Source organism: Haliotis cracherodii, unplaced genomic scaffold, assembly GCF_022045235.1.
Source record: "Haliotis cracherodii isolate W230 unplaced genomic scaffold, xgHalCrac1.p SCAF_5, whole genome shotgun sequence".
In the NCBI taxonomy this organism is placed as follows: Eukaryota; Metazoa; Mollusca; class Gastropoda; order Lepetellida; family Haliotidae; genus Haliotis; species Haliotis cracherodii.
The window spans coordinates 23,465,472-23,537,560 of NW_027266308.1; the positions used below are offsets into that span (position 1 = coordinate 23,465,472).

Sequence of the window (72,089 nt, forward strand, 5' to 3'; positions counted from 1 at the left end):
AATTGACATGTCAAGCTTTATCATTTCCTAAAAATCCTTTAAAATTTTTGATCGAAGTGTTTGGAATTTTTTGCGGAGTAAATGTTTAAGAAGACAGGCGTACTGCGTTAAAGTGTCAAGTCTGATAGACTAAAATCGGCTTACCTCCGTGTAGCGAGTGTCCGTATATTCAATTACCCGTAGAATGATAACATCTTTCTTACAGCCTGCCTTCTTGGAGGGCTTAAGTTGTCTTTAACAACATTTAATAATCAATCTTGATAATTACGTGATTTTCGGAGAACGGAGAGATGTTGATGATGTTTCAGTCGTTTCAGAACAACATGCGGCCTGCTATTTCGTTCATATATTACAATTAATTAATATTTACATAACAAAATAGTACTACCTTTGCTGTGTGAATTTACAATATCATACATATGTAAAAAAAGCAAAAATACACTTTGAATTTTTTCTTCTAATTTTCATTTTCTTGATTTAACAAAGAAACGAAGAGAATAAATTTAATATATATTCTAATAGAATATTCAGGGCACATGATAACATTTGGATGTTAAACACGCATTTTTAATTTTATTTATTTTATTTATTTACGCGCGGTAGCAGCCACAGTGCCAGAATTCCGTCTCCCGCTCAACGTTCAGGGCAAAGATTTGGGTGATGTCATCGATACGCCGGAGAAAAGTGATCAATGTGCCCCCAATTTAATCCCCCGGCGTTATGCGTCCCCTCAGTCTCCCTGCGTTATCAGCCTCTACACCTTGTCCCCCCTCCTCCTCCCCCTCCCGGCGGAGATTACCCCACACTCGCCTAGCTCAGCTTCCAAGTTAATCTTCATGGTACTAATCAATAAGATTACGGAGTTTTTCCTTCGGTTATAGCCTTCAAATTTTATTCCCCTGTTTGAATGATACTTTATTGCAGATGTTTTTCGTTTTTTTCAGTTTCTGACGATTTTTTAAAGTTCGAGAATTAGCCCGAGAATGTTTATGTGTCAATGTGTTGTTTATTCCAATATTAAATTGTAAGCGCATTGTTATTTACTTTTCGGGTTATATTCCAGAAAGTACATAAAACAAGCCTTTGATTCCCACACAAACAATATAAAAGATGGAAACAGTTTCTGCCGAATCATGAAACTTAATCTTTTTTCGTTTCAGAACATGTGTGTCCTTTTGGTAAAATGACTATGAATGATCTATAGTTACATTTCGAAATGAGTATCGTTTTACAGGGTGGGAGAGAGGAGATTATGTGAGCGCGATACGGGTGTCAATATCCCGGTTAATATGCGTGGAAACATATCGCGTTTCTCAACTTCACAGGAAATATAATTCATTTAGAAAGACCACAAACGAAAATGTTGAACATATTTGGATTTAATAAAACAGTTGACACTCAAAACTCGTTTAGCATATGTTTACTATGTGTTTACTGTAAAGAAAATGAAATAAATATAATAATAAACAATTTTGAAATAATTTCTTTCTTGAATTCAAGCAATGGAGTTGTTTCGTATCTTCAAACTGTGAAACAACACAATTTGATTTTTCTATTTAATAAAATTCAAATAAAGTAGTGTCACGGTTTTGAACCTTATAAAGAAAAAAAATCATGTAAAATCAGAGTAAAACAACTTATAACGAGCGGAATTACTGCAAGGATATTCGACTAAAGCTTATCCCTACGGTCAATTGGCCGGGCTCAGTTTTAGCCGAACTAGCCCAGGTGTGAACTAGGGCCAAACACATGGAGCCACCAATCCCAGCGAATATATATTCCACGAGAACAATCACATACAATTCCATCACAGTAAACCATGGCTTTTCCATAAACACACAGGAGTGGTTGGATATCACATGTATCAGCGTTATAACGATGCCAGTCTAATGTCCTTGTCCAAAATACCAACATTGTTCTGTATATTAGCATGGTAAAAATAATTATTTAAAGATAGGATACTTCTATAGATCAACGGTACATGTATTTGTTTTGTTCTAACATATACGGATTGGGGTTTGTGATGGGTTCAAGCGGTGGGCAGGATACGCTCACCTTTTCGAGAACACCTCCTGCCTTGACTATTTGAGAGTGTTTCATAAACGCATGTTTATGATGTAGTCGGAATCGTATAAACGACTGCTTTTGGCAGAGATTTCTTATAGATATTAATGATTTTTGTCGCTTTATTTATATAAATATTAATTAACTGTAATTGTGTGCAGTAATGTGGTGCGTTAAAATCAAGGCGTCACTGCAATCTTTCGCTAATGCAACTGGCGCCGGAAGCGTTAAGAACCGATTCCCTATAATTTTCTATTCAGGAAGATTTCATTTTCACAGATATATGTGTACATCTTTTGCATTGAGTAGACTGCTTTGCACATGACGAAATGTGATATATGTCGGGATATATAGCGTCATATCTCTTTCACTGATATAGTCATACCCATGCAGTGAACACTACATAATGTGATCATCAAATATTAACATTGCCGAAACTGACATTGAAAGGATGCTTATACCCATATAGAATAAGAATTAATGTCTATTTCAAATGACTGAGCTTTCCTTTCCTTCCAGTCAGGGATAGTTAATGGGTACCTTTGTTATTTTCTGCGGCGGTATGATAAAACATATGAGAGGCATCGACATTCGACAGAGGGACAAGGAAATTCAGACATAAATATATCGGATCTTCAGAATTCATTCGGATAAATGAAACTTGATTAAGCATACAATATTGGGTGTTTAAGACCACGGGAAAGAATTTAATTTATTGAAACACAATTAGATCTCAGTGTCAACATCGCCGCGCTCATTACAACAGTGCCAGGAAAACTACCAACAACACCTCGGCAATATTTCGTTAAAAATTTAAACTGTTGTTTTCATAATACTTAAGAACGTATTATGAGACGGAGACAAGGATGTTCACTGCATACGTAATTGTAAACAAATATTCATTGCATACATAATTATTGATAATAGGGTATTAAAGAGCTTACATTATGCGAAATGGTAACGGTTGTGGCCAGACTTAGTTGAATTACCAGGATCTGCGAGCACATGAAACGAAGTAATCCATTTATGAAAACAACTTCAGAAAATGTCAGAAAGCGTATAAATACTTTGCCTTGAATCATATAGGCACCTATACACAGGTGCCCTGTACAATTCTTTTTTAAACAGGGAAATTGTATATTTTCCAAATACCATCTCCATTATGTGGTTAGCTAAGGACTCCGAGCAAACGTTAAATAACAAAATAATGTTTACTTAAGTTGCGCTTCTGAAAATCCGGTTATAGAATTCCATATTTCTAAAACATTCAAATGGCCGTGAGTTTATATTTCCGATAAACAATTTATTTTTTTTGCATAAAAAACAGGATTTCAAACTGAAAACACGATCCGTTCTTAACCATTGTAGATTCTGCCTCTGTTGAAGAAACCTGGAGTATTCCACAGAAATGCATTGAACTGGAGACTCAAGCTATTTAAATTTTTAAAAATATTTAAAAGCACAATACAAGTAAAATCATCCCCATTGTTGACTAGTGGTTGTATTGGTTGTTGGTGTAGTTGTAATATTGGTCGTGGATGTGTGTGTTGTCCGAGATGTCTGGAGAGCGGTGACGGACAGTTCAATACGTACACGAGATGTCCAGAGTCCGGGGTTCGGAGTCTGCAGGTGTCGGATGTCAGACCTACCTTCCTCATCACAGACACACAGACACTGACACCGTGTGTACAGACATACAATACAGACACCCGTCAGGGTGGGGCTCCGAGGGTCGCGGTGACTCCTGGGGAAGAGGGCAAGGAAACTACACGTCTTGCATGGGAATAGATGTAGATCAATATTGTACATGCACTAGCAATAATCATTGCCACTTCAAACAAGTCTACAAATTGTGGTTAAAAGGGTCATATTGATATTTACCCGGACGTTAAATAAATAAGTACACAAGTGTATAAGAAATGCGAGCTTCATGTTTTATCGGTAAAATGTGACCCTGCACAGTTGCCATCATTGATCTGTATAGTCTAACCTATATATCACAGTCCAACTTTTATTAGATTGTTGCCGTTGTTGACAGCTGGAGCATTGTCATGGGCAGACCGATGGCACAGCTTATGCATTGTTCAAAATACATGCATAGTTATTTTTCTTCTATTTCTTCCGTTTCCACGGTTACCGATGTACAGTACTCGGCGTCGTGCATCCGGCAGACTGGCACGGCCAGGTGCTTGGCCAGCTTCCGGCATCACGATGCCATGCCTATTGTCATCCGGACAATATCGAAACAATGTTTCGTTGCATATCTACCCCATTTGAAGATACCCGTGCCGTTAGTTACCCTGATGTACATCTCGAACCCTCAAGCCCCATGTCGTCAGGTTACCGCCTCCCCCTAAGCCCACCCCTTCCCTTCCCCACCCCCTCAGTTACCACGTGTCTGCACATCCCACCCACATACCGCCAGTTAACCTGATGTGCACATCAAAATACCCTGCCGTCAGGTAACGCGTGATTGTAATGAATATGGTAATTATCCGTTCCATAAGTCCACCCTCTTACACATGGTATAATCGTGGGAAACGTATATACACCTACATAAGTATATATTAAATATAGAGTCTATTAAAAAATGACAAGTAACCAGCTTATAGAATCTACAATTTCTACTGGTTCTCAGTATTCGTTTCAAGCTTGAGTCGGTGACTACATCGTTGACGTTTCCGTAGTATAGCGTCTTGCCCCTCAGATATGCGGGTCCCCCCTCTTGTATTGTGTGGGGGTACAAAACCCGAGCACAGGGTTATTGTCACGAGGAGGGTTGAGAGTGGCGGCGCATATCTTCCCCAGACACTCTACACATGGTGTACAACGGACACACGCACGCTAGCGAATTGGGATAAAATATGAAAATTAAGTCATATCGATAACAGATTCATGGCTTGTTATTGTGCCAGTACTTGATAGAATATCATTTGTACTTTGTCCGTAAGGAACACTCTTGAAACTAGTCCTCGTTAACAACACGGAGAAGAACTAAGGACAAATAGTTGCACGAGCAGGGAATCACCATGGCAACCAGAGGTGTGAGATCAAAGCAGGATATACGACGAGGTCATACAGTGACCGTATTTAAAGTCGTAGAATAATCCTCAATTGACAGATTGGATTCAGATTTGGTCCCTCTTCAATACATGGTTTTTAGCCATCAGGATACACCACTCTGTCCACGAAAACATCCCTGTGGTTCGCCGATTAAAGCATAAGTTATGTTGCGCTGTCGATGTACATGAAGCAATAGGGATCAGCATCTAGGCCAGATGTTGTATTCGTGAACACAGATGGGTGTTTCGGCTATTGATATATGATCCTATACAAATATTAACTTGAATAAAGCTCAGTTTACAACCTCAATCACTGGAAACAGTGAAAATGAAAACAAAATATATTTCTTTCATAAAACAACGATTTATTCACTAACTCAAAATTTCTTGAGTCACACTAAATATATTAAAAGTGCTTAATGGTCATCGCTTTGTTGCACCTTCTGGTGCCATAAATAGAGAGAAATGACAAAGAAAACAATTCAAGAGTACAGGTGTAAAGTAATACTACATTGCAGCTCAGGTCACGTGGCGATTATAATTTACAATTGATGGACAGGGCATTTCGTTGTCGCTACATAGTAGAATCGGGCGACGACGTCGCAAGCTCACGTGGTCGTCGAGATAGTGTCGTGATGGCGGGCGGGGTGACGTTGTGACCGTTTAATACTGGTGGAGTGTGCCCGGGCTCGTAGCTTGCCCCTGGGTGGAGCACAACTTTTTTCTCTGAGTATATACAGGCTTCTTACACAACAGCCCTCTCTGGCCGTCTTTGGGGGAGGAGGGCACATCGATGGACGACACCGGCAATAATGTAGTGCGCATATAAATAATGGTGTTCCCACCGGAGCGGGAACTTGCACGTTTCGCTGGGCATAGAGGTTGTAACGAAACACACAGACGGGTAGGATTCCTGACGTCACACGGATGACGTCACTGGTCACAAGACTGTGATTCACAACATCTGTGGTCGATTGTCTGATAGTGGCCATGTAACTGTGGACTTCACGGGAAGCACGATTGTACAACCGCGCTAGGATGCAACTCAACCTAGGTTGTTGCCATGCCAACGTGGCCACCAGACTAGCTTAGTTTCCAGTGACGGTAGTCCCGAAACCTCACTTGGTAAATGTTCACGAAGTGTCTCATTGCACGGCTCATAGGACCTGGAACTTGGGCCACGAGGATGTTGTGTCTTTGTAGTCCAAGCAGTCACCGTGGTTACCTCTTGAGAGCGTTTGTGCGGAGGGTAGTGTACCGTATGAGGCCATTTGGTTCCCGTGTGTGTTGGACATGCTGCCCATACCATTGGTCATCTGATTGGACATGACTGGGAGCTGCATCTGACTCAGGTAGTCCATATTGCCATAGTAGGACGAGTGACCGTAGCCCTGGGGGTTATAGGAATGTGCTTGACCGTTGCTCATGGGATAAGAACGTTGCATGCAACTGTTGTTTGACATCAATTCGTTCATAGGTGGCATGGATGCGGCTGGGTTCCAGATGGAGGTTGCGGCGTTGAGGGAGCTGCCGTTGGGGGGTGTGGTGCTGACGACTGGGGGTTTGTACGTGACTGGGGAGGGAGCCTGGGGTGGGGGTGTCTTCGGCTCCTTCTTGGGGGACTGTGACGTCTGGGGTGGGCTAGGCTGACCCCCCTGCTGTTGTTTGGTCTTCTGTTCCTGGGCCTTCTGTTGCTGCCTGCATTTGGCACGGCGGTTCTTGAACCAAACCTGCAAGATAAGGGAGAAGGTGAGAATTGGGGCAGGTCAAGCAGTCAAACATAACCAGGTTGATACAGGTGCAGTCAAACATCAGATTGATACAGGTGTTGAGAAAAACAATACTTCTCACGATGATTGCATAATTACAAACAAGATGCTCACGCGGCTGATGTTAATCTCTCATCGATAACAAAATACAAAGGTCGACCAAGTCATGGATTAGCGTGTTATCAAAGATAGAAGTAAGCATTTAGAACAAAACAATCATGTTTAACACGATACGTTTTTATCGCCTAAAGATATGCAAGAGTACCCAAGTGTGAGAGAAGTTTGGGGGAGGGGTGGGATGGTGACTGGAGAGGCCACTAGAGCCATGCAGGGGGAACAGGGGTGGTATAGCTGGAGGCAGAGGAATAAAAGGGTCGGGATTTCTAGTATCACTAAAGGAATATATAGTCTTTACAATAAAGTGTATTCGCCGTCCGCTGCCTTCATGGGTGTAAAGGATTAATGGTGTTGTGTACAGGGCAGCAATTAACACACGAGTAAGATGGCCAACTAGCAAGGTCCAGTTGGGGGCTGGTTGGCGTTGAAAGGAAGTCTTACAAAGGGTAGTTTTCAAGAGGGTGGACGGGACGGGTGAGGGGCCCCTCGGGGTCGGACCATTAGGAGGTGTTTACAGGGCCTAATTGACTTGTCCAAAGTAAGTGTACATACCACCCCCCGGGGCACACATACCGGGGCTGGCCCACTGGTCTTGCATCATACCCGTCAGGAGAGACAATGTCCACACCCAACACACTACACGGTCAAACAAAGGCTAACTCCAACAAACTGGTTCTTATACAATTAATTTTTACCCTTCAGCGGAGGGCATCATTGAATTTGTGCCTATCACAACAACCCCCCATTAATACGTCATTGATAATTGTGTTGTTCCTATGTAATCGAAAATATACAAAATATGCCGCCAGGTTTCTGGGTGCACAGTCTATGAAGAGAAAGAGGGGGTTTTCTGTACATCACCGTGGTTTTACAGCCACCAGTATAAGAGATAATAATGTGCGACAGATTAGCGCTAAATGATGTGTAATTGCCGCGTGAGAGAGACTGTGATCCCTGCCTATTACAGTAATGAAGTGTTGATGAGTGATTAGCGATATGGGACCCATAGCGGCAGAGTCCGGGGTGGGGCGGAGGGCGGTGAGAGGGTTCGGTTACCCTGGCTTCTGTACCAGATGGTCTTTACTGCACTACACAGATCCGACACAGACGGTTAAACCAGGAATTAACTTGTAACAGCCCTGTCAGATCCTATCGTTGCCTTGTTTGACTTCATTATGAAGACGTCAATAATATGAAAGAAATATTAAGCACTGGATTGTTTAATGCCTTGTGTATTGGTTATCACACTAACAGATACGGACAGTTAGTAGATTCGGTGTTTACGCGATTAGCGAGTTAAATGCCGGCTTACAGGTTTAATTATCATCAGATATTAGCAGTGTCCATGGTTGATGAAGTTGAGGGACAGTGTTGTGTATGCAGGAGTCGAGTGGGAAGGGTAAGGCATCGGATATATATATCTACCTGGACTCTAGATTCGGGTAGGTTGATCTTAAGGGCGACTTCCTCTCGCATGAAGATATCAGGGTAGCGTGTCTTCTGAAACAAGCCTTCTAGAACGTCCAACTGGGCGCGGGTGAAGGTGGTTCGCTCACGTCTCTGCTTCCTTGGATTACCGCCTTAAGAAAAAGAAAAAAAAACAGTGAACATACTGCAAAGATAAATCTCATACCAGGTCTGAACGTTTCATGAAGAATACCCCTTTAATCTTTCATTTCCCCTGATTGGAAATGTCAAACCCACGTAACGCCCTTTCTGTGATGCTCGTTACTTTCTGACACCTTACACAATGTATTGTGGGGCCTCCGTGAAGATGGCCCGGGTCCATAGAATCTATGCACGTCTACCTGCTCAATGATCTACATATTCCCCTGATGGTGATTAAATCATTCAACACCACCTTTTATTGTGTCATAAATCCTTGAAATTGCCATTTCGATTTCTATAGAAATCTGTTGGTTTTTAGGTTGTCCGCAACACATCTTAAAAAGCCGGAATCTTTGATGGAAATAAATGAGGCATGGAGTGAATGAGTGTAAAATTGCTTCCATTAAATCGAAATTTATCTGTTTGCTTTGCCAGTTGAATGCCGAGAGAGAAGCGGACAAGGGACAGTCGCGCTCGTGACTCGCAACTCAGATACATCCGGGCTTTTACGGTCGCATGCAATAATAGTTTTAATTACAGATACACAACAGGGCTAAATTGACAATTTCAGTATTTTGTTAATACTGGTCCGGAGACAGTGATATGGGGTGGGGGGGGGGGGGGGCGCGCTCCCCGTCCCCATCAAAGGCCCCCTTCAATCTGCCCAGTACACAATAGCACCCATCAACGCTGCCACTAGCTTCGCTTGCCCCCAGAGTACCGTCCACCCACCCTCAGCGAGTCTATCTCATAAAAATGCAATTTTCTTTTCAGTTAGGCTAGGCAGTTTTAAATGGAAGTCGTGACTGTCTGAATACCCGTGCTGGGGGCTGTGGGATCCCATGCAGGGCCCATGGACAACAACGTACTATTGACGCGAGTTTATTTTTCCTGCAAAACGTGTGAATTGGGAGAGCCCTACCCGTCTTTGAACGCCAGATGGGAACAGAGTAGTTAGTGGGTCTGTAATCCCCGGTACAGAAATAGAAATTTGGGAACAAGTAGTGTTTAGACCGGGAGAATTGAGGGAGAGAATAGGTTTACATGGGATTATGAAAACTGTCAACAGACCTGTGAAGAGGCCCTCGGAGTATGGACGCCATTACCCCGGATTACAACTCTCGTCAACAAAGTCCCGCAAATAAAATATGTCGTACTGTATTAATACTGGGTCAGTAAATCCAACGAGGAGTCGATATCAGGATTAACTCAATGCATGTCAATCAAACCTTAAGCCGATCTTTGACATTTATTTGTACATATTTCAACGAATTGTTGGAATAAACAGGTGTATGTAATCACATTAGACTAAAACCATGTTCTGTGATATAAAGTTTTAGGATATAAATACCGCGGCTCTCTTATAATAATGAGAAGGTTGAAGTCGATGTGAGGTCACAGATAGCATTGAGACAGTTTCCAACACGACTGTCCTTCATTCTCTGCCCTTTCAGGCGAAAGTCGACAATACGGCTTTACCTGCCGCCCAAACACAGGTATAAAAGGTATGAATGTCCCCCAGTAATAGACACCCTACACCCTACCGGGCCTTCTTTCAACCTATGTCTCAAACACTCTAACCCGCCACCGCTAGAATTGCTATATAATTACTTCTTTGACACCCAACCATACAACTAGCCTCGCCTCGCTTTAGAGTCCTAACGCCGCTTTTCTCACAGATCGTCTAATACATAGACGCGAACACTACATTTTTCAACTAGTAAATAGAGTTAACATTTGGATCATTTCTTCGAAATCATTCGTATAATTTGCAGAAAAATATATTTATTTATTATGAAAGGATATGGGATATAATCGGTAATAAATTTATATACTTTTGAATAATTTGAATTAGGATTGAAAAGCGAGGTGGGCTTTATGGGTGGTGGAAGTGAAAGAGATGGAGAAAAATTGTTTTCTTACCTTGGTAGCCCATTGCTGGATGGAGGAGGTCCACGTTAGGGGAAGTCAAGCTGATGCCGTTGACGGAGTAGGGGTTGCCGGCCTTGGACATGTGAGAGGATGACACGGGTGGGTAGGCCATGGAGGCCATCCTCAGGTCGTCCGTGGGCAGAGAATCCAGTGTGGGGATGAGACCACGGGACTCGGTGGTGGGGGTGAGGTAGCGATCGGACCACACTGCAAGAGAGACCGGACAGTCAGCGGCGATGGTCGGGGTGCAGGTTGAGGGGTATAAGTCTGTGGGAGGGAGAGGAGGCACCGTGAGAAAAATCACCAGGGTGAGGACAGAGTCCAAGAGAGAAAAAAATAAATGAATTGTTTGAAGTACGGGTAAACGCAGGCAGTTCGGGTATGGCTGTAAATGGATGTTAGCTCCGTGTTAAATGAGGGATTACATGCGTCGCCAGGTAGGGAGCCGATCTAATGAAGCCTAACTCGACAGTAATGAAGTGTAGCGGATTATCAACTGCCGTCTTAGCCGTGCCACCCAATGAAAACCCGCCTGCCAAACAGCTACATTTGGATACATTGTCTTACACATATCCCCCCCTACCCCGAGGCCGGGGAAAACACCCACCCAATGCCACCTGCACGGGGGAGGTCTATTGCAACATGCCCTAGTTACCAGCATACCTCCATTGCAACGTATTCAGGCTAATTTGCAACAATTCTATTTTTGACATGTAATTAAAAGTTAAAGAAATAAAATAAAGGAATGTTACTGATTGTGATAATGTCATAAGAATTAGCAGTATTAAAATTATGGGATTTTTATCAAGACAACAATTGAGCAACGCGACACTGCCATAACAACAATTTACACATTGCTGCACTGTGTCAATACGGTTCCATAACTCACACGATAACATGAGATAAGCAAGACGATGCAGAAACATCAGAGATAGATCCGATGTTTGTTTACATCGTTATCAGATACGCGGAAGAAGCACAAATAGTCCCACGAACGTGAACAGTATTGAGATTGTGAGACTTGTCTTGTTCCGCTACTCTGTCAGATGGGCCGGTAATTTACATCTCGCCTCGAGCTCTGAACACAACGTGCCACGTGCGGGCGTCCAATCACTGCCTCAACACTCTACAATTATCACATCTTCCATTATTTCCCCTAAATTATCATCAACGTTATCATCGTCTTGACTTTACACATCATGTGAAGCTCGTGCAGCACGTGCAGTCGGTCTGACACCGCGTCCGACCCGACCCACATATGCCCTGCCTTGTTAAGCGTTACATCGCGAAAGTCAATGTTGACAACACATATCAAGACTTATGAAAGAAAGTAAATTGTTGGATACTCATATGGATTTGGGAGAGCGGGTAGAAACTTTAGATCCCACCTGTGAACGTAACGGTGGTACCGGTGAAGGGAGGAGAGGGGGTGGATAGTAACATGGGTATGTCGGGTAAAATCAATTCAGTATCTACGCTATTCGTGCAGGTATTCGCTTGGTATTGACCAAGGCGACGTATTGGAGGGAAAAGACGTACCTGAGGGCAAGACAAAAACCTCGGTCCCCACCGTAACGCTGCCCTCGACATATGTGGACAAGAAGATCGAAGTTTCCAGCCAACTTAATCTATGTGCCTATACAACGTCTCCCGAGCCCCACCGACTCACAATAAATACTATGCAAATACGTAACGATTTATACGGAATATCAAACTGAGATCACATGTTGTTTCAAAATGCGCTGACATTCTCGACCGGGGCAAACCAGTATTGTCCTTCACAAGTCACTTCTTTTCAAAATTTGTACAAGTCAATTTAATTGTGGTTTGAACCCAGACCCAATTTCACAGATTGGAATTAAGCAGCATATGGCAATGTGGAGGGCGGGATGGGGTCGTGGTGTGCACGTGCATTTCCCGACCCCTACCAGCCTCTCTCTCTCCCTCTTCCCTCCAAAACAACGCCGGGTAATATTAGGGTATTTGAGTCGAGAGGGTCTAGGGGTGGGGAGTGTGGTCCCCTGGGGTGAGGAAAGTCTTATCATTAAAACAACTGACTGAAGACGACCCTGTCGAGTGCTTGTCCCCATGGCCTACACGTGTTGACAAAGCTGTCACCAGATGAGACATATAGCAACTTTTACACATAATTGGATTTTATCGAATATCTGACAGGCTACCGTAAACTCCATATCAAACTTGATCACAACTGAAAGAAAAATTCTTATCCACAACCAGGGGCTGCCTAAACATAAGGTGGTTAGCACAATCAGTTATAGTAAATATAGTTAATAAGCACCTCTTTGTGTAATAAACTGCCTGACTCGAACGAATTTTTCTGGCCTAATTTGTAGACTTGAAGTCTCAGCTGTGTATACTCGATTACCCGTGATCCAATAAGCTATTCATAGGGCTGTGTAATAATGTGTATACACACCATCGCAAGCCTGACAATAACAGGCCGGCTTCCCCCACAAGCCACGCGATGAGAGGGTCAGCGGTCACCCGTGGGACACTGGCTATTTCTTATATCACGGGTAGAACTCCCCTCATTCGTCCATCACTCTGATGACCCTACTCTCGGGCGAGCATGCGGAAAATTAGCACTAAATAGCGAGCAGCGGGGACAGCGGTTTTTCAATTATTAATACGGTTTAACGTAGCCTTGACGATGGATAGCAGCGGGGCGTAACATGACGTTCTTGGTGTCGACGATGTCGCTAGGAAGCTGTTAGACAATGCATGCTCACGGGGCTGTCTTTTGTTCGCCGTTAACGATGCAGCGAGTGCAATCTAGCTGATGAAATATATATAGTCCGATGTTACCGAGCTAAAAGAACTTCCGTCTAATTTGCTATTTCAAAGCTTGCTGTTTGCTTTAAGACGAAAAATACATCGGCAGAGAGCTATCTGTGTCCAGAAATGGTTACTTTCTGTTGAGATATTAATCTAACAAATGTATTTATAAAAAGCCCAGCTACACGTGAGACCCGCGCGTGCTATACCGATGTTCGGATCCGCTTCAATTTCATTTAGTGTAGCTTTGTTGTGAGGCTGGTGATTACTCCGGAGATGCCCTAGCTTCAATCACTGCATCCCAGTTCAATGTTGATGTATTAATCTGGTAAATGCTAGGACGAGCGGGGAGCTCCTTTGTTGCCCTACCCGAAGTTACCTGACGAGCATTGATTGCTACCAGACAAACTGCCACGGTAATTAGTCCCAGATCCAACAACCCCCAACACTACAGCGAGTCATTTCTCGTCGCTATTACAACTTAATCTAACCTCGCTTTACAAATTACTCCGTCTCTCAGTGCACATATGTGCGCCATAATTATCGGCAAATCACTCGAAACGGCTTCTAAAGAGCAGCGGGTGATTTGAGCGTAAATTGATGAATTATTGAGGTAAACAATGACATATTTAATCAGAAAGTCACGGCGATATGCATGGACGAGACGTCCCTATCGGCGTTAAACATTACATGCATTGAAGGTTTAGCTCTTCTAATACTCGTGTGTTTGTCTTTAATTGTTCATCCTAAATACACCATAATAAAACTACAGTTTCAGGTATGGGTGTGTGGAGAGGGTAGGATAGTAGATGGGTAAGTGTTACAATATACATACTCTTCATTTGGGCAGTACTTGAGGCCGGGTCGGCTGCAGGATAAGATTGGAAAGGAGCTGAAAAAGGGGGAGATAATTCCGTCAAAACATACATATACAAAACTTGGGAGTAAGTTTTGAAAACATGACATGGTAAAAAATGATATTTTCACGATTAAAACATTTTTAACACTTCTTTCGGTTATTTTATAAATAAACGAGAATAAATCCAGACGGTTCGTTAATTCATAATAATTTCAACCCTGTTTCAGTCCCGTGATTTAGATTGTAAGGTAATTATTTCAGAATATAATTGGATAATTTAGTTTACACATTATTGTAAAATTATTTTCTAAACTAAACGTTTTCACCATAATGTGTAAATGGATATGCCTGGCTATCTGACAATTCCTCTAACATTAAAAGGAGATTGTGCTATTTTTTAAGGTGAACGTGATGTGGATGTCTCGTCGACTATTTGGACTTCCCCGTGGAAGCCGGACCCACAAGGAAGAGGCACAGCCCGAATATTTGCTTTCATCTTAATTCGTCACCAATGTAATTAGGTCGACATTATGGCATCGTTATAATTCTCAGTGGTATTTACAACGAGTCAGTTCAGAAATAAACTACAAACAGTTGTTGATTCACTAAGAAAATTGGGTTACAAACATTAAAGATCTTTTCTAAATTATTGAAAATATTATTGAAATTAGAATCATTATTAAGTGACGTTTACATAAGAAAATATATTTTTAATTTTAACTATTAGTTCGACGCACAATAAAAATAGTATAAAACTGCAGTGTACACATCGAATCTTTGTTGTCCGTGTCAAGTATTCCTAGTCTCATAGAACGGCCATTTATGTACACTGTTTGTGGACAAACTGCAATAGCTTGGGTAAACATTTGACCATTTGGACAAACTTGTTACAACAAAACATTATTCTTAGACAAAATGAAATAGCAAATAAACAAAAACAGGTTTGAACTTACATATTCATGTATGTTTTTTTTTTTTAATATTTTGATATTGACGCATTTTACGGGAAGACGCACATTCCTTTGAGGTGGAAAAATTCAAAAATAGTATATGCCAACAAAAACATGCTCAGTATCGCGTGTTGCAAATTAACAACTTTATATTTTAACTTGTTTTTAACGAAACTGTGAATGACGATTTGTCTTTCACAGTTTGCTGTGCTGAGATTTCTGAAAAACAATTTCACTTAACAGGACATCACAGTAAATACAAATAATTAATACTTGTAAAAACATATACACCATTATTTTTCAAAAACCGATGAAGACATATCGAGCCCATTTTGATGCTATTTTTGAGAGGAAATATTTTGAATACAGATAGCGTGATAATATTTATTATTACGTTTGTACCATGTGCTGAAATTTCTGCCAGTTCTCACGCCCCTAAATTAAATAAACGTGGGTACAAGTAAAACTTGCCTGTATGTTGGTGTATATATCGGGTACCGAGAAGTGTGCAAAGGTATTCCTTGTGAACCACGTTCAGATAGGCACAGCAAACTACCCGTTACTTGGCGTTAGCGAGTCGGGGGGAATATGCGGGGGTACTGGGCGGTGTGGGATGGGACATTCCTATATAGGGGGACTTCTCCCGGCGATGAGTTGTTATCATTATTGGCCCACCGAAGAAACAATACCTGTGTTCCCAAACTCGCTTACCTGACTCAGTACAATAGCCTTAATTACGGCCCCTTTGTCTCAATAGAGCAATGTTTATACTCTGATTTGGAGCAATTTTCAAAACACAGTTGTCACTAATTAAACATTATTTCAGTTGTGAGCAAGGGTAAAATGCCAGTTTAAGTTAAAATTATTACAGATGAAATTGAAGGACAAATCATATTAATTTTACTGTGGGAAAACATTTTAAATCATTCAGAAAAGCACACGAACTGATATTTTACATTGCTAATATCCGTAACCATAATTTGTTATTATATTGACTGTTTATATCGATAATGTATGGGAGCTGTGTCATGGCGACCCAGGGTGGCGATAGGAACCGTTCGGGTGGGGCAGCGTTTCTAGTCCTATCCCTATGGGTAGGGGTTGTGGGGGTCGGGTAGGACAGCCCGGGGGTCGAATCTGGGACATGAGATCCGGGACAGGTACCCGAGAAACAGAACATACGGAATGTCACAACACACTCAACTTACCTTTATAGGTAGAAATATCAGTAGCCAGTTTGGATGTTTTCCTCACGATAGTATCCAAGTTTTGTCGACCTGTGAAAGGAAATCCAAGATACTATGTTAGTTTCAATCACATGGGCAGAGCCGCGAGGCGAGTGACTCGCTTGGAGACAACCTCACAAGTGCAGTTTAACAGGGATTTCGGGGCTTAAACTTATTAAAGTAATATGTTGGATCGCAACGTGTAAAGCATTAAGTGAAGAAATGCCATTCCTAAAAGACTCGTACTTACTTTGTGAATGTGGCTTAGCACCGTAAAACCCGCTTACGTCTGATAAATGCGAATACTCCTGATTGATCACACAGCATCTTATCGCCCAAATAAATAATAATAGCCACGCCTTCAATTCCCAACGAGCCGAATCAGCGCCCACCATCAATTACAGCTGGTCCGCCATTGGCTGACGGTGACGAGCGATCATGTGACTGACAGCGTGGTCACGCCCCCCGCGCTGACAGGGAGGACAACTCGTTGCAATGTGTTGAGGCCGAGAGACTTTGAAAGTTGCATCTATACATTGAATCTGTTCGTAATCTCCCTCGATTCGATTTAGCGCCATTGTAGAGAAGCCAGTCACACGTGTGTCTCAACCTCGTCGTTCTTCCGTTGTGCAAACACACAGACTTTTCTACCGGTATTAAATGAAATAAGATCAACTAAGATTTAAGTTGGTTAGAGGTTTATAATAAGAACTCAGTTTACGAACGAAATACAGTGTACGAGAAGGCCTCAGCTAGGATAGACGTGTATGTGGGAATATTCTATATTACTGTTACGAAAAGAAAATATCAGAATCCTTGGCGGTGTCATTAGAAAATTGAGGATGCTATGTGTTGTGAATGTGCTGTATAAAATTCCGACCTGCGTCACGGTTCCACAACGGTCGGGGCAAGGAGAGACCTCCACTATTCTATAGGGGCTATTTCACGTGCTACATGCCGATCACAAGCTATAGAAACACCCAACTTTGAGGATTGAATACATCATGAACAGCCGCCATTGATAACACAACAATGCCGAGTGAAGGCATTTGGATGACATTCGTATTGGAACATAGGACTTGAATAGCACCGACAATTTCTACCAGGGACTGAACCAGCGACTGGTCTCCCCTCATTCTGTTAGAGAAACTGCATTATAATATTTCAATCTAACGGTTACCACAGCATTCGGTCTTGCCAGAACCACCCATTCTCCACGGATGTAAACAAATCAACGTTCTCATACAGTTTCTCGTGGACAATCCTTTGCATACATGTCGCACATTTGGACGGGAATTACCGTTCCTTTATTAAATTATTTCGGTGTGCGGTACTCCAGTTATTTGACAATTACATCATTAGTTTTATCGGTTTTTAATCAGTTTTATTACGAATATTAATTAATAAATGTCCCCAGGCTGGATGACGCCATGGGGTGGATGAAGAGGATGGGTATATTTGATTGTCTTGCGCAACGAGCAAACAGATAACTAATTCATAGATCTACTTTGTGCAAAACAAATTCTTACGCACAAATATTATAAATTAGAGATTTCAATGGCCTAATGATGACAAAGCCGTTTATTTTGTGGGTTTACATAGTCAAGACAGTTCAGCAGAACCAGCATAATGAGATAATAGTTGTATAATTATTCCTTCTATGTAATTCATGATATAGGTGAAAAGAATAAACAGACTTTTAGCATAAATATTATTTTGCTGCCCGAAAGTAATAGCGAAAACAGTTAATATTAATATAAAACTAGAATAGTTCTCTCAATTATTATTTATTGTCATAATCCGTATCGTCACATTGTGGTATATTATATAACCATGAAGAATTCAAATGTATCTTAATTATTCGTGCCAAATCTGGTTGATCATGAATGTAATGCCTCATTTCGGCAATAAGGTTCATCACTGTATGAAAGGGTGTGTGTGAAATACTATAATATTTATTCAGATTTCATATTTGGAAATATATTTATGTAAAACAATAGAATTGATACAACGGGGATGTTTATTCCGAATGACATAACCTAACACACACTGAACAAAGTTAATTTTCTGTTTTTCATTTCGTAGAAAAACGTTTCACTAACATTTTTAAGTGTCAACAGTCACGCTCATTTGTGCCAAAGCATCCTTGTTTCGCTTGCCATATTTTCTGTTACATGTATTTTTATCAATCAATCTAACGGACAAACACTTGTGCTGGGGAAGTGTCGGCAGGTATTGTGTTGCGGTCACCTGTGTATACACATACAAGTAAAATACAGGTAAACTCACTCGCATCACCATCTACACGTGTAGCGCTGTTATTGTTTTAGTGTGTTGATGTTGCGGTCATCAGTGCCACATGTTGACATTAACAGGTAAGACACCTCTCCATCAGGTAAGTGTTGACGAAACAATGGCGAAACACCATCTCAATCAGCACCGTACAGGTGAGCATTGTCCCAGGTGAGAATTGCATGTCACACCTGATTGTTCTGTTTCAAGGCGCTGATTGAGACAGGGTTAGCGTAATGTGATTATGCTCAGATACGCTTTGACACCAAAATAATGACATTTAAGTCTATCAATACATGTATAACTTGATTTAAAACCTACAAGATAAATATTTTCTAAGACTCTAATACACTAATATATTTCAATAAAACATAGACATCAGCAAATATATACATAACATTGACATAGCTTAAATAATCGGTTAAGATAACTTATCCGAAAATAATAATATTAAAATTAATATTATGAACCAAACATAAATTAATATATTTCCTGTCTTGTTTGTATTATTTTATTTTCAAAGATGCCTTTAATTAGAAAAAAATCTAAAGGTTTATAAACAAAGGGTGAAATAAGGCTTCACCTCATTTGAATAATTTTTACATTTACTTTCTAACTGTATTTCTAAATAAACAGCATAAGATATAACAATTGAAGCAACTTAACTCACTTCATTAGTGCATTGAGTAAATACAGCTCACTTCATTAGCAACCCTAACGGTGAGAGCGGGGGGAGGGGGGGGGGGGAGCACTCTACTGTCACAACACTGATACTCAAACACAACAACCTCCGTAATTACATCCTTGTGTTGTTATGGGATTTATCGGCGTAAAAACACATTAGTGGTGCTTTTAGGAAATCACCACGTTTTGTACCGTGCGGCTTTGGTTTTCGCTGCCTTTGGAAATTTAATAGTTTCAATATGTGTAATTTATGAAACACTGCCCTTAACATTTTACAGTTTAGTCTCCTATTGTGACTCAGCTGTGATAATTATATGCCCATATACAATAACAGCGCTACGGCATAACGATCACACGCAATTATTACACTTATAGTAATGCTGTGTTTTCATACAGTAACAAAATTGTGGATATCCACGCTAAAAAAGACAGCCTTTGGGTGCTCTTTGTCCGTTGATGAAATCGGGATGCATCTTTATATGCTGAGTATTTTATTAGAACATGTCAAATTCAGATCAATAACATTTCTTTAAAATACATATTTCCTGGAGTAATCTTGAAACATCCAAGTGTTTTCGTTTTAGATATCAGAAATAAGTACCGTTCATATTACCAAGCAAGTCAACAATAATGTTACGAAATGATGTGTGATTAGCAGCGGATTATGGATGTTACGGGTCTGTGATCGGGCTAAATCTGTAGTACCCTACAATATACGCTGTAAACGAGACGATACAAATATTCTGATCCTCTAATTTATTCCCTGGCTATATAAATGTATGTCATGTATATATCCGATTTGTCATGCTGTTGCGTGACTACCAGTGTATAAATATGTATATTTCTATCACTCTGTGTAGGTAGAAATTCATCAGTGTAAAACAACTACACAAACATGTGCTGTATATATCCGTGAAATATACATGACATCGCGCGGTGTATATGTACAATATCAATATAGCGTACAGACAAGCACGTGCTCGGAAGTCTTTTGAAGATATCGATCGTATTTCTTGAGAGAAAATCTCGACCTCTACCGATCTGTTACACGATTAATCAATACCTCAGTTTTCCATTCATAACGTTATGTTTAGGTCAGCTTAAAATGGTCTTAAAGACAGAGCCGGAGCGCCTTGTAACTGTCTGGGTAGACGCATTAGAGTCTAAAAGTGGACTTGATTTGTAATGTTAAAAGTATTTCATAATTTTTTCCCCATGTACATTACCGTTACAGTGATTTTGTTAAATATGTAGGTATAAAATCCCACTGCTAATAAAAGTGGATGGTTATATTAATCATAAGTGATATATGTGTAGAGGTATAAATGTTTATACCTGTCGTATGTCTGTATCCTTTATTTAACTCAGCGTCAGAATTACAAGCATATGCGATCAATTGGTTCTATCGAACGTTTGGACGTTTCTCTGTCTCATCAGGTAATGCAAAATGGACTTAAATATGAAAGCATTTGAATGTTACCTTTTGATAGTGTTCTGAAAAAAAACACTCTTTTAAATTATTTTTTGAAATAATAAATACTGTATATAGTACGTATAAACAACATGTCGAAAATTGAGAGTTAATAAACTCGTCTATAGTTTTGTCACCAAATGGTCTCGAGACGGGCTAATTGTCCGTTATTCGATCCTAGGTTTCATTTCGTGAACCAAATTATGGTATAAAATACTGTAAAAAATAAAGTCGATCAAAGTATGTATGCCCTCTGCGTCAGTTGCATTTGGGGGCAGATATCAATGCAAGATAGAACCTGCATGTCAATTAAATCCCGTTCACTGCATTTTTAAACAGATTTTGTTTGATCATGCGTAAAAAAATCTGATTGGCATTAACTTCACAAACATATGTGACACACGACACATGATTTTATTATTTCATAGATGTATTAAATCATAATTTCGTTTAAAGAAAAATAAGCGGCGTCAATTCTTTCCCGCCCAGGCATTAAGGGACGGGAAGGCTCCCAAAACGTGTCAGGGGAGAGTTCAAGGAAAGCCTCACATACAACTAACTGTGTGATGTAACGGTCTGCTATAGCGTGTGATGTAGGTTAATCCTTCGGGGCCAGATGAACATAGAAGCGTGTATACCAGGAACGATATATACGTATGATATACGTATAATGCAGGAATGATAATAACAATCGTAATAGTAATAGTAGGTTATTAAAGTGAGGAAGAGAATGTGTATCACTTCTAAATGCCTTTCTAAGACTTTATTAAAGTGCCTTGGATCAATATACTACTCAAAAGAAGTTAGAGAACACCAGATATTTTCATATGACTAGAGTTAATCTATCATGTCTGTTGGTATTGCAACGCCATCTTCAAATGGTGGGTGTTGTTTAATTTGTTTAATATACATATCAATTCAGCCCAACTTTGTGCACACCGGGCCTAGCTGGATCTAAAATAGACTGTTAAAAGACCCACATATTTATAATATTAAAAAATTAACAATATTTGGAATAAATAAATTAAAGACCCTTGACATCGTATAACATCCGAGGATGTGTCCTTAGGATAAGATAAGGGATGAGGAAATCGACATGTTTTTCAAATTATTATATTTTTTAAGAGAGAATTTTTCCTATCTGGGCATATAACGTACACTGCATGACATCTGGGTATATACTGGTACAGAGTATCCCATCTGGGTATATACCACTACAGAGTATCCCATCTGGGTATATACTGGTACAGAGTATCCCCTCTGGGTATATACTGGTACAGAGTATCCCATCTGGGTATATACTGGTACAGAGTATCCCATCTGGGTATATACTGGTACAGAGTATCCCATCTGGGTATATACCGGTACAGAGTATCCCATCTGGGTATATACGGGTACAGTGTATCCCATCTGGGTATATACTAATACACTGTATCCCATCTGGGTATATACTGGTACAGAGTATCCCATCTGGGTATATATTAATGCACTGCATCCAATCTGGGTATATATCGGTACAGCGTATCCCACCTGGGTATATACCGGTACAGAGTATCCCATTTGGGTATATACTGGTACAGAGTATCCCATCTGGGTATATACTGGTACAGAGTATCCCATCTGGGTATATACTGGTACAGAGTATCCCATCTGGGTATATACCACTACAGAGTATCCCATCTGGGTATATACTGGTACAGAGTATCCCATCTGGGTATATACTGGTACAGAGTATCCCATCTGGGTATATACTGGTACAGAGTATCCCATCTGGGTATATACTGGTACAGTGTATACCATCTGTGTACATACTAATACATTGTATCCCATCTGAGTATATACAATACACTGCCTCCCATCTGAGTCGATACCGGTACAGCATATCCCATCTGCGTATATACTAATTTCTTGAATCCCATCTGGGTATATATACAAGTACTGCATCCCATCCCTGACATCGTATAGCATCCGAGGGATGTGTCCTTAGGATAAGATAATGGACGGGGAAATCGACATGTTTCTCAAATTATTTTATTTTTTTAAGAGAGTAGGTTTCCCCCTTTTTAAATGATGTTAGAGGACTACTGAGTGTCTGGTGGATGCTGACACACCCGGTAACTAGGGCTCCTGATACCCGAGCACCCTGTAGCAACACCCATGTTTATCTGTCGTTTTATGTACCCGAGCTTATATTTCCTGTTGCTCGCTGTAACGTCAGCTGGTAGTGTTTCCTTATCTGACACAATGAGTGTTTAATCCTGGTAAGAAACCTCTGTTAAATATGACAAGCGGTTTTGTTTGACCAATATGCAATACATGTAGTACTGATGGATGGTACAGCGACTGCATGCGCCCACCACACCATCCTGTCGCCGCATCCTACCCTAGTATCACCGCATCCACCCGGATATATTCAGTGTATCACACCCTGTTTGAAAAACACTATATGCCACCCGATATATACATTGCATACCAACCCGCATATATTGAATCCACCCTGCTATATACCGGTACATTGCATCCCATCTGGATATATACCGGTACATTGCATCCCATCTGGGTATATACCGGTACACTGCATCCCATTTGGGTATATAACGGTACAACGCCTGGTAGATAAACCTCCGGGCAAAAGAAAGTATACACCCATGTTTGGTGGTGCCAAAAATTGAAACGAACAAGAAATGTGTAAGGTTTTTTTTGACCGGCAGTTTACACCGCATAGAGGAGTAGCTCAAGTATCCTTTTTAGCGTACGCACTGTTTACTGCCCACATCCATGTTATTATACAAACACCAGGCACCGTGATTTATGCAATTGACTTTCCTCTTCATCGTCAAAGAAAATCCCACTAGATCGCACAGATTCAAATTTCAGATTTTATTACTATGCCACAGTGGGTGACTTATTCTGTTGTTTAAAGAGTTAGCCCAACAATAACTCCCTCAGAAGGCTGAAGCATAGTCTGTCATATATATCCAATACAGAACAAATATATCCAATACAGCCCATGCAAGTCTATTATATCTAGAATACTGCAGTATCTGAAAATAAAGAAAATCTCTGGGCCCCGCCTTTTTAATACATTTTATAACTATAATTTAACACCTATTTTCTTCTGTAAAATATGTTCGTTTCAGACCAGATGTTAGTCTCGCTTATGCACAGATTAAGCGATGCTCATGATGTCGATCACTGGATTGTCTGGTCCTGACTCGATTATTCTACATACCGCCGTCATATAGCTGGAATGTTGCTAGAGTAAAGTGTTAAACAACAAACAAACAAGCAAACTTAGCGTCCCATTACAAATGACAGTGCGCGCCAGACAGGGTCGCACTAACCTGACGATGTCTTGCATAAGTACCAAATACCAATGAGCACGGAAGCACCATATTACTGCAATGTCTTCCACATCGGAACCTGAAATACCGTTTATACTGCCTCTGGTATCCGCAGAAAGCCCTTCACAAAACACCACGTCGCCGCGAATAGCTGCAAAATTGCTGATGCGGCGTTAAGCAATATTCACTCACTCACTCACTCACAAAACACCATACTTTGTTAACAACCTCGTTGTGATGGAAAATATCACTCATTTTGTATGGCAATACGGATGTTTTGTAACATCTGTTTTTCCTCTCTTACGGATTAGAAAGCATGGGTAACACACACCTTAAACTCTAGACCCATGGAGCAGATATAGGGATGTTTGCCTTGCCAAATCATCATCATCATCGTCGTCGTCGTCGTCGTCATCATCACCAGCAGCAGCATCGTCGTCGTCGTCATTATCATAATCATCATCGTCGCCGTATTATCGTCTTCGTCGTCGTCGTCTCCATCATCGCCGTCATCGACATATCATCATTATTTTATTTTTTTGCTTATTCTTTTTATATTTATTTATTTATATTATTTGTTTATTGAATAAAATGGGATACGTGATAAACTCATGAGTTACTTTCAAAACTACAATATTTCTAACGGCGTACTAGTTTCTGATTTCGATGTCCTGTTATATTTTCATCACGGCCTTGGGACTGAATCATTAGGACTGTCAACCGATGATCTAATGGATTGAATTTCTAATATGTTTAATTACGTGCTGGGACTGTTGGTGTAGTGACTGTGGATTGATCTGTGTTGGAGTGTATTGGCAGTGTCGCTGAGCAGATCGATGGCATTACTTAATTGCCATACCTGGACCTACATTGCTGGGATACATTTTTAAACGTTTTTACCCCAATCTATATCTTTGACGAGCTTTTGACCCATCGTAAATTACGAACATGTGTAACTAGCGCCGTGTTGTTAATGAAACAGTACCGAGGACGTTTCCATTGACTTGCTACAGAGCAGATTCTTGTACCGGTGATGCTTCAAACCAGAGCTATGTAACACAAAAAGCTCTCGATCAAACTGACCGTTTTTGTTTCACCTGTTTGGCGTGCTGCAGGGGATTTTATCCGCCCGTGCGGGGCTGGAAATTACAGAGCGGCATGGGCGAGATCATACGGCAACGCCATACAAGGTGCGCGAACATACTCCATTAAATTAATTTAGACATCTGAGCAGTGAGCTGCGCCATTAGCAAGAAATTAAAAGGGCATTCTGTCTATTCTAATAAACTAGCATAAACTGACAGAAGTCATCAGGTAGGCCGCGAGCGTGCACATCTGGTCCGTGCAGGTAGGTGTCACAGAACGCCATGTTGCAGGTCGCTAAAGTTGGGGAGGGAGGGGGGAGGGAGGGGGAGGGGGATATACTGGTGGAAGCTGGTACTTTATGTTTATTGGATCATGAATAACCACAGGTTTATTCATACATGCCAAGTGGGTGTGCATGGCGGTTGTTTCTGTCAGTGTCACGTGGTTCCAGCTCGCAGGTTCATCCTTAGATGTTGCAGTATTTTACATACCGTCTATGTTCTCCTGACCTGCCAATACTGTTGTTTTGATACTGTAACAGTTATCAGCTACAACGACACGCGCTACAGGCTGTCATTTGCAGCTGTTCTTTGTAGCTTTTCTTTGTAATACCATACCCTGGCTACAACAGTTGAAAATGTATGCGTACAAATGCCCTTCAAGCTGCAGAACATCAGTAATCTACACGGGAATCTACACTTCAATTAATTATCTCATATTCCAGGGTCAACAAAAACGAAAAAAGTCGTTTTAAGACATTATATGCTAGAATGCAAATGGATTCAAAACGTACTGGGTCGATATTGTTGTTAGGTTAGCCTTCCGCTGGTTGCTATTGACAGAGTGATCGTTAACTAATTGTTGTTAATAATCTAATGAGCAGCTAAATACCGACCTTCTTTTGTGTCTTCATCGTGTAAATCTGACAAGATTGTTTAACTAGTCCGTTAATTAATTAGGTTGAAAGTATTAATTAACTCGCGGTTTTCACGTCGATGAGCAACGCAAGTCCTTAAACCGCGGTGTCTTCAGAGTGGAAAATGATACGTATTTACAGATGGGTCCTTAATTACGGCAGTTGTGTAGATCATTTTGGTGATGTATATGGTTAATTAATGCAGTTGATGTGAATAGAGTTAATCATTCATGCTTTGAAGAAATAATGTGTTTACCTAACCACACTGTTGTCATTCATGATCAATTAATGGAGTTCCATACGTCACACATATGATATTACTACCAAATGTATATACACACACAGAAACAAAGATAAAATACCCAAATGATTTCTATACGTAATTACAGATAATATACACTGTATTTCAACTGCACGGGATTATTTCAGCAGAGTGCGACTTCAATCAGGGTCATCAACTTCTTTGATAGGCATTTAGAAGTTGGAGTGCTAAGTAAGGATAAGAATTTATGGATGAACAACTTTTTTATTACAATTAAGAGCCACACTCTGTACATCACTTGCTTGATAACGGTGTTAGAACCTTCACCGAAACATCGCTCATAATTGTAATAAAGAAACTGTTCATCCATAAATTCTAATCCTTACTCAGAGTCATCAAGTCTACCATGCTCTATTTTCAAGTATAATAAAGGCTATAATATATGATTTCGCTATCGGTTACCTATCCAGTTTGGCGTTTATCGCTATATACTGGAAAATACACAAAATCTTAAAATATTAATCTGGATGTTTATATCACTCTGGACAATCATTGCTGAAACTGAGGATCGCTACAACGGCATTAGACACAGGAATAGCATTCGCTACAATATTAATGCTTATGTATAGCGTGCTATGTCGAGTACCCGTGCTCTTAATGAATACAAACAACTCTGTGATTGTATACGTCCTTCTGTCACTCGCCTACGTATTTGTCCTGCATCGCTAGCTGCATGGAATAGCATTTTCTTCAGCAGCACAACACAGATATGTCTGTATGTAGGATATACGTCATCTATATATATGGAGCAAAGTCCTGTGAATGTGTATAGAGTGAAACACTGTGAAACCCCGTGAATGTACATGGCGTAAAACCCCAGTGAATGTATATGGAGTAAACCCCAGTGAATGTATATTGAGTAAAACCCCGTGAATGTATATGGAGTAAACCCCAGTGAATGTATATTGAGTAAAACCCCGTGAATGTATATGGAGAGTAAAACCCTGTGCATGCATATAGAGTAAAATCCCGTGAATGTATATGGAGTAAAACCCTGTGAATGTATATTGAGTAAAACCCTGTGAATGTAGAGTAAAACCCTGTGAATGTATATGGAGTAAAACCCTGTGAATGTATATGGAATAAAACCATGTGAATGCATATAGAGTGAAACCCTGTGAATGTAGAGTGAAACCCCGTGAATGTATAGAGAGTGAAACTAAGGCTCCCATTCATTGCTAAACAACGAAGGAAAGTATTATTCATCTCCGCTTAAATGCTACAATCGTATTTTTTATTAAAAGAAACACGATTTTGTAATAAAAAGAAAGCAAAGTGATGGTGATGTATGGATGTTGCTGCCAACAGCGATGACGAGTGGTGAGACGCAGCGATCAAGCTCCCTGCTGGGGATGGAGGTATGGGCCATCGCGGCGGGTCCAGGGAATCGTATTGTTTGATTGTAGGTATAGTAGTCGGCAATATTTACACCATACCACTCCTTAAACCCACTTCTTTAACAACCAGTAATTACCCACAGCGACAATCAACAGAGGACAACGAGTATCGGCAAAACACAAACAGCTGCCGGAGCACCGTAAGCGGGGTTAACAACGGCCCCTAGGGTGCGAGGTGGGACCCTTGCTGGGACATGCTGGGGCCGATATGAAACTCCAACAATTTACTTACAAGAAGCTAATTACGCGTGCGCAGGAGATTCACGGGGAGACTATACGCGAGCACATTAGGACTTACAATAGGACAGTTAACTCCCCATCGGCTCTGGGCCCGCCGACTAAATCCCTTGGGTAGAGACCTAGCTGGGATCATTATGTAGATTAATGTAAGTACGTATATAGATATCGGCAACTCCAGAGGGATTAATTCACTAGTCCGGCACTGATCAACCCCGTAATCATATACAGCCAAAACACCAGTATACAAAATTAGAGAAATTGACTCCCGATTGTGTAAATAAATCCTCTGTTACACAATCCAAACACATTTATTTTCCGACAAGCACAAGCCTGTAGTTCTCATTGGAATACCGACATACTATACCTTCACTAATTTTCACAGGTGTTTTACTATATTTTTCATTATTTTCACGTGTAAAACATTTTTCCACTCATTTTTTACCCGCGCACCGAAAACCTACAGTGGAAGAATCTACATCGACACGTCACTAATACAATAAACAGAAGTTGAAAATGTTACATTTTGTTATTCATCTCCCAGCTTCTGGTATAGCAGTCAAACAGTTACAACTCATGGTTTCTTAGCCCTTTTCTGTCCCCCGATTGGCAATGTATATTCCTGTTTTCACTTCGATCAGCGTTTAGAAGTTGGTAGAACAACAGCTTTACGATAGCATAGCCGTTTACAAAATAACCTTGGCGCTACGACTTTCGTAAACCAACGTTATATAGGAGTTACGATCATCCTAGCGCTAAGATCGCTTTGTACAACGGCACCTTTGATTTAGAGTGTTATAGCCTAAAGACAAGTATTTCCTCATCGTAGAGAAATAATTAAGTTTCATACTTTCAAGATTCTTACTTTGGTTGACATGGGTATAATACCATGTCTACCTGGCACCGTCTTCATGGTGTACCTTCTCCGGGTGTAAATGTCCCTATCAATACAACTGAACGCGGAATTCTCCGTGTATTAACCAGGGTGCCTCTCAATATACGTTGACGCAACTCAGATTATTGGCCCAAACCAATTATGCAATGATATCAATATAATCATAATGTAATCATATGTCAATATGTTGTACCTTGATCTTCACCAGTGGACGACAGCTCTAACGGAATCTACAGCCCGGGCTCGTGAGACCGACTTAGCAAAAATGGTCGTCTTTTAATTCTATTTGTCACGTGTAAAAAACAGAATGTTACAATTTTAGGCAATAGCTGCTGAGACAATTCCTGGAATTGTATAATAGAGAACCCTATACGTGCAACACACGCATTTCTGGGGGTCAATGATGTAATACAACATTGGCACTACGACTGTCATAAGTCTCTGTGAAGAAATGGGAATTACGATCACCTTAGTTCTAAGACCGCTTTGTACAACGGCACCCAGGACTGTCCCACGCGAGTTTATGTCTTCAAACAATACTGTCTACTCCGCCACCCTCACCCCCACCCACCCTTGCATGCTGTGCCACGCCCAGTCAGTTCCTTCCATGCAACTAAGAAATATTATCTGCCTTAATGCAATCATAACGCAGTCAAATTCACAGATCTCAGTTGTTTGTCCATGGGTATTATTCGAATTGGAAAAAAACAAGTTCAGAAACAAATAAAGTCATGAAAAGCAAAGTTTATTGGTGATGACACAGCCTTGATCTTTTGCTCGCATTGCGTCTAAAGTTACAAATAACATGTGCTGCCTGTAGCTCTAACGTCATTCCCCCACACACCCCGTTGGTGGGAAAAGTCGTGCCACACCTTGGTGGAAAAACAACTCGCGATGTGTTACTATGTATGTTTACTGTATTTGTCTTTGTTGGGAGTTCTAAACGTTCGGACGACAGCACCCAGATGCTATGACGTTGTATTTGTGTGTTTGTCGTATCATTCCAGCTATATCATGCTAGCCTGTACATAACCGCGCCTGGACAAAGCGAACCAGTGATTGATATTATGAACAGCACTGTCGGGGTGCGATGACACGCATTCATCTATGTCACTGACCACCCGTTGTATAGTGCCTCTTACGACAAGCATAGTTTACTGGGTAAAAGTCAAGTATACGTTACTCGGCATACAAGCATAGGTGACTGGGCATATCAGCATAGTTTACTGGGTATACAAGCATAGGTGACTGGGCATATCAGCATAGTTTACTGGGTATACGTCAAGTATATGTTACTGTGCATACGTCAAGTATATGTTACTGGGCATACAACAAGCATAGGTGACTGGGCATATCAGAAAAGGTGACTCGGCATACCAGCATACGTTACTGGGGATACAAGCATAGGTGACTGGGCATACGACAAGCATCGGTTACTGTGCATACAAGCATAGGTGACTGGGCATATCAGCATAGTTTACTGGGTAAACGTCAAGTATATGTTACTGTGCATACAAGCATAGGTGACTGGGCATACGACAAGCATCGGTTACTGGGCATACAAGCATAGGTGACTGGGCATACGACAAGCATCGGTTACTGGGCATACACGCATCGGTTACTGGGCATACGACAATCATCGGTTACTGGGCATACAAGCATAGGTGACTGGGCATACAACAGGCATAGGTGACTGGTCATATCAGAAAAAGGTGACTCGGCATACCAGCATAGGTTACTGGGCATACAAGCATAGATGACTGCATCTTCTCGAGGCAAGATGTTAACTGACTTAAAAACCCTTAAAATGGCAAAGTTCTGCTAGTCAGTATGATACCTTAACTACTGGGCTATTTGGCAAGGACTATAGGACTAGTGCTAGTTTCTATAGTATGGGTATTTTGTACCATGGCCAACAAACAGAATACTGACTGTCACATCGACTTCAACACAGGTGCAGCATCCCTGGATATAAATCTCTTTATGACCCCAGGTGCTACGAATTAAATTGCACAAAGCTGTGCATTAATATGACTTTTAACCGTGAACATTAATTGATTGTGACATCAAACTTAAACTAGGGTTGTAGCTGCCTGCCCCAGACACCACTACCCGCCGTCCGTCACGTGACCGGTGTCCTATTCGACTTGAAGCGCCCTCGCCAGAAGCCTCTAACATATTAGCATTTAACATGAAACTTGAATTTATTAAATTGAAGTGCTGTGGTTATCGAGTGGCGAGCACGTGGACGCTCTGCTGTAGGAGGATATATCCATATGCATAGGGGGTGGCAGTTATTGCCTTCGAATGTGTCATGAATGACGACGAGGCACGAAACCCCTGTCACTTTAAGTACAAGACATTTCAATAAACGGATGAAGAAATTAACTTATAATTGACAAGATTTTTTCAAGTGCGGTGTATTCCTGACTAAACTCGTGTTACTTGCTTGGCATAATGTCAGGAGGTAATTGAGAAAATTCAAAAGGTTTTTAGCATTTGCATCACTTAACGTCACACTGTGCGTTGGTCTTATAAAAATGAATGAAAATCCCGAGATATCATTAAATACTTATATGTACATTAATATACATTAAACAAAATGGATCGCAGAATATCAATAAAATTTATATTAATTCAAACACGCCATTTGACGGACAGAGTGGCACTAAATTATTAATCTAAATTAAATATAATGCATTTATGCGATTTTTTTAACAGGAAAATGAACTTAATTATAGTGCCTTATAGTTTTCGTATGTTAAATAATTGGTGATGTTTAAACAGCCGTTCTACAATATGTATGTATATATACCATGTTTTAACTTTGTGAAGTAAAACCAATGTTCAAGAAGCTAGTTTGGAGAGAGTGTGTTTGAGTTTGTTTGTTTGTTGTTTAACGGCACACTCAGCAATATTCAAACTATTTGACTTCGGTCTGTAAATAATCAAATCTGGACCAGACAATCCAGTGATTGACAGCATGAGCATCGACCTACGGAATTGGGATACCATGCCAAGTCAGCGAACATGACTACCCGATCCCGTTAGGTGCCTCTTACGACAGGAATGGGTTGCTGAAGACCAATAATAACCCGGGTCTTCACGGGTAAGATAGTGAGTGAGACGAGTTGGATTGGGTGTGACGCCAGTGTCAGCATGCTTTCCCTTATAGGGGGGCACGGGTGGCCCAATCGACTTAGGCGCCGGAATTCGCTGTGCAGAGTTGCGTCCCTTGGGCACGCCAGAAACCTATGATTGTAGGTTCGAATCCCTTTTCGCCCCGATTATGTTTCTAGGTTTGTCATCACCATATCCGTGCTCGTGGGTTTTACCGAAGTGGTAAACGTCTGAGACCTGTATCACTTCCGGCTTGCCTCCTACATTAAGCTGACACGCCGTGATATAACTGGAATACTGTAAAAAGCGGCGTAAAACCAAACTCACTCACTCACTCATTATTTCCCTTATGTCACAGTGGTCCAGCGTACTGTTAGAGAAATACTCGGAGTGGCGTCCGTCGCTGACTCAACATGTCGGTGAAGTCACGGTATTGGTGTTGACACATAGTCGGGATAAATCTAGGAATCGAACCCGTGAGTGCAGATTCTGGCACGGTGGTGCATATCTGCAATTCGGTTCCTTAGACCAGAGTAGGTGTTGGTATATGGTTGGTCACTTTGAATATATAAGAATACCACTTATTTTTCCTTGATGTGCTTTTATATATGCCCTTACTTATAGACAGTACATGTGGTCGACAGCGGGACTCGTTAATCCATTCATGTAGATCACTATTTAGATGGTGAGACATCTGTCTTCCTTAACGAGCCATAGATAAAAGTCACGAATTGAAAGATTCTTTAATGATACGTAAACCAGTTTCACCACTTGAAACACATTTCCCCGATACCAGTACCTAGAAGTGTTGGCCTATGATAACGCCATACAGGTCTATGTGTTTCTGATAATACCATATGGGCCTGTGTTAGTCTCATGACGCCATATGCTTTGTTTGTTTATTGTTTAATGCCGCACACAGAAATATTCCAGCTAAATAACGGCGGTCTGTAAATAATCGTGTCTGGACCAGACAATCCAGTGATTGACATCATGAGCATCGATCCCGTTAGTCGCCTCTTACGACAAGTATAGTCGCCTTTTACGACAAGCATGGGTTGCTAAAGACCTATTCTACCTCGGATCTTTACGGGTGGGCCTGTGTTAGTCTGATAATGCCATATGTGCCAGTGTTAGTTTGATATCGCCATGCAGGTCTATGTTTGTCTGATGACGCCATGCAGTTCTATGTTATTCTGATAACGCCATGCAGGTCTATACTAGTTTGATAACGTCATATAGGTCTATGTTTATCACTTAAAAATGTTTCGGGATTTATATTTTTATTTCGTTCGCCGACTGTGAGTTTGCTTGAAGAACACATCTTCAACTACGTCTCTGACGCTGCATATATTATTTATTTAACATTTCCAACGTCTTTAACCCTCTATATATTATTTATTCAACACCCCCAATGTCTCTGAAGCTGCATATGTTATTCATTTAACTTCCTCAATTACGTCTCTAACGTTGCATATATTATTTATTAACATCAGCTACGTCTCTCACGCTGTATATATTATTTATTTAACACTCCTTATTTAACATCTCTGAAGCTCCATATATTATTTATTTGACATCCACAATTACGTCTATAACGTTGTATATATTATTTATTAAACATCAACTGCGTCTCTCACGTTGTATATATCATTTAATATTCCAAACGTCTCTGACATTGTATATATTATTTATTTAACACCCCCAACGTCTCTTAAGCTGCATATAGTATTTATTTGACATCCACAATTACGTCTCCCACGCTGTATATATTATTTAATATTCCAAACGTCTCTAACGTTGTTTATATTATTTATTTAACATTCCCACGTCTCTGACGTTGTATATATCATTTATTTAACATCAACTGCGTCTCTCACGTTGTGTATATTATTTAACATTCCAAACGTCTCTGACGTCGTATATATTATTTATTTAACATTCCAAACGTCTCTAACGTTGTTTATATTATTTATTTAACATTTCCACGTCTCTGACGTTGTATATATCATTTATTTAACATCAACTGCGTCTCTCACGTTGTGTATATTATTTAACATTCCAAACGTCTCTGACGACGTATATATTATTTTATTAACATTCCAAACGTCCCTAACGTTGTTTACATTATTTATTTAACATCAACTACGTCTCGGACGTCGTATATAATATAATATAATAATATAATACTACGTTTCTGAAGCTGTATATTTTATTCATTTAACATCCCCACAACTCTGAAGCTATATATATATATATATATATATATATATATATATATATATATATATATATTATACAACTACGTCTCTGACGCTGTCCTTCTTAATTAATATAACATCCTAGCGTCTCTGACGTTGTATACATGGATTTTATTTATTTGACATCAACATATCTCTAACGTTGTATACATGGATTATATTTATTTGACATCAACATATCTCTGACGTTGTATACATGGATTTTATTTATTTGACATCAACATCTCTGACGTTGTATACATGGATTTTATTTTTTTGACATCAACATATCTCTGACGTTGTATACATGGATTTTATTTATTTGACATCAACATCTCTGACGTTGTATACATGGATTTTATTTATTTGACATCAACATATCTCTGACGTTGTATACATGGATTTTATTTATTTGACATCAACATCTCTGACGTTGTATACATGGATTTTATTTATTTGACATCAACATATCTCTGACGTTGTATACATGGATTTTATTTATTTGACATCAACATCTCTGACGTTGTATACAAAATTTACTGAAAACCAACTACGTCTCTGACACTGTAGTGTAGTTGTTTAAGCAGATAAACGTCACAGGCTCACGACAAAGACTACTATCACACAAATTGTCCATAGGCTGCGGTGAAAAATATTTATGTCTGCGGCAGAAAGAAACATTCATTCTGTCATTTACTAATGGAGATATCTATCCGAACTTGATACAAGAATATTTGCAAGGACCTGCGCAACATTCACCTCGCCATCATCTCGGCGACTACTATGACATATCTCGTTACCCGGTGTCCCCAACAATGTCGAACGAAACAGACCGATTGGTTTGGCCTTGATACACTTGTATATGCCTTGTATATAAAATGTAAATTTAGAAAATGCGTAGTTTAATGTTTTCGACTCTTCCATTAAAAACCGCTATTTTAAAACGCAGTATATTTTATAATAGTTCACCCGAATATACATTCACACCAACCATTTGTGGATATTGGAAGAATGTTTGCCATTAGTAATTAAATACATTGGGAGAGGTGTAAGTGAACGCATATTATCTGTAACATTTTTAAGATATGGAAATGTAATAATAAATGTAATTAACAAATTATGTTAATATTTTCAATAAAGGTAACTATCGTGACAGATAGCATAGACAGAAAATTCCTTCCATTGGGTCCAATATCCCAAAGACGTCAGCGTGCACGCTAGTTAAACATGGAGCAGCATCAACTACACTGTGCCGTCGGTTGCCGTCATTTAGCTTGTAGAACGTACCCGCATCGGTGGAGATGAGCAAGATCAGAGCGCGCTCAAACATCAAACCCTGACGTTACATGTGATGGATGCTGTCCCGTGTACCTGGATAGTCGCCAGACAATGACGTACAGGGTTACACCACCAGCCACAACATGACCTAATCTAGAGCACCCGATGGCCATGAGCATGACCAACCATCGACACAGCCACACCTTTTGCGGGTGTACAATGTAACAATATCACGTCATTAAACAATCCTAATTTAACGAATATGCCCCCAAACTCCCTGCCCTCTACCCCTTCGTACCTGAAGTTCGGTGTACAGCCAGGTGCTTCGTCTCACTCCCATGTCGGCATGTTTGATGTCTACCTGCACAGGTAGAGAGTAACGTAGAACTGCGAAGGGGACACTATTGGATATATGATGAGATTGATGGACTTTATTCTTCCAACACAAGTTAGGATATTGTCTGCTCACGTGCGAGCACGATTTCTCGTCGGTAACGCGCTTAGCTCTATCAACGGTCAACAATTTGCCTAGAGTCGCTTCATATATGATCAGCATTCTTGTCGGTGCTGCCTGGGTAATGTCAACACATGGAACAAACAGCTTCATTGTCCGACTCCGCTCTTTGCATACGTGTGAAATATAGCTAAATAGCATTAAATATCATTGTCAATATTGGGAGAGCGAGCGCCATACCATTGACAGTGAGGTTTGGCGGGGGGAGCGTGTGGACCAGACCTAAACTCAGAGCAACGAGCAGAGCGAGGCTATCTAGTTTCACATCGCCAAATTGACGCCCTTCACCAAACGTGTCACATCGTCACCAAATGACAGACAATGCTATAAATTTCATAATTCATTTTTCTCAAGCACGCGTTTTTAATAAGACAGACAATGGCGGACTAATGGGTCAAATTTGCTATGCTCCTTCACAGCGCAGGCCGTTGTGATGAAATGAACGTGTTTGTAAGCCGAGGTGATATGAGGTCTGCTTGCTTTACTCTCACTGGCTTTGTGCTGGCAATTACCAGCTATTTCTACCGTCATAATAGGGACTTTAGTGCAATTATTACCATATTATGACTTATACGCAGTCTCCGCTCTCTCCCCTCTTCATATCTCACATTATGTCATTGAGATCCCAGATCAGTTTCCGGGGGCTCATCCGGCATGAACCTCGATCCCCACTGTCCCGGTTTCGTATTACCGTCGACTTAATCACCCATCCCCGAACAAGGGGCGTGGATTGACCCCCCCGCGCATCTACACTTTGATACCTGCAATATACGGCATTAAATACACTCGCAGGAAACGCCACTTCACCTGCAAAACTGTTTTATCACACTTATCGCAAGGAAACACTCTCTAACCCCCTGTGTTGATCGCTGTCGGGTACATACGGGTAGGAAAGGCCGATCGCAGCGTGATCGCCAGCGGTCCGTGGGATTTAATAGGAAATTATCATCACCGGAAATTATGGTAAAATAAACATGGGGAATATTATTGGGGCTTCGAAGATTTGTTTTTACTAAAGGGGATGAGGTCATGTATTGACTGCGATACAGTTAGCCATTATTATAGTTTAAGAAATAAGATTAATTATTGATTAATCACGCCGGTGATAATGTATACACTTAGTGAATTAGATTTGTGTTTGATATAACATAATCTCTGTAAACACTAGTTTGACAGATATTTACAAGATGGGCGTTAGATTGGTCGCACTTCCATGTTTAAACACGTTGGTAGGGCTTCGTAGTGTACCACGCTATCTGTATATCAGAGAAGCCAATGATCGAGGGTTGTGATTGGACAAGAACACCACGACTTTATAGTCAGGGGGTTTAGGCCTGCTTACAAAACTACGACCGCGGTAAGTTTGTCTTAAAATATTGGCGATAAGACTTTTGTAGCTTTACGATCTCTTGGAGAAGCCGAAATGTATAGTGCCCAGCGCTACGATTGTCGTAATGCCTATAGTTTAACATAGAATTACGACAGCCGTAGCGTAAATTTCTTCAAGAAACGTACAGGGGGCTATGCTAGAGCTAGGATTGTCATATGTCTGTGTTAAAGTACGATCACCTTAGCGCTAAGAACGCTTTGTGGAACGGGGCCCAGGACCATAAAACAAGTTCAACTTTACCATAAATGATTGTTTTAAAGTCTATGTTAAAGCATGGGGATTATGTTTGTTTTAGCCCTAACATAGCTTTGTGTCCCCTGACGTATCGTAGCTATGAGACCGACACACGTACTACTCGTATGTTTTAAGGTTCAGCTTCAAAACCCCATTATTGCATTGTTATTTTAAACAAAAAGATTTTTTTTAAATAAACATGACATGACCCGCCGAGGTTCAACACTAGTTAACGCGCTGCGAAGTGACGTCATCGGTCTCAGACTTGATACACGGCCGAGATCTGGGCCAACTTGCACAAAGCGATCTTAGCGCTAAGACTATGGTAAGCCTATGTTGAAGTATGGGAGTTTCGATCATCTTAGCGCTTAGATCGCTTTGTGCAAGTTGGCCCAGGTCACTGTGACGTCAGCACTTAGTTCAAATAGTTCTTGAACACTGCTCTGCACTGCCTACTCTAACCACTGACCAGAAATGTCGAGTTGGTCAACGGCGGCCATTTGGGCCTCAATACATCTTAACAACCAAGACAATGAGAACAAATACTTGTTGTCTTGCAATAAGACCGGTAGAATTGTAGAGTGAGTGAGTGAGTGAGTGATAAGGGTTCCATAGCTTTGTACACCAGTAGTGTACTAGCATTGTACAAAATTGTACCACCATTTTAGTATTATGCCAATACTTTAGCAATATTGCATTCGAGAACTTCACAAATAATAATTCATGGGAATCGAACTGGGTTGTCAGATCGTTTTATCTATGAATGGAAATGTGCTACACAGAGAGAATATATTTTTCCCATACATGCACATATATTTCAAGGATTATTTTCAGTTATTCCCACTGAGAAATGTATTTTGCGTATTGTCTAATGCAAACCTATTGTTCTACAGTTTTACTGTTGTCGAAGCGGCTCTAAGCAAGGCGACGTCATCCCAGTTTATTGTCCGGTGTAATAGAACATGGCGTCATTCATTGTTCACGGTGTAACAAATAATTAAGTGACGTCAAAATAATACCTTAATACAAACAACATTCTGGACGGTATTTTAAAACAACGATCGATGAGATAGGAAACAGCGTACTCGTAAATTAGAATTGCATATTATCCGTCCCTAGTTAGTTAATGCTGAAAAACCCTCGCCACATTCGGAACTTAAGCAATTAATTCCCCGGGGGCAGATAATCTGTAATTTGCCACATCTGACTATTAGACAGTGATACCGGGTAGATCCGACGGCAGGTAGAGCGATGACAGACGCGCAGTCTCGGTGTAGACACGGGTATTTATCGCACACAGGAAGGTGAGGGCAAGACGTATTCGGTGAAAGTGTCCCCCAATAGCTTCTATGATGGCAAACGTGATAGCTATAGGCTCTGATGAATAGGACTACGCGAGATCTTTAAGATTGTAAAGAACTCAAGATGACTATGACAGAGCAAACATGGGGAACAAGCCCCAAAGTCGGCCGAGGAATAATTGCCACTGAACTCCGAAAGGCTGCCATGGCGTGCGCATGCATCTCAAATATCAGAGATGTGTGATAAATTTTCCTAGAGGAGGGTACATCATTGCATCGCCAATAAAAGAGTTGACTGAGATATTTGTTGGATACTGAGGGAGCGCGATATCGCTGAAAGACTATAAAAGGAAGAACGGGAGAGGTGGCAATGGCCGAGCAGACGACACGGCCGCGCTTCCCGCCACTCGCACAGCTTATCGGCCTCAGCCACGCTCGCACACTACACAAAACTGCACGTAAATTTCAGAAGTAATCATGATTCTATCAGCCTGGAGATGGACGTTCAGGGACAATTTATAGGAAACCGGCGTATCTTGCTCCAACAGCTATTGGGGTACACTTGGCCGTCAGCGCGGGGCTGGAACAGGGCGGATAAAGGCGCCATTACCAGGGTAAATATTCCGACAGTAAATCTCAGTCAACCGATCTGGGGCTTTGTTAACGCGTCTGTTGACGTCGCCGGGTCGTCGTTGTGGAGGTTGTAACTGTTGACGTGTGTGACACGACTCTGATACTGAGGTACAGGTGGTGATGGTGGTCAGCCGACGCGGGACGAGATGTATACCAGCGTCACGCCAGCCTCATCAACAGCTCATCTGCCTGCTCTGTGCAAATGATGATGTAAGAGGTTGTTGAAGTTACCAAACTCAACATTTCCTCATCGGATGGGATTAGCCAGTGTACATGCAAGCTCTGCGATGTTGTGCAGATTTACAAAGAGAAGGCAGAAATTGCTACACTATATGCTGTATTGAAAATCCCGGCTCTGACAACAGGATTAACCAGTTAATGCAAACATTTAAAGCAGCCATTTATTCGTTCCTACTCGAATATCCTTGAACTGTTTAATCCACAACCGAATATTTCAATTAGTATTCTGCATCATGGTGTCACAGATACACGATGGGCGAGGTTGGGTGGCATATGGACGGGCCGATAGGCTGTATTGGGGGACCAGATGGACGGACCGATAGGCTGTATTGGGAGACCAGATGGACGGACCGATAGGCTGTATTGGGGGACCAGATGGACGGACTTATGGGCTGAAGGGTGTGTGTATCGGGGGATCAGATGTACGGACTGATGGGCTGAAGGGTGTGTGTATCGGGGGACCAGATGGACGGACTGAAGTGTGTGTGTATCGGGGGAGCAGATGGACGGACTGATGGGCTGAAGTGTGTGTGTATCGGGAGACCAGATGGACGGACTTATGGGCTGAAGGGTGTGTGTAACGGGGGACCAGATGGACGGACTGAAGGGTGTGTGTATCGGGGGAGCAGATGGACAGACTGATGGGCTGAAGGGCGTGTGTATCGGGAGACCAGATGGACGGACTGCTAGGCTGAAGGGTGTGTGTATCGGGAGACCAGATGGACGGACTGATGGGCTGAAGGGTGTGTGTATCGGGGGATCAGATGGGCGGACTGATGGGCTGAAGGGCGTGTGTATCGGGGGACTTGATGGAAGGACTGATGGGCTGAAGGGTGTGTGTATCGGGAGACCAGATGGACGGACTGATGGGCTGAAGGGCGTGTGTATCGGGAGAGACCAGATGGACGGACTGATGGGCTGAAGGGCGTGTGTATCGGGGGAGCAGATGGACGGACTGATGGGCTGAAGGGCGTGTGTATCGGGGGAGCAGATGTACGGACCCGGATGGGCTGAAGGGTATGTGTATCGGGGGACCAGATGGACAGACCGATGGGCTAGACGGTGTGTGTATCGGGGGACCAGATTTACGGATGAGTAAATGTATCGTTAGGCTGAATGGGGGACATGACGGGAGACGGATGAACCTAATGGTTGGGAAGACTACCCCCGGGTAAGATATGACCCATCCCCTGTTGAGCTACACGCGGTATCCCACCTCCGGGGAAATTTGTTTGTTTTGTTTTTTGTTTTACATCTCACTCAGCACTATTCAAACTATATGAGGGCGATCTGTAAATAATCGAGCCTGGACCAGATAATCCTGCGATTGACATCATGAGCATCGATCTACACAAATGGGATACGATGACATGCATCAACCAAGTCAGCGAGCCTGACCACCCGATCCTGTTAGTCGCCTCTTACAACAAGCATAGGATGAAGTATGCATTGGGCCCTGCATCACTGGCATTGATTTACACACGCCGTATCCCCACCTGCAGGTGCAATATGCAAGTTCTCCCACCCCCCGGTTAAAATATTCAAGTTACCCCACCCCTGCGGAGATCGTGACATGAGTGGTATGCTTGCCCACATTCTCTCCCTCTACAACATCGCCGTTGAGGGGGGTATCTTCACTATATATTCCCCGTCACGTGACAATGTTTGCACCGTCCCTCCCCCGCGGTGGTATATCGGGGCTGACCGCGTCCCCAGTTGCCCTGACAACGTCATACAGCAAACAGCAGCCAGTAATAGTTCAGTGTTGTTTTACTTCCTGGACTGGCTTCTCTCGCGGCCCAACACGGAAGCGGAGACACCTCGGACATGCGACATTCCACCAGGCTCTGCGCACACATGTAAGCTGGGCTTAGTAGTTCACACAATGTTATACATGGCAAGTCTTACGGGATATTTCCAACTCTACTTTCTTATTATCATCCATATCATCAACGTTATTTTCATCATTATTATTATCATTATCATCATCTCAAAATGAGCCATGCCAAACAAAAAGAAAATATCATCATTGATTCGCCATCATCATCATCATCAATCATCATCATCATTTTTAATATGTCTAGTGAGCCATTCAAAACAAAACTAATTTATCGTTATAATTGATTCGCCATCATCATCATCATCATCATCATCATTATCATCTCCTATTAAGTCATTCAGATCAAAACGAGGTCATTGTCATTTCTAATCATCATGATATTTACTTCTCGAAATACATTCCGAAAATACGCGATCATTTTCGTTATCATCATCGTCGTCACCATCATCGTCGTCGTCGTCGTCATCATCATCATCATCATCATCATCATTATCATCCATTCATTCCGGACAAAACGAGGTACTGACGTTATGCTAACTTGCTACAACGCAGCAGGGACTAGTGGTTATTTTCCGTACCCGTGTCTGGAATATTTGGAATACCCTATGCCCGAATTAAATAATTATTGAATTTTAACTCAAACGGAAGCGTATCTTTGTATGCGTGCTCGAGTGTATAAGAGCCAACTGCCTTGAAATCAATACACTTCAATTCAACTGTATACACTACCCACATAAGGCCTAACATGCCACTACGCGAATACTTATGTTTATGCCTATGTACACAGGGTCCTTGAACCAATTGGAACTGTAATACGATACGCCATATAAGCAGGAAGTTCTACCTTGAAGCAGGTGACACTGTCTCATGAAAACGTCAATAAAGTATACACGCAAATCTGTACAGAAGATGCCCAATGCACTAGCAAATACATAATGCAGCGAATTGCGGCGCCTTAGACGACTGAGCCACCCGTGCCCCCTCATAATGGAGTGGAGGTGAGGTGGCCGAGTGGGAAAGGCCTTTGGGCGTCATGATGAAGCTCTGTCGTAAAGAGGGAGGCGCGATTGAGTTGTGTTTAACGCCGTTTTTGATGTGTGTGTGTGTGGGGGGGGGGGGGGGGGGGGAGGCCAAAGTCACTCAAGTCGTAGACGTTCACCCCCAAGGGTCATAATCGGGGTTAACCCAGGATCAGAGAATCATTGTAAGCTGACATTTGTTCAGCAATATTCCAGCTGTATGACGGAGATCTGCACAAAGCCGAGTCTGGACCAGACAATTTAGTCATTGACACCATGAGCATCCATCAACGCAACTGGGATACGATGACATGCATCAACCAAGTCAGCGGGCCTGGAAACCCAATCACGTTAGTCGCTTCTTACGACAAGCATGGGTTGGTGAAGACAAATTCTACCCCGGATCTTCACGGGTCGCTGAGTGATGCGATTCTTCTGGCCCACTGAGAAGATCCGTTGGTATCCGCGAGGAGATCCTTTTGGGTCAACTGAGGAGAAAACTTTCGGCCAAAAGGTGAGATTCTTAGGACCCCGCGAGGAGATCCTTGGGTGCCTGTGAGAAGATCTGGCTGGTTCTGTAAGGAGAACCTACTGGGTGTAATAAGAAGTTGTTGCAGGGTTCAAGTTCCAAGTGAAAAGGGGAGAGGGCCATCTTCATTGACCGGGTATCGATGTGTGGTTCTTTGAGTGACGGGGTGCCAGTCTTGATCCATCACGCTGCCCCTTTCCCCCATCTCTTTGGCAGCTGTGTCAAGACGCACAGCCACATCCCCACTGAACGCTATCATCTAGCTCCTCCCGAACCTCTCAGCAACCCGCCATAGAATCAATTGGAGGCACACTGCGCGTCTTTTGCAGCTTGCGGACGATCAATAGCTCTGAGATTTGGCGGGAAAATCGATCTGGTTGTGTGTTGTGTTTCTAGCGGAAATTTGTGTGACACGATGTATTCAAGCGGACAGGCCTGGCGTGAGCACCGGAAGTCAAGACGGAACACGTATTGAACTATTAGAAACAATAAAAGCATACAAAGCCGAAGAATAAGCATTCTAGTTGATTTTACAAACCCTTTGCGTTTAGCGTTTACACGGAATTAGTAGACGCTGTCGATCTCATTGAAACGCTCGCGAGTTGGCAGAGGAAATGACGTCCTATTCAGACGTGCGTGACGGTGGCCGTCCTCATACACGTTTGCCGTTATACATCAGGGTTTCATTTCGATGCTATTCATTGGGATAAATGATGTCTTTTTTAACACACTTGTGCTCATCTGCAGAGAATAATGCTTATTATTTGTGCCGACGTAATTTCCCGTTACTTCTCGTGGTGGCGTTATTAAAGCTTTGTACGTTTCTCTTTGAAGAGTGGGTGACGTCGGGTGCAGGGACGCTGGATGACGCCGCCGAACACCGGGCGCATTCACACACACTGCGCATGCCCGTGAACGGCAACTTCCTGTGTGCGCGACGAAGGGGCGTACTTGGTTGACATGCGTATGGGTTCCAAATCCAAACACACATATCGAAAAAGAAACCTTTTAAGTGTAGTTGTATGGAAACTGGACTTACTTCACGTTTTACACTCAGATTTAAATCTGTTACGGACATATTTTTTCTTTGGTACTGTTTAGTCGGTGTTTGTAAGGGTGGTGCGTGTGGGGTGGGGGTGAGGGTGTCGGGGGGGATGGGGAGTCGGGGGTATAATCCGAACGGCCTGTATAACCAATGTTGACACCGATGCATGCTGGGGAGTATACAATCCAAGATAGGTTAACAGTCACATTACAATCTCATCCTACCGGGTACCCATTCATTGCGGGGTGAACAGTCAGTCAAATAAGGAACCAACAACAATATTATAAACAGCAAGTAATTACAATAGGAGTACATCTCTTCGGATTTCGCTGTCGAATACTAAAATATTAAAATTTCGTCCGTTTTTTAAAAATCTTTTTTTCTCACTACGAAATGATAGTCCGTTATCATAGCTATATAGCAGTGAACATTGGCTGGAAATTACGACCTGATAATAAGCTAAAAACACAATATGATAATTTTATGATCTGTGCCCGAATGGTTTACCCTGACCAGATTACAGTCACATGGTACAGGAGGTACAAGTGCGGTAACCACCTCACCTTTTTCGAATTAAACAAATTCATAGACAGTAAAGTACGGTTATAACGAACTCAAAGGGACTACTAATTTTAGTTCGTTATAACCGTAGTTCGTTATAAGCATTTATACAGCATAACTACAGCAAATAGTCGGGACCAGCAAAGTAAGTTCGTTATAGCCGTCAGTTCGTTATAAGCGTGTTCGTTATAACCGTAGTTTACTGTAGTTCGGCTAAAAAACCGAAATAAAAAAGCTGATATTCAAATAATATATATTAACGCCCTTATACATAATTATCAATACTCCCCGATACGGACTTAATTAAATTTGGTTTCTAATTGTTCGAAGTACTACTCTGGTTTGGGGTTGCTTTTGTACCACTGGTGAGTATGTGAGTGAATGTTTTGTACCATAGTCAGAACTATAATTCTCAGGCCTTCAAATAATCTAGTTTTGATCAAACAAACCAATGATCAATAGCATGAACCAATTTTAATTCTGTGGTTACGATGACCCATAGGACCAGGTCCAATAACAACAACCCAATCCCTTCTCAGGTGTTATTGCGATGTAAATGAGGCGCCGGAACCCACCATGAACTTACATCCCCACGGGGTAACGCCTACGGGGACACCTTGCATCCAGCTGGGTACCACGTGGGGTGCAGTGTAATGTGACCTATTTGAGATACGTTATCAACAACATGCGCAGCCTAAGTGGGCCTGATATATAACTGTAGCACCTGCAGATGGGCCCTTGAACACCCCTGCCACCCAGCACACCCACTCACATGCCTTCAGTTCACTTCACACCTGAAAAGAACACTGCTCTCAAAAGCCACCCTGCCTCATCCCACATTGAGGTGAATGTCGGAAACGGTCACATGAATACGGGTGGAGGTTACAGTGGTGTTGGGCTGGGGTGTTATCAGGATAAGGTTTAAGTAATTCGTCCTCAGATTCACGACATAATAGCCACATATACAACATGGAGGTGACAGGTGCGCGACATGGTGTGTTTGTGTGGCTGTGTGTGTGTGTGTGTGGGGGGGGGGGGGGGGGGGGGGGGGGCAGAGAAAATGATATATCTGGGTAGCTTGTACTCTTACGGTGAATAACTGGAGATATTTCTTCCAGGATGGGACTGAATTATAACCGCGCCATATCAATCATAGATGGAGACAGTCATAGTCCACTCGCCATAATATGGGGGCGGTTGGGTAGCTTGTGGTTAAAGCGTTCGCTCGTCACGCCGAACGTCAGGAGGTTCGATTCTACAAATGGGTGCAATGTGTGAAGCCCATTTCTGGTGTCCCCCGACGTGATATTGCAGAAATATTGCTAAAATCGGCGTAAAATCATACTAACTCCTATTTTATACTCACATCCGTCTCAAGCAATATAACACCTAATTTCTACATTTCACAAATAGTAAAATCTCATGGTGTAGTGCAATTTCGACAGTCTTCTTTCCGGTTTAAATCAAAGAACTCTATTTTCTCTGCTTGTAATTATTTCCGTCTACTGAAATGCAAACTACAAATATGACTGAGCAGGGTCGACATTTCCTTTTCTCTAGAATAAGTCTACCGATACATGCCTGTTCGGCTCCCTGCCCGAGCGGCGCTCCTCCTAAACATAGCCCTGCTATATATACACCGCTATATATACACGCAGCCATGTAGACATCGCCGTCAGTCGTGTTGTTACGGCTGCCGCAGTCGTCTTCCATCTGTATCAAGCCGTCTTCCTCCAACGAGGAAGTAGCATCCTAAGTTGCGGAGGGTTACACTATCTGGTCGATATGTGACACAGCCATGAAGACATGCTCTAAAGTCACTCACTAACAGACGTCAGCTCGAAAACGGAATTTTGTCACGTTCCGTCGCAATGGGTCAGCGCTGAAGTGTCATGGCGGCGTGACAGAGGCGAGAAGTCGAGCGATGATCTCGTGTTGTCAACGAGATTTGGTGGAAGCCGATACATGCATAAGTTCTGTGAAAGGCTCTGATTAATGTTCTGTCTGGCTGGCATGTTCCTCGACAGGTGATACAGCATGAATGCAATCAATATATTATGACATTTTCATATCTAGGTATTTGAGATGTTGTCGAAGTAATTCGCCAGCAGCCTGCAAAGTCTTCAGTACGTGCCTATTCTTCTTTAGCTGTGACTAGTCGAGAAAACACTTGCGTTGTAAGTTTTACCCCTTGAAAATACACATTATCTCGACCGCTATTGCACTTGTCGCAGTTGTTATCGCAAATGAAGTACAAACCATATTACCTTCAAAAGGATAATTCCTAACTAGTTTTGACTTTTTTTCAAAGCAAAGATAAATAAAACATCAATTGTGTTCAGGGTTCATTTGAGATTGGTCAACATAAAAGATAAAAATTCAAATATCAAAACCAGCATTTTTCCTCCGAATAGACAAACGGTTTATTTAAGTATTGTCCCATTGTATAAATAAGAATTCATATATATTTATTCCCCACAGAAAACAGCATTCTGATTTGTTTAAATATCGAAGACAAGTATCATTCGTGAACAAGAACAGAGATCTGTCCCGATCAAATTGTTTCGGAGAGCGTATATTAAGATGGCGTACAAATGCACGGTGATTGGGCCGTGATCTGTTGAACTACACGTTTGTGTTATAAGGAGGCCTCTCATCAATCTAGCAATGACTGACATTTTCCGTCACTTTACATTGTGTGGGCAACATTTACCTTGCCGTAACTATGGTTACCGTTCCGTATCCCAGTTTGTGCCAACACGCACCCTTCCCACTCTTAGCTTACCAACCCAGACATGTCCCATTCTCCCATCTATAACACAACAGTCCCATTTCCTCCATAATATGTCCCCATAACTATGCGTGCCACATCTTAGATCACATCCCAGCCTCCCTCCCTTGACGTGGGTGATGTCACAAGCCAAATCATCCCCACCCCCAGCAAACATTCCGCTACCCCTATCGCTCTCTAGAAGATCACGGCTCCACCCGAACCACCCTATTGCCAGCCCCTAGTCAACACGACTGATGTCACATCACACCCTGTCATCAGCCTTACAAATACACCCCTTCCGTCGTCACATCTCCACCCCTCCCACAACCACTACACGTCCCCCTCTGCGCCAAGGTGACGTCACATCCCCACCCCTCCTACATTCCCCTACCCCTGTCTGACACCCCAACGTCCCAGCCATGTTGTCGATTGTCATTCCTACCCGCCCATAACGGCTGCCGGTACGTCAGCACCACTCAATGAGTTTGTCCTACGTTTTTCACTGACCAAGGCGACACGAACGATGGATAGTTAGTTATGCGCCAGAAGGACGATGGATAGTTACTTCTTTAGTAGACGGAAGATTGTGGTTTGTTTGTTATTTGACGCCGCACTCAGCAGTATTCCAGCTATATGACGGCAGTCTGTAAATAATCGAGTCTGGACCAGACAATCCAGTGATTGACACCATGAGCATCGATCTACGCAATTGGGACATGATGACATGCTTCAAACAAGTCATTGAGCCTGCCGGAAGATGGGTAGTTAGTTCTATGGTAGACGGAAGAAGGATAGTAAGTTTTATGGTTAAAGGAAGATGAATAGTTCTGGGACAGCTTACGACGGATAGTTGCGTGCAAATCTAGACCAGACAATCCAGAGGTTGTTATAAAAGGTAATCAACGTGGCGTGTTCGTCACCTGGTTGTCTAGCTGACGTGCAGCCCCTAATGGTATCGTCGTTTTCTTTTGCAACTAGCAACTAGCTTCTTCTACAGGAACGACATCAACTAAATGGGACGCAGGACAACAGCTGACACGTCATTTTACACATCATAACATGGCAGTCAGGTCCTATGATATTGTTAATTAAGTTGACAGATGAGATCAGTAGCATATGTTTTGTATAGCTTTATCTCCTTATTTACTAAACTGACCTGATCATTTTCCAGCAATATACCAGCAAACCTTTACAAACGCACTTCCACACTAAATTTGACTCTTGTTTGTATAAATCAAACATAATGCCAACTGCTTCAAAAACCAAAATTATGTGCCAAGAGAAGCCGAACAACCTGAGGACAAATTTATGGAGATTGTGGCGTTGTGCCCCCTTACAAAAAGAAGTAAAAAGTGTCAAAATTAACCAAATTAAGACAATGTGATGATGCGGCAATGCGACATTTTGGCCATTTGTTGCATTGTCGCGCCATGAAGAATATTTTTTTTATTTTACCAAAGGGCAACAATGCGACAATGCGACAACGCGACAATATCTCTTCTAGGATTGCATCCAAATTACATTTTTTATGGTACAATTTATTTTCTTAAAAGATATCCAAAAATTTAAGCATACGCTCCAAAGCTGGGCGAGAAGACCATGCTGAAAAGGAAACGCCGTAACGAAATAAGAAGTTTGGCCTGATTATTCATTTTGTTCACCAGCGACTTGCTATGTATTTGGTGTCCTTCTTCTGTTCCGTTTATAAGAGGAATATCGCCAGCAGCCACTGATCCTGTTGTTGTCCACACTATGTCCTTAGATATATATAGCGTGTTTACTTCCTGTTTATTTCAATGTCTGTTACAATATGTTTCTTCAAAACAACAACACAAAAACATCACAATTATCAGTTTAAGGCAAACATTTTTTGTTATTCAGGGTGTCTGTGAACTATACACCTTATAAAAGTTGACTTACTGACAGAGTGACATGCTGCGTTGACGATACGACGATTCAAATAAATAACATACACAATATCCGAGGAATATTTACTTTCTGAATGTTATCAATGTAAAAGAAACCTCTAGTTTATACGTTTTTCGCTAAAAAGGCTTCAAGTTTTTAAAACGGTTTTTGTTACAATTAGATACTTTTGTGTTTTTGTTTCTTTGTGGTTTAACGCCACACTCAGCCATATTGCAGCTATGTGACGGCGCTCTGTAAATAATCGAGTCTGGACCAGACTATCCAGTGATCGAACTCATGATACACGCAATTTAGATATGATGGCATGCATCAACCAAGTCAGCGAACCTGACCACCCAATCCCTTTAGTCGCCTCTTACAACAAGCATAGTCGCCTTTCACGGCAGGCATGGGTTGCTGAAGACCTATTCTACCCGAATCTTCACGGGTGTAATAAGATGCTGCACAGGTTAATGACGAACGGTGGTTTGTGTGCTCCAAGTGTCATATACACAGGCTAAACAGGTGGTGCCATAATTTAGAGATGTTCACACTGTACAGCGTAAAGGGGGTTTAATCCCCCCGTTACACTATGAAACACTTTGATAAAAAAACCTTGTCAAAGTCCATTTTTACCAAGTTTATGATAGTGTAACATGCTGTCAACAGCTTTGACAAAGTGTTTGACGGACTTTGGTGGAATAGAAACCGATCCTATATTTCGTCAAACTTTGATCAAAGTTTCATGACGTTGATTTAGTTTAGCCAATCAGAATGCAAGTAACATTTACCGCTTTTCAACCAGAAGTGCATCGAGTTAAAATGAGACAACTATTTTGGACTGACGAGTTGTTGGAAGAATGAATTGATTTGGTTCAACAACGAGCAGCCATTCTTGGGACCAAATATGCCTTTGTCTTCCCCGACTCCTTTTTTTCAACATAGCAATACACAAAATACATATGGCAGCAGCAAAACATTCTTCGTCAGTAGCATCCATCTTGGCAAGATAATTCCCGCGAAAATTCTGACGGCCTGTCAAAAACTTTGATGAGCGTAAACACCCACCTTGGGCCAAGAAAACGTGGTCAAAGTTTTCTTTGACCAATTTTTTTATCAACGTTTTTGATAGTGTACCGGGGCTATATTGTCTGACAATTGAACACTGTGCCATTTTCTACCTGCATTGTGTGTTATCCTGGGCTTGTGTATGTTGTGTGCAGTTTCAGGAAGCAATTCTACAGCAGCAAATAGTTACACTAACCACTTCAATATACACCTGTTTACACGGAAACACTGCTATATACACCTGTCAACACGGAAACACTTCCATATACAATTGTCTACACTGAAACACTCCGATATACACCGGTTCTGTCGACTACACTTAAAGACTTAAATATACAACTATTACACCAAAATATTTCGATACACCACCACTTATACTGAAACACTTCGATATACAACCGTCTACACGTAAACACTTCCATATACAAATGTCGACAAGTAAATACTTCGATAGTAATTGTCTGCACTTAAACACCTCAACGTACAACTGTCTTCACTTTCACATTTCCATATACATTTGTCTACACTTAAACACTTCGATATACAAACGTCTTCACTAAAATACTTCTATATGCACTTGTCTGCACTTAAACACTTCCACTTGTAACTGTCTACGCTTAAAAATTTCCATATACACTTGTCTACACTTAACCATTTCGATATACAACTGTCTACACTTACAACATTTTCATATACAACTTTAACACTTAAACATTTTGACATAGAACCGCCTACTCTGACATATTTCGACATACAACCGTCTACAATTAAATATTTGATATACAAAAGTCTTCACTTAAATACTTCACTTGAATGCATTTAAGCACGTCGATCTACGACTGTCTACACTGAAACACTGAAATACTCGTCTACCATGAAATACAGCTATATACATCCGTCTACACTAAAATACACAATCATGGCACCGTATCTCCAGTGCACCAAGGCGTCCGGGCGTGAGTAGTGGTGCGACACGTGACGGGGACAGGTAGGGGTCCAGGATCAAGTGGTGTGTGATAACCGACAACAGCGCAACACCTCCACTCGACAGCATCATAAATCTACTGTACTGAGGTGGAAGTCAGTCCATTAACTGATACAATGCACTAGCTATCCGAGAGACTAGCTTTCTACCATGACGAGGAATAGCAACCATGATAAGGAAAAGTTACCATGACAACGACTAGTAACTATGTCGAATGGCTAGTTACAATGGCGAGGAACTAGCTTTCATGACGGCGAACAAATACCATGACAACGGCTAGTAACTATGTCGAATGGCTAGTAACAAGGATTCAATCATGAACTTCGAACAATTTCTAAGGATATGTGTACAATTACTGATATTTATTAATACAGATTTGTTAATTTGTCCATACTCTGGCAAATAATACGAATGGCGTCATAAGCTTTACAGTCAAACATGAAACCCGTGAAAGATCCGGGGTAGAATAGGTCTTAAACAGGTCTTAGACTATGCTTGTCGTAAGAGGTGACTAACGGGATCGGGTGGTCAGACTCGCTGACTTGGTTTGATGCATGTCATCGTATCACGAAACATGGATCGATGCTCGTGATGTCAGTTACTGGATTGTCTGGTCCAGACTCGATTATTTACAGACCGCCGTCATATAGCTGGAATATTGCTGAGATAAGGGACCTTAAATGTATGGGTGAAAAATCACAGTTTGACTTTTCAATATATTTTAAAACTACAACATCTTCGGAACACAAAAATCCATCCCCAACCTAAATATATCATTATCAAATAGATGCATGAAATAACATCCGGCGACCTCCACTGAAGTAAGTTGACGTCAAACGTTTTTATGACGTCATAGCACAATTGTATCCTAGCACCCATGACTGATTGATGTCACCAAGGAAACGCTGCTTATCACAATCCATGTTCTGTTCTTAAAAGTAGAAATAAACTGTTTAATATTACATCCCAACCGTACCAAACACATGCAAAACCATAGAACAAATGTTAAACAGATGTAGCCCAGATAACTCTTTCAGCCAGATCTAATTTCCTCATAAGTAAATACCACTGTTAAGGTAGCTAGCGTGACGACGGACTAGCTACAATACCAACTACAAGTAAGTATGGCGAAAGGCTAGTAAAATGGCTAGGAACTAGCTACCATGACGAGGCCCTTATCAATATGACAAGCGACAAGCCTAAAAGGCCATGGCGATCATGGCGATGTGTTCACGAACATGACGAGAGGCTAGTGGCCACGAACAGCATTAATTAACCTAAAACTGTGTTAACCAAAGATGTATGTTTGTTTATGAATGGAATATAAGGGGTGTGTGGAGTTGAGAATGCTCTGTCTGAATGCTTCCAGGACCAGGATATTGGGCGCCACAGGGTCTCTACAAGGTTTGTCTCGCGAGTTCCGAGACCCCTAGGGTTTGTTTGTTTGTTTGTTGTTTAACGCCGCACTCAGCAATATTCCAGTTTGATGTCGGTGGTCTGTAAATAATAGAGTCTGAACCAGACAACCAGTGATTGGCATCATGAGCAGCGATCTTCGCAAATAAGATACGATGACATGCATCGACCAAGTCAGTGAGCCTGGCCACCCGATCCCGTTAGTCGCCTCTTACGACAAGCAAGGGCTGCTGAAGACCTTTTCTAACCCGGATCTTCGCGTGTGTGGGACCCCAGTGGATGAGACCTCCACCTGATATACACTGCTGCCTATATCTCATCGTTTTCAAGGGGTCACTTGGAACCGATGCCTGGTCTACGACTTCCGTTCGGCAATTAAGCGATGTCATCATAGTCTTCATTCAATAGAACATGTCGGCGTAACGCACATTTGTTTCTTGACCGGATCGCTACCATACTGCCAGACACGTGCAGCGACATAAACGCTTAACTCCCGGATTAAACTCAAATCCTAACTTTCAGTCTATCTTGGCCAAAAGATGGATTAGATCCGTCTGCTTCTATTATGGTGGTATGTTGTGTGACGAGAGACAAACCCTGCTGAATGTATTGTGTTATTGAGTGCCAACCTGGCCTTGTGCATTGTGTTCTAGAGTGCCATCCCTGGCGATCGTATTCTGTGACATAATTTTAACCCTGAGTTGAAGAAAGTAAGGGGACACTCGATTTCCAGAGTCAGATTCATGACTCCTGATCATAAAGACGGGAACAATTGATGCAGACAGAAGCCAACCATTACCTGCCTATATAATGTGAGATATGTGTTGAGGGGGTCGGGTGTATGTGCTGGGTGACGGGGCCTCATTCTGTGGGTGAAGACATCACACGTCATCTCCTTGACAGACCCAGACACCGCCTCAATAGATGCAATTAATGTCATCCCTCTCTGTTCACATCTCTGATGCACGTTGCGCAATGCCGTTCCGCCGTGGACTCCGATAGCCGTGACAATCAATTTCACTCTCAATTGACTAGTTGAAATTACACCAATAGATTGTTATGGCCGATTTGATTACGTGAACATGTGACAAATACCGCTATTGAGCAGCGGCTTGTGTCTCCATGATCGCCTTGTTGGTAGAGTCTTGATTCTCGTACTGGCGATATGTGTTCTGTCTGATGATGTTAGGTACGGGGGATATTTGTTCTCTGTCTGATGTAAGGAACTGGAGATATTTGTTCCCTGTCTGGTGTTTGTTACGGGGGATATTTGTTCTCTGTCTGATGTTAGGAACTGGAGATATTTGTTCTGATGTTAGGTACTGGAGACATTTGTTCTCTGTCTGATGTTAGGAACTGGAGATATTTGTTCCCTGTCTGGTGTTTGTTACGGGGGATATTTGTTCTCTGTCTGATGTTAGGAACTGGAGATATTTGTTCTGATGTTAGGTACTGGAGACATTTGTTCTCTGTCTAATGTTAGGTACTGGAGATATTTGTTCTCTGTTTGGTGTTCGTTACGAGGGATATTTGTTCTCTGTCTGATGTTAGGTACTGGAGATATTTGTTCCCTGTCTGGTGTTTGTTACGGGGGATATTTGTTCTCTGTCTGATGTTAGGAACTGGAGATATTTGTTCTGATGTTAGGTATTAGAGACATTTGTTCTCTGTCTGATGTTAGGTACTGGAGATATTTGTTCCCTGTCTGGTGTTCGTTACGAGGGATATCTGTTCTCTGTCTGATGTTAGGTACAGGAGATATTTGTTCTCTGTCTGGTGTTGGTTACGAGGGATATTTGTTCTCTGTCTGATGTTTGGTACTGGAGATATTTGTTCTCTGTCTGGTGTTCGTTACGAGGGATATTTGTTCTCTGTCTGATGTTAGGTACTGGAGATATTTGTTCTCTGTCTGGTGTTGGTTACGAGGGATATTTGTTCTCTGTCTGATGTTTGGTACTGGAGATATTTGTTCTCTGTCTGGTGTTCGTTACGAGGGATATTTGTTCTCTGTCTGATGTTAGGTACTGGAGATATTTGTTCTCTGTCTGGTGTTGGTTACGAGGGATACATGTTCTCGGCATGCGGATACTTGTTCTCTGTCTGGATTGTCGGTATGGTTGTTCTATACTGAACTGAGTTAAGGGAAAATTTCTGACAAAGTGAGCATATCTTTCAAAGGTCTTCCCGACATTTTAGCCACGGGCAGGAGTGAAAGGGTACACCCACCCACCTGTTGACGACGGGCTCTGTTACCGACGTCTTCCCTACCCTAGAATCAAACATGCCCTCTTTGATAGGCCTGACAATTAACATGGTATTTCGGTTGTTGCTCAACTTCAACCCACATTCCTCGCACGTCCCTGATTGTGGAATGTGAGGCTGCAGTCAACTCAAATCTGTGACTGGTGGCTTTTTCGGGAAAAAGGGGGTCGGCACGTCAGATCCCAGCAGGGGTGCGGAGGCCCCGGGGGACAATCACGCACAGACGGACACTGACAATGTCCAGCAGTGACCAAATGACCACATGGGGTGGACCAGAAAGGAATCAGAAGCTTTGTGTTGGGGGTAAAAACCATCTCGCTGCTCCAGTGAATACGGTGATTACAGTTAAAGACCCTCCTCGTAACGTATATGACGAGACCGTCAATTATGTACTGGTGAGGAGCGGGGGCACCAGGCGTGACGACGTGGACAGCGGTGGCCGCCATCAGACTTCATACAACGACAGACACTTTCACCTCTTGCATAAGTAGCGATCTGTCAGTCAGCGGCAGGTTGACGATACAATCAAGTCTGGCGAGAGTAAGGCTGTAGGCGGGTGAACTGACAGTAGTTTGGTGGACAGGCAGGAGTCGGGTGGACAGACAGAACTCGGGTGGACCGTCTGCAGACGGGGTGACATGAGGGGGACACGCTTTGATTGAGATGTTGGGTCGGATGCCAGTTGTGATTAACGGGGAATGTTGAATAATTTTGATACATTAAGTTGGATGCCACTTGTGATTATGTTGAAAGATGTTTATACGTTGGTTGAGATGTGAAAGTTACTGGAATATACTGAAGGATAGGAAGGGATAACGGTTGTTGAAGTATATTGGCATGTTGAGTAGGACAAAGGTCGTTCAAGTATATTGGCATGTCGAGTAAGACAGGGGTTGTTCAACAACCCTTATCTTTCTCAACATGCAAATATACTTAGTTGAAGTGTTTTGGCATGTTGAGTAAGACAAGGGTTGTTGAAATATATTGACATGTCGAGTAAGACAAGGGTTGTTGAAATATATTAACATGTCGAGTAAGACAGGGGTTGTTCAAGTATATTGGCATGTCGAGTAAGACAAGGGTTGTTAAAGTATATTGACATGTCGAGTAAGACAAGGGTTGTTGAAATATATTGAAATGTCGAGTAAGACAAGGGTTGTTAAAGTATATTGGCAGGTCGAGTAAGACAAATGTTGTTCAGGTATACTGGCATGTCGAGTAAGACAAGGGTTGTTGAAATATATTGACATGTCGAGTAAGACAAGGGTTGTTGAAATATATTAACATGTCGAGTAAGACAGGGGTTGTTCAAGTATATTGGCATGTCGAGTAAGACAAGGGTTGTTAAAGTATATTGACATGTCGAGTAAGACAAGGGTTGTTGAAATATATTGAAATGTCGAGTAAGACAAGGGTTGTTAAAGTATATTGGCAGGTCGAGTAAGACAAATGTTGTTCAGGTATACTGGCATGTCGAGTAAGACAAGGGTTGTTGAAATATATTGACATGTCGAGTAAGACAAGGGTTGTTGAAATATATTAACATGTCGAGTAAGACAGGGGTTGTTCAAGTATATTGGCATGTCGAGTAAGACAAGGGTTGTTAAAGTATATTGACATGTCGAGTAAGGCAAGGGTTGTTGAAATATATTGAAATGTCGAGTAAGACAAGGGTTGTTAAAGTATATTGACATGTCGAGTAAGACAAGGGTTGTTGAAATATATTGAAATGTCGAGTAAGACAAGGGTTGTTAAAGTATATTGGCAGGTCGAGTAAGACAAATGTTGTTCAGGTATACTGGCATGTCGCGTAAGACCAAGGTTGTTGAAGTATATTAGCATGTCGAGTAAGACAAAGGTTGTTGAAGCATATTGACATGTCGAGTAAGACAAGGGTTGTTAAAGTATATTGACATGTCGAGTAAGACAAGGGTTGTTAAAGTATATTGACATGTCGAGCAAGACAGGGGTTGTTCAAGTATACTGGCATGTCGAGCAAGACAGGGGTTGTTCAAGTATACTGGCATGTCGAGTAAAACAGGGGTTGTTGAAGTGTATTGACATGTTGAGTAGGACAGGGGTTGTTCAAGTATATTTCCATGTTTGTTTGGGTTGTTCAAGTATATTGGCTTGTTGAGTAGGATATAGTTAGCTGAAGTAATTTCTCCTCAGGTGGTGCAAAAGAATGTTTCACTGGACATGCTGAATTTTCTGAAAAATATTGTGTTGTGAGTCTAAAGATATGAAAATCGTGTGCACACTGATTCACTGACCAGGGTGATGATGTAGCCCTGAGTATACGTTAGGCTGTGGATTTGGCGGGTTATAAATACGGACACTATTATTATTATTATTATTATTATTATTATTTCTATTATTATTATTATTATTATTTTTATTATTATACGGGCCAATGTACACAGTGAAGTTACTTTCTGATTCAGACAGAACTGCCGCTCACAGCTGCAAGACCGTTGATGCGGCGTTAAGCAATAATCCCTCACTCACTCAGACAGAACTAATCGGGAACGCTCAGACAATGTAGATGGCGTTTGCTGAATTCTGAGGACAATGACTTGGTAGAGTTTCATTACATTAAATTAAAAATCCATGTTGGTATTGTTTTAGTGTAAATTACAACGTTTAGGAACCCTTTAAAGTGAATTTAAAAAAAGGTGTCAATATTAAACCAACCAACCAACCATCAGCTGATGATTGTTTGATACTGTGTACAATCCGTCAACATGCAGCTCGGCGGGAGCTGGTTGAAGTCAATGTAGAACTAAATATTGTGAAAACTAATTAATGCAACAATGACTAACTTACCTGAAACAGGTGTGTTTGAGCGATTCCAGCAGGTAGCACCACAGTACGTACACCGAAGAGGGGTACACGATATGCAAGGGTACAGTATAGGTATATGACCTACAGGCACTATAGGTAGGATTACACTGGTGGAAGGTGCACTTTTGAAGGTAGCGAATCTGCTCAGAACCCGGATGTCGCCAACCACAGGTAAACTCCTCACGACATTGACAGTTTTTCACAAGGTTTATAGACTGCACACAATATTCGATAAGGACCCACAGGTGCAAGAGTAGAGTCGTTATAAACTACTTGATTATTGAAATGAAAGCTCAACCTGCTTCTGGTGTCGACTGTAGACCAACTGGAAGTTGACGACCGGGGAGAAGTCACGTCGGAAAGAAGACAAGTGCGTCCCGAGAAACTAGCGCTGTTTCAAACGTGCTGACAACTCAAAAACGCCAAACATGTGACGAATGTGTGCCATAGCGACACACAACACGAAAATAGGTACGATCGGCGATGTTTTTAGCTCTTTACTAATATCTGTTATGTTTTACGTCACAATGGCGGAATTCGAGTGGCCAGTTAGGGGAAAATAGAGGTGAGATTCAGGTCAGAGATGGCTGGTTGAAAATAGACACACGTAAATATGTCATCTGTTGAGCAAGGCGGACGGAGTCTCGTGACATCATCAACATTGTCGCAGTCTTCCCTCCCACCACGATACGGGGACGTATATAGTACAGAAGTGTTAATAATACCTCTCTCCCTCCCTACAAAAACCCCCCTCTTGATCGTGTATGTCGAACAGAGAGGCTTGGATACTAATGAGCTATTTGCGGAAGACATCTTGTTCGACACAAGTTTAGGAGGAATGTATAGATAGGAATAGTTGACAGGAATGAAATTGTTGTTGACATGTCGATAGTCCTCGGGTAAAGCAAAATACAAACAGAGGGGTCGGGGGAGTATTTACGTCGGACACTGTGTAACCGTGTAAGTCACAAGGGTGGACATTGTGGTCGAACGTCATCAAGTTTTTGTTGTCTAACGCACACTGACCAAAATTCCATTTGTATTTGGCGGTCTGTAAATACTCGAGTCTTGATCAGACAATCTAGTGATTGACATCATGAGCATCGACTTACATAATTGAGATACGCCCACCAAGTCAGCGCGCCTGACCACCTGATCCCGTTTGTCGCCTCTCACGACAAGCAAGGGTTTATGAAGATCAATTCCAACGCGGTTCCTAACGGGTGTACACGTTATCGAAAGTTCATCCTGTTTGTACACAAGTTATTACGTGAGCATATTGCCACCCATGCATGTACTGTTACATACGCTTGGATATATTTTTTAAATCAACGGAATAAACGTTTGCATCGTTTTTTAACCGCAATATTACTTGCGAAATAAATTGTTTTATTTGTTTTTAATTTTATTGTTTTATCCCCCTGGCAAGTAAACTTAATAATGTTGTACATTGTTGATATGACTCTCGTGGAATGTCCTTATGCTGAATCAAATCGGAAACGAAAGATAATAATAACTTGAAATTTCAACCGAAAGACTTCAGTACAAAATCTTCTGTATGACGCATCGTGACCATTCGATGTTAATTTTATTCGGATGTCACAGTCGTGCATGGGCACCCAAGGATGCTGGCAAGGTGTGTGATTAAAGGTGAAAATAATCAACCCTGAATATCGATCAATCCCGACAGCATCTGTTTGACATTACGTACTTGACAATTAACAGCAAATGCCTAACGATGTAAATTTATAGATATATATAGGTAGATTTATATATAGGTAAATATAGGTATATGTGTCACTGAAATAACACGTACCAGAACAACTTCCATCTGCTTCATGGAAACTAGGATTTTCCGACAACAACGTGTGAGGTCATTGATAAAAACGAAAATAACTTCACGCGAAATTCTATTTAAACATCAATTTTGTCAGTTGATGAGATATAGATTCCTTATACATTTTGTATAATGTCCATGGATTGTGGGGATGGTGGAGAGGTGAACATCCTCCCTTGACGAAACATTCTGGTTGTGAAAACATGGTTGTTGTTTCACTAAGTGCACGTCACTTTTCAAAATAACTGTAACTTCACCAGTTCGTAAATTCCGATTAAACATACATACTTGAATTGACATATTTAAGAAAACGAAAAAACAAAGATACTATAATTATAATTTTAGTATGGGAAAGGTCAACATAAAAAACGCATGCCTAATATTTTGCCTTTGAGTGAACAAAGACCATAGAAATCACTACATTCTACAGCTTTGAGAACGGCGGGTTAGCCTAGTGGTTAAAGCGTTCGCACGTCACGCCAAAGATCCGGGTTCGATTCCCCTTATGGGTACACAGTTTGAGGGCGATTTGTGGTGTTGATATCGCCGTGATATTGCTAAACGCGGTGTTAAACCGTACCAACTCATTCACTACAGCTTAGAAATGTCTTAATGATATTCAAACATCAGGTCAAAATATATGGTTAGTGCATGTTCATCCATATCGGACTAATTAACATAATCATGACTACAAATGGTTAGCATGGGGCACTAATTATTTATCCACGTAGATATTCAATCAAAACATTAAAGCTTTAATACAGAAAACGAACCCATACAGACATTTTAAACTAAAGATATCTGTTCGCGTACGTACAATTTTGTCCTATATGTCTAAAAAACCACAATAACAAAAAGAGTTTAAATTGTGATCAGCTTTCATACGTTCGTGTACACAATTAAATATACAAATATGAAGAATATATAGAACAAATTTTTATATATAGAACAAGGTGAGGTGAAATGGGGTTTAACGTCGCGTCCAGGATTATTGCACTTATATAGCGACGTGCATGCACGTGTATGTGTGTGTGGCTGCTTGTACTAGTCCGGACTGATGCCGATTTATAGTGCTAGCCCACTGAGATACCATGCCGCAGTTTAACACGAATACCCCACTCAGACACAGTATACTGACTCCGAGCCGACCAGTCCTTGTTTTAGCCCCTTAATGCCGAGCGCAAGACAGGGTAACAACAAGTATCATCTTTTAACGTCTTTTGGTATGACGCGGCCGGGAATCGATCCCGGACCTTCCGCTCTCTGGGCGGACGCTCTACCACTAGAATACGGATGCGGTCATATATAGAACAAATTGAAATCTAGAAAGTGTCGGAAATAAAAATAATTTTCATTCTGCCGAAACTGTGGAGATGGGGAACATTCGTCGTGTTTACACCAATAACAGGATATTCTTTACTAACTGCCGGGTAAAAGAAAGTATGCACCATTTTTGATGGTGGTTAAAATGGACCGACAAGAAATGGTTGTTTAATGTATTTTATACGGGCACATTGCTGTGTTGTGGACTTTTAAGGATGCAGTGTTTCAGCGACAGTAACGTTTTGGAAACGTTTGTTATTTTGGGGTCAAATCCAATTTTCAAGTGTATATTCTTTTGCCCGACAGGTTACAAACCCATCTTTTCACGTGAAGAGACAATTGGGGAGGGAGGTGGTGGTAAACGCCGCTTTCAGGGGGACATACTTCCACTCCTTTGAGTCACGGTGATTCACAGCCATATGACAATCATGTTCCGAGAACGTTATTTCCGGCTTGTTCGAAGTGCTTACCTTTTAACACTGTAAATACAATTGCTTTGTGAAACGCCATTTGTTCTTTAGTAGGACACATTAATAGTAACATTATAACATGCATTGGCGTACGGTTTTGTTTTTATTGAAATTATTGACATGTAATGAAAAATAAAATAATGTAATGTCATGTCATGTCATGTTGATTTAACATTTTAACGTAATAATTTGATGTTTCGTAATTTTGTGTGTGTTTTAATGTAAAATTTAAAATTCGACAAAAGAATCTTGCATATTATATTTCTTTCACTTTTTTTGCGAAATTTTAGGAATGACTGATCTTTAAAGCAATAACGTGGCCGAACGTGAATTTAAGACAGCGAACCAGGGGGCAAGTGACGCCGATCCCCCGTCGCCACAGGATGTCGTACATTCCTACGTGTGGGTTTTAACCAATATCACATTTTTGCAAATTTTAACAAATAATGCCTTTGAATCAAATAAAATGCCTTGTAAAAAGAATAAACCTATGTATAAATAAGTTACAAGAGAGATTGTTTTTAAAAGAAATGTACATGTCGGTGCTTTTCATTGGCATCGTCATCATCATCATCATCATGACATACACATATAAAAAAAGTTCGGTGTTGACGAATGACTTGTGTTCTACTTAAAAGAAGTTAAAGAACACCCGATTCTTTCATATTACTGGAGTAATCTGTCATGCCATGACTCAAAGGATGTCAAAGAACACCTGATATCTTTCATAACACTATCGTTAATTATGCCAGATTAACTACAGTAATATGAAAGGTGTTCGGTCGTTCTTTAACTTCTTTTGAGTAGTATATAAGATGTACAGCAAAAAAACGTCTTCCAGTTCGACAGTGATTTCCTGGTCTTAGATCCGAGCAACACACACAGCGTGTCTCTGTTCATGATAGACTCGCGTGAGACGAGGCCAGTCGTCATACCTATCGTCAACTGTCAGGCCCGCGCGTGACGAGGCGTGGCTATTTACCATCTTACAATTCTAGGATGAAATTAGTGAGAAGAGTGAAACTGATATTTGCTTGTTTTAATTTATTATGACAGGTCAATGATTATCGTATTAAGCTGATAGCAGAAATACGGCCTGGGACAAGGCAGGACTTGTCACTCGCTCCCGAATGATTAACTTCCGATCCTCATGCAGGAGGCAAGGGGAGTAGGTGGGGCGTTAAACCCCCTTCAATCAAGACAAACTTGTAGAGGCGAGAGAGGGGGAGCATGAGTTCAGGACTCGATCTGGTGCTGGCGTGTTGAGGCAACATTGAACGCCAAAGTCGGGATTTCAGCCGGATAATTAGCTGGCCAGGTAAATTGGGACTAAGGGCCACGCGCGTAATTAATAAGTTATTAGTTTGTTAAGCCGGCACAGAACATATTGCCCGAGTAATGACAAGATAGGGTAAAATCCTCTTTAAATCAAATTAATTTCCAATAGCGTGTTGAGGGGTCGAAGGCGGACACAGGAGCTAACGAAACAAAGAGGCTGCGAAGTCAGTGCCTGGCCCCCCGTGGGTAGAACCAGGGACGAGTGTCGGGGGGCAGGAGCGCACGTGCGATGTATAATCTACGATTAATCTACTCTGACTGTGCTGGGCTGGTCTCAGTTGTAGATGTCGGTGTTGGACCATGCTGTATTGTCCTTCCTGCTGTCGCAGTGACGACATCCTATCCTCCCCCTACACCGCCATGTCCTCAAAGTCTCACTGAGTTCTCGTTAAGTCACGTGACCTTTCCCGTCTCGTGCACCTCACGAGCTCCACGATGGCAGCGTCGTGTGCCGGCGTCAGCGTGTTGAGTCGCAGCAGCGAGGCAGCAGACGGGATATCGCAGGGTCGTCGAGCTTAAGATTTCACCAAGGAATGGCAGCAGCATTTTTCACAGCCGGAGTAAATGAAATATTAATTTGCCTGACCATCAATTTATCCATTCTGGGAGCGAGACACTGAATGCCGACATCCTCTGATAAAGTATCACATCATAGATGGCGGGCTTTCATGTTGTTGGCGGCAACTTGGCACGTTTGGATTCCAAATCATTGACTATGTGAATGATATTGGGTTTTTTTTCAAATCTATACATGAAAAAGATGGAACCTAGATATAAGACCTGTTTTTTTCATTTGAGCATAGTTAATCTGTCATGGCGTGACAAATTAACTATTAAAAACCGGGTGTTCTTTAACTTTCTTTGATTAGTATAATGCTTCTGCTTTTTGCTTTAGTGAGTGAGTATGGTTTTACGCCGCTTTTAGCAATAATCCAACAATATCACGGCGGTGGACACCAAAAATGGGCTACACACCTATGTCGGGAATCGAACTCGTGTCTTCGGCTTGACGAGCGAACGCTTTAATCACTAGGCTACCCCACCACCCCACGTGACTTGAATATACACTTGTCTAGACTTAAACACTTCCGACAGGTTCTTGTTTTGTCTCCGAATATCAAGGGTAACAAGAAGTACCAAATTCTAACAGGTTTTTGGGGGGTATGAAACGGCCTGACCTTCCGCTCTCAGCTGTCTACCCACTAGACCGTTTGAAAAGGAATGCAATTCGTATTAAACAGCTGATTTGTCGTTTCATCCGTTGGCATGTAAGACAATGAAAAATGCATGTTGTTTATCTTGCTAGCCTATGCTTCATTTATTACTCTGTGGGAATTTCGATCAAACCCCGTCCTCGGCGGTTCGATTCACGACCGCATCATACTAAAGCTGAGATGGGTATCCATCCACTTTAAACTGCGGTGTGGGATAGCACTATAAAACTACCATTAGTCCGGACAAGAACAAGCAACATACCCACCTACCAATCAGTACAGTCCATTATTTATCTATAATATCGCTGACTTAAAATATTTTTAATTCAAAGTCAAACAGGATAAAATCAACCTACTTTCTTTTACTCCTCTGTTTATAATTTCTATCACCCACTGGACCCGTGAAGATTCCGGGTTAGAATACCCATACTTGTCGTAAAAGGCGACTATACTTGTCGTAAAAGGCGACTAACGGGATCGGGTGGTCAGGCTCGCTGACTTGGTTAATACATGTCATCGATCCCAATTGCGTGGATCGATGCTCATGATGTCAATCACTGGATTGTCTGGTCCTGACTCGATTATTTTACAGACCGCCGTCATATAGCTGGAATGTTGCTGAGTGTGGCGTTAAACAACAAACAAACAAAGCTATCACCCACTGAGGGGCGTTGGGGTAGCCTTGTGGTTCAAGCGTTCGCTCGTCACACTGAAGACCCGGGGTCGATTCCCCACATGGGTACAATGTGTGAAGCCCATTTCTGATGTCCCCTGCCGTGATACTGCTGCTCAGTTGCGCACTGAAGTAACTATAAATCAAGCGTATGAATATAACGGTGTAGATTGAACCGGCCCAATTATCATATAGTGCCAAGTGCTTTGAAGCCGTGTTTGTTTGAAGAAACACCCAATCATCTAAACACCTGTCTTTACTTATTGGGGCGACAGGCGACAGTTTATTGAGCAAGATATATTACTGCATGGAGCTTATTAAAAGTAGTTCCTACAATGTGACCTCATTTGCATATTTATCGGATCGTGATACCGAGGTGTTTTTTTATTAGTTTATAGTCTCGAAAACACTGGCCATAATATATTACTTAAAAGAAGTCAAAGAACGTGAAAAAATAGGTGTTCAGTAACTTCTTTTGAGTAGTACATGATGACTGTGTACGTAGCTTTACTTACAGGTGTCCTTACCTGATTCCAACTTATATTACATCACCGTCAGTAGTACATGATGACTGCGTACGTAGCTTTACTTAGAGGTGTCCTTACCTGATTCCAACTTATATTACATCACCGTCAGTAGTACATGATGACTGCGTACGTAGCTTTACATAGAGGTGTCCTTACCTGATTCCAGCTTATATTACATCACCGTCAGTAGTATCGGGAATGGGGGTTCTACCACACTGCCACCTAGACCAGATTCATACCTCAATAATCACTTCAGTTCAGTTTTTATTTCTCTGAAAAACCTCCAACGGGTGTACAAGAGGGGATATATATATATATATATATATATATATATATATATATATATATATATATATATATATATATATATATATATATATATATGATATAAACAACATATAATATACAATGCGGATCAAGATGGTAGCAAGCCTAAAATATAAAAATAATAATAATAATATTAATAAATAAAATTAGACACCTTAACGTAATAATGTGTTCGAATGAATGTACGATGAATCTGGACAGATGTTTCAAAGTGGATATATTTTTAGGTGATAGCATATTACGCAATTTTCACATATTTGGCCAGGTATAACAATTCTGTAAAAACAATAACAATAATGTAAAAAGTCGTTGTCAGAGAAGCGCTTCACACCTAAAAAGATAGTGAAATTCGTCTCCAACAGCAGATGAATTGCATAGTTTGCAGACACGGTCTTCTCTCAGTAACTCTCTCCATCGGCCGGTTTCAATGGGCAAATGCAAATGCTACTACAGAGGTAATCTTTTATGCAACTTATGCGATGATCGTCATGATTGTATTAAAGAAAGATTAATAACAATTCATAATGGATAAATTTACTGTAGCCCGCGAGGATATTGGAAAGGCATAGGGGCAGTACAAAAAACTAGCCACTGCACCAAGGTATACTACAGTTAGTGAGTGAGAGGTTTAACGCCACTTGGAACAGTCTCTTAGTGATCACACAACGCGCCATCTCTGTGTAATCTAGGTCGTTGATATTTATCAATTTGATGAAACTCCGAGCACATCACGTTTGTTCAAAAATAACATGTAAAGATAAAAAATAGTTAATTTAATATTGACAACCATGAATCTAAATCGGCTTCATCTTAGTTTTCTGACCTCGCACAGTGAGGTGTCATATACGTACAGTGAGTCAGAGGGTGTAGTGCGTGAGAGGGTGTATGAGTGAGTGGGTAGGTGGGTGGATGATTGGGTGGGTGGGTGGATGATTGGGTGAGTGAGTGAGTGAGTGATGTGTAGCGCGGCTTTGAAGAGCATTTCAGTTACATCACGGCGTGTCCTCCTCATGCCGGATGAAGCTAGAAGTGAATTAAGTCGTAAATGTTATTCCTCTCGTTTACAGCAGATTCCGCTTGTCGCCAATTTGTCCACATTGCGAAGACAGATTATGTAATCTATACTTCATAAGGTGAGCTAAAGGAACAACAACAATACCAAGGTAAATTATACACATGTACAGACCATTGAGATTGTGATCTGCTAGAATTTCACATTATAGTTTTGCACTGTTACATTCTTTATTTTTGATACTATATAGAGAATAGTACACGAGCATGTGTGTCATACTGATTTTTCGAAACGAGTGTCAGAATTTTTGTATTTCCCGAGCGAGAGCGAGTGTTAATGCAAAGTGATATTTGTACTAGTGCACGTACGATTTTTATGAACTCGGTTATTCCAACCTTATGGGTAATACATTAAGATAACACTTCAGTGTTTGTCTTTTAAGCTTTAACCTGAAAGATCGTCGTGTTGTGATGTATTGGGACTCGGCCATATTCCAGCTACATGAAAATAATCGAGTCTGGACCAGACAAACCAGTGATTGACATCATGAGCATCGATCCACGAAATTGTGATACGATGACATGTATTAACCAAGTCAGCGAGCCTGACCACCCGATCCCGTTAGTCACCTTATACGACAAGCATGGGCTGCTGATGACCTATTCTACCCCGGATCTTCACGGGCCACGCTTGCAGGGGCGCAACTCGGCTAATTTTAAGTGTAAGCAAAAACCAATGTTTCGAAGGCACGAAACGGCCGGGTATGTATGTATAGGTGTTTCACCAACACATGTTCGACTTTCATTCAAAAAACATGTATGATGACAAATGAAATTTGTACATTATAACGAATCAATAATATTACTTTTATGTGTTTTTACATGTTTTCATTCGTAGTATATGATGGTTATTTATATTTTCTTATTTCATCGGGAGCCGACCTATCATTATAATGAAATAATTGTGAGAGCGCGGTTTACTTACGCCACGAACCATCTACCACTAAAATCCTAAAGTGCGTAAGGATTCCGATTTTCCTGTTAGACAATAAGTATCATGTTCAACGTGTAGCGTTTGAATTAATAATTTACTGTATAGCTGGTAAATTGAGAGTTACTTTTAAAAAGATCTGTGCTTTTTTAGGTTTTAAAAGAAATTATGCTTTTTTCTCAGGTGCTTTTCTGCTGCAATGGTAGTTTCGCCCATGGTTTGACGTCAACTTACTTCAGTGAAGATCGACATGTGCGGTGTCCTGTATCTCTGTAATAAATATGAATTGAAGTTTGTGCATGGATTGTAGTATTTTGATCCGAAGATACTGTAGTTTTAAAATATAATGAAAATTCAAAATATGTTTTTTCACCCATAAGGTCCCTTGCCTATATATTGTTCCATGTTCATTATTCAGCCTTGCTTGACAACGGTATAAAGATCTATATCGAAAAGCCGCCTTTACATTAAACTAAAGAAGTTGTTATCCATAAATTGTGTCTACTTTGTCATCCGTCAACTTCTATGAAATGCCAACAGGCTTCGGAATTTCGTTAATTTTCTGTACAATATTTCAAATATTCAGTTCCCGTTACCGTTGACGGGTCTACTTCAAACGAAGAACTACCAGTAGATCTATTCAAAGTTTGGAAGAGGGGTTGCACTTGTAAATCTATTTGATTTAGATGAATATTGAGAAGTGTGTGAAATGTGCAGAAACTGTACATGTAAATTGATTCTGTAGGTTTTCCGTTAACTTTACACGTGTTAATGTCGACTGACGTAAATCGTTCCCCCCTTGTATAGATCAGGTGTACCCTGGTTTTCCATCATTGAAAAAACAGCCATTTAGTGCACATATCCATAATATTCATTTGCATGTCTCCGACTTGAAATAATGTCCGACGAGCTGAGGCCCTAGTTCATAAATCAAAGACAATCGGCTTTTAAAGGCACCTGTGTTACCTGTCGGTGTCACCTTTGAAGTCGCCGTTGATTGTGCGTCCCACCTGGGCGAGTGAGATAGGGCTGATCGCTCCAGCATCGCTTATTATCGATTCTTGGTTTTTGTTACAACTGTGTCTTTTACCCTTAAATGCTTAATTTATGCATCGGCAGCCAAGATTCCGATCATTTAATATTTTCCAACATGGTTGAGAGATGGGGATTGTTTTGTGCAGCCTCGTCCGATGCCATATGGCGGTCAATGGCGCGACAAGGCTTACATTGCCAATAACCGGTAATCGGCTCCAGGCGGAAGCAGGCAACACCGACCTTGTCGACGCCATTGTTAGCGGCAACGTCGAACATGGGGGCAGGGATCGTATCATACTATTATGAGGAGTTTTTTTATATCGCTTATACCAAACAGCTTTCATAATGCGTCATTAATATGCATGGCCATCGTGCAGGAGATAGTACCATAGAATATAGCAGATAAATTGAAATAAAATGCTGAGCTTAAGATACTTCTCGATGAAGGTCGGAAGAAAAGGGTTGTACGTGTACGAATTTGAATGCGAAATCATTCATATTCTACAGGCGTGTTACCCCGATAAGGCACATTGAGGAATTTGACGTATTGTTTCCAAAGCCTTGTTTCCAAATTAATTCACATGGACAGTTTTAGTTTGGGATGAACTTACACAATATGCGATTTCTGGTGAACGATGGAGCTATTTTCCTTCTGTGCGCTCGCGTTCTAAAGCTGTTAAAAGCATTAAAAAAAACACTTTAAGTGTTGCTGTGTCGTAGTTTACTGTTTAAGTATAATTGTAGGAGAATTGTACAAGTTTACACAATGGGCATAAACTATTAAGGACAAAACCTTCCCCGAACACCGATTTAATATGCATTGCATTTTGGATATGTTTTATGTAACCCGATTCCTACAAGCAAGGTAGCATTCGTCCCTGTATACTGTATATACTCCTGGTGCTTACATATCTGACGCGCAACCTATCTCAGGTTCTATAAAGAATAGCAGTGGTATAATTGGATTGCAGGTCATTCTTTGAACACGACTTCATAATAGCTAGGTGTTCTTAGGGTATTTATTATGTTGCTGTAATTGTTTCACCATTTTTCCTTCTGTGTACATTACATGTGGAGAACATTTCCAAATTAGATGTATCAGTGACAAAAATGATGTCCATTGCAATTCTATATTTTGACTATCATATGTTCCCATGGTGTGTTTTTGCAATTGACTTGCCTTCGCATGTGTTACAAACGTACTATGGCAGTCTGTAAGTATTGAGTTATGTACCAGACAAACCAGCCGCCGTAAGCAGTGACACAGAATCATGAAGTCACAGCATGACCACCTGATCCCCATTTCAGTAGGTCCTTGTGGACCTCCTCATAGCATAGCCATAACTCCCCCGACTATAGCAGAAAGTCCTCATATATTATAGCTTTAACTCCTCATAGCATAGCCATAACTCCCCCGACTATAGCAGAAAGTCCTCATATATTATAGCTTTAACTCCTCATAGCATAGCCATAACTCCCCCGACTATAGCAGAAAGTCCTCATATATTATAGCTGTAACTCCTCATAGCATAGCCATAACTCCCCCGACTATAGCAGAAAGTCCTCATATATTATAGCTTAACTCCTCATAGCATCGCCACAACTCCCCCGACTATAACTCCTCATAGTTTAACTGTTTAACTGTAACTCCTCATAGCATAGCTGTAACTCCTCATAGTTTAACTGTTACTCCTTATAGAATAGCTGTGCTTCATCATAGTAACTCCTCACAGTACAGTGAGTGAATGAGTATGGTTCTATGCCACTTTTAGCAATATTCCAGCAATATCACATGGGGGACACAAGACATGGGCTGTACACATTGTACCCATGTCATGATTTAAACCGGTTTTCAGAGTGACGAATGAATGCTTTAACTACTAGGCTACCCCACCACCCCCTCATAGTACAACGGTGAGTAACCAAACAATGGAATATCAAGTGGACAACTTTATTCACAAGGCTCTCATACACACTCTCACAAAACTATAAAAATATGCCAAAGCAGACAGCAGACGGTGACTCTCAGACAAGCATATCATAAAGACACTGCATGACAACAAACTGATGACATCACAGTTTAGATACTGTATGACAAGACTGACTGAAGACATCACAGTCCAAACTGAAGATACTCAATTGCAAGACAGTCATAACATCAGTCAGAACAGTGAATATACTGAACAATAACAGACTGATGACATCCACTCAGACACAGTGACATTAATGTCACCATTAGTAACAATGTGGTCAATAAGCACCTTTTTTCTTCTCTAAGATATAATTTCACAAAATGCTCTAAATTGTATTCTTTACTAATAAGTTCTGTGAACATATAGTTTTATTTGGAATAACAGGTTACACTTAGTGAAGAAAGCATCTTTCTGAAATTATGACCGACTTGTAGAAAAAATTAGGTGAAAACATTACTTGTGACATTTAAAAATATGTTTTCTACCATGTTGTATTGAGGCTTTGTGAAGCACCAGTAGACAGTTCACTGTGTGCAGCAGCAGCAGCAGCAGATACAACAACAACATGACTGCTACATTGTGTACCACGGCACATCAACATCACACACTGCTGCTCTATTGTGGCAGTATAGTATGGTAGTACTGTTAAACATGTTACACATTTCAAACTTCAAGTTTACAATCAAGATAGAGTGATAGGTTTGAGGCAGTGCAAACACAACTGTATTTCTTCTTACGGATATGTTGACATCAGCTGTAATAAAACATTCTTCAAAATGAAGTCTCACATTTTCTTTTATGAGAAAAAATTTTGATATGAATGTTCTGTCACACCGGCTTAGACCATGAAGACAATGGAAATGCCTTAGCATTACATTCAAGTTTAAGGAGTCCTTTGTAAGATGGATAGTGAAAATATTACAATTTGAATATAGCAATTTCAGTGGCAGATTACACAATTTATCTCCACTTTTACAAATGATTAACTGAATATTGGAACATCTTAGTCTGTAACGATCACCTTCGGAGATGTAAGAGTTGGAGTCTCTGTGACACTGTCATTCTGTTTCACTCTGGCGTTGCTGGAATATGGTCAAACCAAACAAAAACACCACATCAGACAGATAGGAGAATAAATAAACA

General features: G+C 41.3%; 1 protein-coding gene across 3 annotated transcripts; it reads right to left on the bottom strand.

Moving 5' to 3' along the window:
• Nucleotides 1-5,556: 5,556 nt before the first annotated feature.
• On the bottom strand, nucleotides 5,557-36,021 carry LOC139442976 (homeobox protein OTX2-like). Of its 3 annotated transcripts, none has more exons than XM_071223903.1 (6): nucleotides 35,964-36,021; nucleotides 16,366-16,434; nucleotides 14,184-14,240; nucleotides 10,544-10,819; nucleotides 8,438-8,592; nucleotides 5,557-6,856 (listed from the first exon to the last, which is right to left on the bottom strand). In XM_071223903.1, the coding sequence occupies exons 3-6, from the start codon at nucleotides 14,188-14,190 to the stop codon at nucleotides 6,284-6,286; spliced, it is 1,011 nt and encodes a 336-aa protein (XP_071080004.1). In that variant the 5' UTR covers nucleotides 14,191-14,240; nucleotides 16,366-16,434; nucleotides 35,964-36,021; the 3' UTR covers nucleotides 5,557-6,283. The 3 variants fall into 3 exon arrangements, with proteins under 3 accessions (XP_071080004.1, XP_071080002.1, XP_071080003.1); XM_071223901.1 differs by lacking the exon at nucleotides 35,964-36,021 and adding an exon at nucleotides 16,634-16,778; XM_071223902.1 differs by lacking the exon at nucleotides 35,964-36,021 and having other exon boundaries at nucleotides 10,544-10,759; nucleotides 16,366-16,388.
• Nucleotides 36,022-72,089: the final 36,068 nt, after the last annotated feature.

Coding starts and splice junctions, on each gene's coding strand:
- LOC139442976 (XM_071223901.1), bottom strand. CDS start 16,778: ATGGTGGGCGCTGATTCGGCTCGTTGGGAATTGAAGGCGTGGCTATTA. Junction 16,435..16,633: donor TGCTAAGCCACATTCACAAA/GTAAGTACGAGT, acceptor TTCCTTTCACAG/GTCGACAAAACTTGGATACT. Junction 14,241..16,365: donor TGATATTTCTACCTATAAAG/GTAAGTTGAGTG, acceptor CCCCTTTTTCAG/CTCCTTTCCAATCTTATCCT.